Source organism: Periplaneta americana, chromosome 4 (genome assembly GCF_040183065.1).
Source record: "Periplaneta americana isolate PAMFEO1 chromosome 4, P.americana_PAMFEO1_priV1, whole genome shotgun sequence".
Classification (NCBI taxonomy): Eukaryota; Metazoa; Arthropoda; class Insecta; order Blattodea; family Blattidae; genus Periplaneta; species Periplaneta americana.
Genome location: NC_091120.1, coordinates 689,656 through 761,744, shown reverse-complemented (window position 1 = coordinate 761,744; position 72,089 = coordinate 689,656).

The following is a 72,089-nucleotide window of genomic DNA, read 5'->3' as shown; positions in this document are numbered from 1 at the left end:
TAAGATATAATATGATTTTCAGATATTTCTGGCTTTAATTTTAGGCCTACCTTTTCTTTTCATTAACAAAATATGTTCATGTAACTCCATTTCCTCATCATCTGAATACTCAGATTCAACATAGCGTTCGTACGTAATTTGTAAAGTACGTCAATATACTTACAGGTTATATATTTAAGTACGACAATATACGTAAATACATAACCTATATTTCCCCCGACGAGTGAATACTATAATCAGAAAAATGCTTTCTGCATGAAGGCAGTGCATAGATGATCATAGCGAGGTGTGATCTGTGATAGCGAGAACTCGCCAAGTGTGTGGAGGAAGGCTCTTCGCCTCTTTCTCGCAACACATTTCTCGCTAGCGAAAACTCTTCAAGTGTGTTACGGGCCTAAGGATCATGCAATCAATTACAAACTTCCATATTAATTAAAAAAACTTCCGGAGTTGCGCTGCAAACCATTAAACTGAAAGTGCACAGTGAATGAAAGCCATACATCGACTTTGTGTCCTTATTCTTGATTAGAATTCCTTCCTATACGATCAGGTGGACAGAATTCAGACCGGGAGTAATAGGCCATGACAGGCGAGTACATCAAACTTCTGTAGGCTACAGGGTGGATGATTCCAGTTCTAACCCAATCATCTCTCATTCTCAATTCAATCACTTTGTTGCTTACAATAAAAAAGAAAATAACTATGAAACTGTAAATCACAGAAACATTTGAATAGCGCTTCATGTCAGCCACCTACAATATGCAGAGTGGCCCACTTTCACCTCCGATAGCGTGTGAAATATTTCAGATATACACAAACCGACAATTACAAATTAATTTACATTGAAGGGGACATCTGATGCATGTAATGTATTTTTTTGTACACAAAATACTTTTCAAGATATTAGAGTCAACTTTCTTTTTTAAATGGGAGCAAACTATTTTTTGTATTGAATATGTTGCGTTAGCTCTGTCTAATAACAACTGACTACTTTACCAGCTGTTTGAGTGTGACCGGTAAGAGTAAGCATAAGCAATGTCTGACCAAGGATGGAGCAGAGGGGGGGACAATTCTGGTTAGAGTTGTGCGTCAATTAAATCACAATCAAAACAATTAAATCAATACATTTTAATACTATGGAAATGTTGCACACGATGGAGTGAGACATGGAAGTAGTGGCGCAAAGTTTTTCCTCGTCAGTGCAAGGTCTTTAAATATGAATGAATGAATGTTAGCCATGATGTCCCATGTTGGGCACAGGCCTCCTGTGATGGTGTTAGAACCCCCTCGACAGGGATGGCTCAAGTGTACTCGCTTGGTGAGCCAATCCAGGCGAGCTTGTCGTGTACACTACTTTTGTGACATGGTTAATAACCCTGTTGGACTTTAACTAGTCTCAGCACTCTGTTCTTTGTTCATTTTTTCTTGCACTACACAGATTATACTGACACCGGCACTTTGACAAACACTGATTGCTATTTACACTATTTACCTGACACTTTCTCAACACTGACTTTACTATTTACAAAACTTGTCTTACACTTTCACTAATACTGACTTTACTATTTACAATATCTTAACCCTGATTACGTTATCTATTTACAATGACCTTCCCTAGTTCTTTCCACAAAACTCTGTTCTTTGCTGCCCTCGACCATTGTTTCCCCGCCTCTCTGGTAAACATGTCAGACCATCTGAGCCGTGGTCTTCCCTGTCCTCTCTTTCCGACGTAGGGGTCCCACATCGTGACTGCATGGTCCATCTTGCCTGGTGTAGTCTCGCCACATGTCCCCCAGGTCCACTTCGTCGCCGTGGCTCGTTCTGCTGCGTCAGTAGTGTTCGTCAGTCTTTGTAGTGTTTCGTTCGTCATTCTGTCTCGTTGCGTGGTGCCCAGTATTTTTCTTTGCATCTTCCTCTGGCATGTTTGTATACTTGAGCGTCTTTAAATATAGTATCTGTAATTAATATCGTGGAAATTGTCTCTGAATAACAATTTCGAAAATCAAAACCATTTTCACTACTCGTTCATTTTGAAAGTCCACGGAGTCATGTTGAACTGCCTGCTTCATATGTTTCTGTTATCAGTAAAATAAAAATCTTAATTAAAACTCCTTGCATAAGTAACATAAAGAAATGTAATTATTATTAATATATATACACTGATATTTTTACCGTTACATAATTTCATTATCAACAAACATTCATGTCCGAAACAGATTATTCTGTCCCGACGAGCCGCAGCATAATATCAGTCCAGCGTCCGAGCGAAGTCTGCTAGCCGCGGGATGTGAAGCTGCAACGTCAATACGCTCCGCCATCTCCCCACACGCGCCTCTGGCCACGAATTGCTTTTAAATCAATCTAATGCCCAACTTCCATTTCGCTCGCTCCTGAAGTTCCCACGTGGCTGAGATGCAGATCAAAGAGTTAACATAATCCTCCAACTGAAGCGACGGACACCGGAACAATCCGGGGCGTGCACTATCCGATAGGATTAAACCATAATGCCTGCAGAATGCGCAACATTTTAACAATCAACGTTGAAAGTCTGCAGAATTTAATATTAGAATATTATATCGCTTGTTGGAACATGATCGCAGATACATAGTAACTGCATACAGCTTCCATTACGAATGAAGGATCGCCCACAGTATTGTTATAGTGCAGGCCTGCACAAGGTTTGCGCTCTCCGAGCCGGCTCACAGCTCATGAGCGGAATGCAGATATTAGCTGCGCTCTGTATAACGGTGGACTGGAAGAAGGGGTGATCTCGTACAAAATGTACACAAAAGGAAATACAGTACTAGTAAGAGTGTTTATAAAATGAATTCCCGTTCAGTGTTTGCAAAACTATCTTGGATTATTATTAATTAATCAAGAAATATTTATTTTACAGAAATAATAGAAATTCTATAGCTACTTAAATGTACAATATCATTTTGTTATATTTTTATTTATCAGTACATCAAAACGAGGTTTTATGCTGTTGGCAGCTGAAAGGAACAGTAGCCTACTGATCGTAATGAAACATCAGTTACAGATGTTCAATGTCTGCCTTTATTAAAGTTGATTATAGAAAACAGTTGCTCAGAAATATAAATGTTGAGCCAAACATAGCAATCATTTTCACAGCCAGCCTGTGTAGTCGTGGATATCATTGCTAATATTTAGTCTTGTAAAACTCAACCAGGCTAGTAGTATTATTCAAACGATCTTTAGCCCTTAGGTGATATTTGAAGATCAATAAGTTCGAGCTGTAAATCGTTAAATGTTATGTTCTGTCTTTTAGATTCCTCCATACTGTACTGTAGCAGTAGGTAAGCAACGTGAAACACTTACTGAGAATAGGCCTACTCACTGCACTCCACTACATAACTGAGTGATCGTTTCCCTCTACCTATAGTAAGTCTATGTCATTCTGACGTATCTTCCTCTCCGTTTCGGCGAGCGGTAAACACGGCTCTCCCGCTCCCAAGGAGCGCGCGCGCTCGTTGAGCGCTGTTTGTGCAGGTATGTTATAGTGAATGCCATGATGTGAGCATTCGTCACTAACATTTAACATTTAATCTCCCTCACCTTGATGAGGTTGCCAAAGACAAATAATGTTAAACAGTAACATTTAAGATGACATTCAAAATGTCTCACAAAAAATTTGTTTCCAATAAACTAAAATTTACAGTAGATAATATTTCACATAATGAAAAATTTGCAGTTAAATAAAAAATGCAGATAAAAAATACAATGAGAAAATTCAATTGTAATTTGAATTGATGTACAAGTGTCGCCGTAAAATCTGCAGAGAACCCTTCAAAGCTATCATAGAAATTTCCTTAATTGTTGTTGGGACCCCAGATTTACGACAGAATGACACGAATTGTTTTGTTATGGTCACTCTAGCGCCCGCCATTAATCCGATGACTTCTATATCCCTGAGTTTATATGATGTATTGTAATAAGGGATAGTTAGTTCATAAATTGTCCTTCTCTCTTGATTAACATCCTCGGGTTGATTCTGATGCTTTATTGATGTTATGAAAGTGAAACCTTTTGTAGTGATACGAGTATAAATAGGCGTAGAGATTATTTGAAATTAGATCTTCATTTCTATAATATTATTACTGAGTAACGGCTATATAGTAGTCTATACAAAACTTACGTAAGATAACAATATTATTAAAAATGAAATATTTTTATAGTTATTAATCAAGTGGTTTGGGTCTTTTCCATAGGCCTATATTTAATGGCGGTGTGGTGTAGATATTTAAAGCTGAAAGTTAGAATTTATAAAACAGTTATGCTACCGGTTGTTCTTTATGGTTGTGAAACTTGGACTCGCACTTTGAGAGAGGAAGAGAGTTTAAGGGTGTTCGAAAATAAGATGCTTAGGAAATATTTGGGGTATGAAGTTACAGGAGAATGGAGAAAGTTACACAACACAGAACTACACGCATTGTATTATTCACCTAACATAATTAAAACATTAAATCCAGACGTTTGAGATGGCAGCGCATGTAGCACGTATGGGCGAATCCAGAAATGCATATAGAGTGTTAGTTGGAAGACCTGAAGGGAAAAGACCTTGAGGGAGGCAGACGTAGATGGGAGGATAATATTAAAACGCAATTGAGAGAGGTGGGATATGAGAGTAGAGACTGGATTAATCTTTCTCAGGATACGGACCCATGGCGGGCTTATGTCAGGCCGGTAATGAACCTCCGAGTTCCTTAAGAGCCATAAGTAAGTGATACAGATAGTTATATGTGTGATTCTCTTGTGTATTATCTGGAGGAAGCGCAAAAATTATAATGCCTACGGAAAGACCAAAATATATTACTTACCGGTACTGATAAAATAAGAGGCCTACAAAATGTTGTGTTGTCGCGATCACTTTAGCAAGATCACTTAGCAGGATAAATAATGATTCTACCCTCTACATTTGAAGATAGTTCACGAAACATGCAGCAGCTATACCAAAACGCTATGTCTATTGTTGGAAAGCATGGCAACCTGATATTATTTTCTTAAGTCTCACCTACAATCTACAATGACCTGAAAATGCTACTGCTTCACTCCCACCTGAAAGACCGAATGATCGTCCTGACATTGTTACTTGCGTTTTCGCATTGTAACTGAAGAACTGAAGATGTATAGGTTAAATAAAAAGTATTTAGCACAAATTAAACCATTCAGAGGAGTGTTTAATTATTGTGGAAGAAAATAACTTCCAAAATTTCTGGTATTCTTCATTGGAAATAAATTTGAAAAATTTTAAATTGAACTTCTGATGAACATAGTTTGCAGCATTTGCTTCACAAGCCACTAGTTAGTTATAAACACAAACTGGAAACTTTTAATAATAAAAATATGCTGTGCAGATAAACTTATAAAAATTTACATTATATTTTCTTTCTGAAATCTTCAAGTGCTTTTATTATTTAAAGTAGGCTAGCTGTAATTTGAAACTAGTTTTACTAAAAAAAAACTTGACTTTCAATGAAGATTACGTAACGATCAGAAGCGTGTTTGTCGAACATAAAATCTCCCTTTTATGAAATATCCCTCCTTGTTTACGTGGCACAAGCATTGCAGACATGAGCGCTGCCTTCATCGGAAGTTTATTACGAGGAGCTGATGTGAGGTGAGAAGCGCATCCTTTCAAGATTCTGATTGAATGGCGTGCAAGCTAGCGTGCGGAAGTGATGAATTTGCTCCGTAGGATGTTGAACTCGACTGTAAGCTTGCACACAAAGAAATGTTTTCCCGGTAAGTAGGCCTACGTAACTTAAAGAAGCCAGTCATCTCCTTTCAGTGTTAATTTCTACTTTTATTGATAAATATTTTTAAGATTAATGAAAACACATTTCTGTATCTAGGACAAAGACTTTCAGATATGTGAAATTGTCTGCATACTGAAATTAAACTATGCACACAAAATCTTATAACATATCAACACATAAGAAATCATCATATTCATCACCATTCGCTTTCTCGCTACCCACCCAGTGACATCAGAGATGGAGGAATTTAATAGTATTAAGATAAAACTTATTAAGCATTTTATTACTGAATGGAGTGAAATGCAGTAAACTGAATATTTTAATTTTATTGTGAATGTTTGGAAATTGTTACCGTTTTGTTTCTCTTGAATTTTGTAGTTACTTGCCGTACTTTCAAATTACCTAGTTATTTCCTTTTAATCACTAAATATATTATATAAATAGTTAATATATTATATTAGTAACTTTTGTAACTAGCTAGATATAGAATAGACTTTGTGGGAGTACAAGAGGTTAGGTTAGATGGGAACGGCATAACACAAATAGGGGATTATTTGTTGTATTATGGGGAAGGAAACGATAATCACCAATTAGGAACAGGATTCTTTATTCATAAATGAATAAAATCAGCAGTAAAAAACGTCGAATTTATCAGTGATAGGTTATCGTATTTAGTACTTAAGGGCAGATGGTGCGATATCGTAGTTATAAATGCTCATGCCCCTAAAGAAGTGAAAGACGACCATATAAAGGATAGCTTCTATGAGGAATTGGAACAGACTTTTGATCAGTTGCCTATATATCACATGAAAGTTTCATTGGGGGATTTCAATGTTAAAGTAGAACGGGAGGATATTTTTAAACCGACTATTGGAAAGGAGAGCCTACAAATAACTAGTAATGACAATGGAGTTAGGTTAGTCAACTTTGCCACAACAAAAAATTTAATTGTCAAAAAAACAACATTCTCCCATAAGGATATACATAAATTCAAATATCTTGGAGCAACAGTAACAAATATAAATGATACTCGGGAGGAAATTAAACGCAGAATAAATATGGGAAATGCCTGTTATTATTCGGTTGAGAAGCTTTTATCATCCAGTCTGCTGTCAAAAAATCTGAAAGTTAGAATTTATAAAACAGTTATATTACCGATTGTTCTGTATTGGTGTGAAACTTGGACTCTCACTTTGAGAGAGGAACATAGGTTAAGGGTGATTGAGAATAAGGTGCTTAGGAAAATATTTGGAGCTAAGAGGGATGAACTTACAGGAGAATGGAGAAAGTTACACAACACAGAACTGCACGCATTGTATTCTTCACCTGACATAATTAGGAACATTAAATCCAGACGTTTGAGATGGGCAGGGAATGTAGCACGTATGGGCGAATCCAGAAATGCATATAGAGTGTTAGTTGGGAGGCCGGAGGGAAAAAGACCTTTGGGGAGGCTGAGACGTAGATGGAAGGATAATATTAAAATGGATTTGAGGGAGGTGGGATATGATGATAGAGACTGGATTGATCTTGCTCAGGATAGGAACCAATGGCGGGCTTATGTGAGGGCGGCAATGAACCTCCGGATTCCTTAAAGACCAGTAAGTAAGTGCCTTTTGTACCTATTGCAATTTTATCTTCATGCTTTTATTATTTCCTCTCCTTATTTGCACATTTCATTTTTTTGCATTTGTATTTCCATTTTCATTACTTCTTATTGTTACATTTGTTTCTGTTATACTAAATTGACTGAATTTGTTCTCCCCATACAGTCTTCAACTGCTATTTCAGATGTTATTAAATGACATTTCTATTACTCCAGTACAAGTTTTTCTTAAATATACTTGTTCTTCTCGAGACCTACATGAAAATGTAACTTGTAAACGAATTGATCCCTACAGTTTATAAATAAAATAATTACCTCACTTTTTGGAATTATAAATGCATTGTGTGTGTAAATGATAAATTCTACTCCTTCACTTACATAATCGGAATATAAGAATACATTATTACTTGAAATTGCGTTTTAACTACTTAGCAATGGAAATACTAATGTTTATTACTAACAGCGCCATTCCACGAGGACGGAGAGATTTAATGTGCGGTACTTGAATTCAATTGAAATTAAACTCTTGACAGAGCACACAATACATGGAGGCCTTGATGACGCATTTGTGTTGTAAACACTGACGATCGGCAAGCGCAGAACTTCTAATTCGATATTTGCACAGCGCTTCGAGAATAATGGTAACATAATATAGCATCACTTGGCTTGTCTCAAAATTATCCTCCATTTGTTGTTTCGCTATTATATTGGCTTGCACGTTAGAGACAAATAGACCTACGTAATTTCCAAAGCATGATTAGGTTAATAACTTTACATCACTGACAAGTTAACTCGCCAATACAGGGTGATTCACGAGGATTTACCGTCACTTACGGAGCTTATTTCCGAAGACATTGAGCAAAAAAAGTCATATAGTCAATACTTTCAGAGCTACACTAATTTGAAGTTGTTTGTAAAATACCATTATTCTTTATTTTTAAGGGTAAAAGAATATTACAAATAAAGAAGGAATTATTCAGGAGTATCATTTCTTTAATTAGCTAGTATTCTGAAGCTAACAATGTGTTGTGAATTCCATAGTTGCTTCGTACATATTTTTTTTTTTTTTTATACTTAACTCCAAAATTACATTTTCTTGCGCATTTATCACAGCAATTGTTACAAATTACGCCGCTCTTGTAAATTATTCAAGACTGTACATTAGGATGCATAATTAAACTGTAAAGAACCAGGTTCCTAAAGTCGTATGATTTTTAAGCATTTTTGTTATAAGTGCGTAAGAATGATGTACCGTAATTTTTAGTTAAAATTTGAAAAACTAAATCTGTACAAAGCAATTAACAACATATTTTTAACTTCAGAACATTATATTAAAAGTATTTATTTCAGTCACTGGCTTCACAGCATATGTTTAATGTGTTAAACCTTTGCATTACATGTTTAAAAGACATATGAACGTTTTCGTTGGACTACGCCAACATCATCAGATACGACGTACATTTCAGCAATATCCATATTCTCTACATAATCTCTACAAATACAAAACATATTTAGTGGCATGCAAAATGAAACATACTAAAAACCAACATCGTTATGATACGCATTGACATTCTTGTATGACTGCCCTTATTGTCAATTAATTAAAATACACGTGTAAGTTACAAAATATATATGTTTGCAAGTCTTCACACATGGAATAATGAAGTAACATGATGCAAAAGGAATAAAAAATAACAAAATATAAAAATGGTAATTATATATTATGTGAAGAGTTGCGAATTACAGTATTAATTACATTTATTATATTCATATATATTATATGCAATTTATAAATGGAATCATACATTTTACTGTTTAGGATGATAATAAAGCCTTTCATGCGATGCATATTAAAATATATTTTTAAGATTGTTCAATGAAAAGTAACTGCTGCTCGCCTATGCCCATGTTGGGAGATACCTAACATGTTCATGTCAGTGACTCGAACTGTATCAAATTACCGTTTCACTCTGTGTAGAAGTGTTTAAACTGACCAAAATTCTGCAGCCCGTACGTCCTTGTTGCACTCATGCGGAACACGCACGTCTGCACCTTGCTGCTCTCGTCCGCCGTAATTAATAGCTGTCAAGAACACGGGGCAGTGTGAAACTATCTTGCATGGTCAAGACCGGCACAGGCTTGTTTTCATCGATATGTTCTTGTTTGTTCGCATTACGCAGGCTTATCCACTTATTAAATACGCCTCCGTGAAGCAGCTGGCGCCTTCACACGGCAATACGCGTTGCAGTGTGCTGTAGATCGGAAAGGTATTTTCATTTCTCCTGAAACTCATCACACTATTAAGAATCTGTACAAACTCCAATTCCCACACAACTAAAGTGCAGAACGGTTTGTACCTACAACTATTTTAATTAAGGAGCCGAAATAGTCTATTTTTAGAAGGAACTAGACAAGAATTATTATTCTAACATGTTTATCAAAAACATCTTTTCTTGTATTTTAATATGAGATACTATCTATCTTTTCTCTTATATTTATGCCATGATTTTGTAATTACTTTAAAAATAGTTTGGAGTATGATCGTCGTAATGCCAAAAGATGATAATGGGCATGATTTAGGATGAGGAATTATGCGCGTATCTTAATATATAAAATTGAATGTGGGTATGTATGTATGTGTTCTCTATACAAATCTACACGCTTTGACCGATATGTGCCAAAGTTTGCACATTTAACCTTCATAACCAGGAGAAGAACATAGGCTACATTAAAATTGTGCAAATGGAAGTTAAATTAATTAAAAACATAAAGAAAATAAAAATAAATAGATCAAATATTCATGTATTATAATATTAAAATGCAAAATCTTCTACAGTCAATTGTTCTTTATTATTGCCTGTTGTATTCAACATAGACTTTCACGAGGCCTTGGAAATTTTAACACGAAATTAAATTACATTGTTGTTACACATCATGCAGGCTAAAACTAGATAATTCATGCAATAAGTATCTTTACGCAGTCCAGGACCGTATTATGAATTTCTCGATGCAGTTTTGTAGATAGTGAGCAGACTGTTTTATCCAATTGAATTCTAGAATTCTTTCAAACTACAAGGATTGCTACCACATAATTTACTTAATATTGAATAGCCATAGTAGACCTAGTATTGCGAAATATTGACTCACCAAAATTATGCACTAACAAGAATTTGTGTCAAAAACTCATGCGAAACGTAATATGAGTGGCAATATTAACTGGAAAAACGAAAGAAGATGATGTTTTTATCCCTCATACTGCTATTATAGCCATTCGATTTTAAGCAATTATTATAAGTTATAGTAATATTTGTGATAATATTACAATATTATAATATTGCAATAATAATATAGAGCCTATTTTACTGTTACTGTTAACCCGTCCCTTATTAATAAGTTACGGTCACTAATGACTTGGCCGTTTATAGAAAAATATGATTTTCTGTTGTGGTAGTGTTCTACATTGCCTTCTCCAGAAGAGTGAATTCTGATGGGTATAGTCTCTGTTTCTGCAAAACACCCTGAAATCCATGTATTTGATAGAATCCATCCGTTACAGATTGTAGTTTGGCCTTGAAGGAAATTAAATATATTGTGGGCAGAAAGGCTTAATAATGCATAATGCCGTGGTACGATAAATATTATCATCAATCATAATGTTAAATATCTTAAATATCCCTGTAGCATAAGGTCTTAATGTTGTTAAAACTCTATTCATAGGTGAGATGGAATTATTTCGATTAGTCAGTTTCTTTGGATATTAGTGGCACTTTCTTTAATATTCGTCACTAGGCAGGAGAAAACATAAGTAAATATGGTTCGTTTTGGTTTTATACAGTTCCCTTGCCGAGGTCTCCGATAAGTCTAACATACAGTTTATTTAGAAATAGACCAAAATTTAAAACCCGGGCAACGCCGGGTAATTTAAGCTAGTTCTTATTAAAAAGAATCTGCGGTGTCTCCAAAGCCTGGTCACACTATGCTGCAGTAGCGCATGTTCAACTTTACCAGCCACCAGCTCGTCACGTGACTCACCTCTCGCTGCTAGCAGCGCCCCACCGTCTTTTGAAGGCAGTGGCTTCTTGTTCAAATCCAATCTGATTATTTACATCCGCTATTTTCTATGTTTCTGCTGTGATTTGCGGTGTCAGAACTCAAGTGAAATGCGAATCAGATCGTTCAGTTTTTAACCCACATAATTATGCCAGAATATTTCACTGGATGGCAAATGTTCTCTGCAGAGGGAAGAATAATATGACGTAACTCCGCAATGACCTGACCTATAATCACGAAACAAGTTCTGGGTATAAGTTTTTGTCTTAGTAGCCTATAGTATATTGTCTACAGTAATCTCGCTAGAGGTTTTGACTTATCTAGAGGAAATCAAAACTCGACAAGAATTTAATTTATTATTACAAAATTAGAAGAAAGTACATAAAAGATTACAAGAAATAAAGTAAATACAATAAAATAATAATGTTATTACTAAATACTGAACTGTCTTGAAAATGTATTATTGTACCGTTTCATCATTACAAATATTCCGCTAGATGGCAGTAGTGTGTCATGGTCGGATGTTCTTTTGTTACCAGTTGTGCCGATTATACAATTTTCATTTAACTCTATGGACGATTACTAGTCAAGAAGGCTTTGTTGATTCAGTTTCATTTTTATTAAAACAGTTGCATTCCACTTTAATTATCAATATATATTACACAATCTCTGATACGTGACTATCCATAATCTGATACAGCAGAAACTATAACATAACCTAAATAATATAAACAAGATAAATGATAGAAAATTTTAATTAAGGATGATGAAATAAAAATGAATCATTTTAAAAGTTACAATATTATTGAAAGTACAATGTTGGCAAACAAAGAACCAAATGCTAGGGAGGTGATAAAAGCAAACAAACTTATTTATTTATTTAATGCTGTTAGATTATAAATGAATACAAGTTAATATGATATAAACTAGCCCCCTGCTGAATGAGCAAGACCCGTGCTCAGGAGGGGGTGCCAATACAAAGAAAATAAAATGAAGAGTGAATAAATTACACATTAAAGCGTTAAGTATACAGTCACGAAGCTCAATACGCAGGGAATATGCATCCAATGACAATTGAGCTTTAGTTGCTAGCCACTAGGATCCCTACTATAGTACGGTTTATTGTTCCTAGTACTCTCAGTTGCTAAACGCTTGGAGCATTGTATCACGAGAAATGCAAAAAATCACCTCAAGCTTCGTGACTGTATGTACTACACTGAGGTTCTCTGTGTACCTTGTGGTAACTTCCTCACGGCATCCATCACATAACCCAATATAGCATTTTGAAATTTTTGGGCATATGTAAGTGTGAAGAAAGAATAATTGGAGACGAAAGCTTTCCAAATGATCAAAGGTGAGAACTGCCTGCTTCACTGGCCAGTTAATATTTCAGAAGTGGACAAAGCGTTGTAAAAGAGTATCGCTTTCCAAGATATCTGTACAAAAAACTATAATTCTGGCAGGTTACCTTATTGTGAAAGAAAAAAATGAATCCAAGACCTTCAGTCTAGTACACGTTGCTGTCCATGAAACCTCATAGAAGTAAACACGTGGGTTCGGTAGTTCCGAGACACCTACATCTGTCCATGTACGGCACTTCGACAGATTTAATGCCACCACGCCGGTACCACGTTTGCCTGCTGGTATGGAGTTGCGCTCGGACGTGGGTTCGATTGCCGCTTGGGCGAGTTACCTGATTGGATTTTCCCAGGTTTACCCTAACCACATGGCGAATGCTAGGTACTCTATGGCGAAACCTCGCCAAATACCATCTCGCTATCGCCATTTCCATCGATGCTAAATAATCGAGTAGTTGATACAGGGTCCTTATATAACCAAGTAAAGTAATTTGATTGTTTTATTTACTCACAACAACGGTCATCTCTTCTTTTTCTGTCCTCCACCTGAAAAGAAATAAACCAACTTTGAATGAAATGAATCCACAGAAATTCTCGCAATAGCCTATATTACAAGCTTCAGTAGGTACTTCAGCAGCAAGAAGTCCCTCGTAAGGAGGTTATAAAGCTACCAGATGTGTTATGCTTCACAACTATTTAAAAAAAATCGTAGGAATCAATAAGCCTTGAGTTTAATGGAACGTCATTCTCATACAGATTCGACGTTCCTTACAATTACAAACTGTCTGGATTTCACCGATCAAGGCCAGCTCAGATGATAGCCGGTTAAATTAATTGCAACAGATACGCAAGTAGCCTTTTAGTGCGCTATTTCACATTTTATGTCTTTCTTGCTACAGTACGAATGTAGGATCAGTTAAAGTTGCTGCAGACTTAGGGGTGACCAATTGCAGCAAGCAGTAGGCCCGAAGATCTGTTCCGAGGCTAAGATTAGATTTTCACCCGAGTATTAGCCGGAATTTTGTATAATTTAAATACAGATATCTTAGGAATTTATGTTGAATAAATTCAACTGCATGTTTTTACATCTTTCTGAACTCAGTCCCAAATTACTGATGCGTATTTTAATTTCCTTCTGACCAAACTGTTGTAAAACAGAATATCAGGAATACATGATGGATTGGTAAACAACTAGTAACTTCACTCTTTTTCTGACAAAGCAGAAGACAATTTTCTGCACACATGAATGTAAATAGAGTGTACTCATGAAACAGTTACGGGCTCTTGTTCACCAATTTGCAAAAAGGTAATTCATCCCTTAGAGCACACATGGGCACAATTTTCGGTTACGTGAGGCACTCGATTTGAAATTTGTTTACTAGGAGAGGAGACTGCAGAGTAGGATGGGAAATATAAACTGCTGTGACCTGCGTCACCTTATCGTAATCGCTAAGGCGGTCAGTGGCGAATTATTACGAAAGCGCTTGGTTAACGTGAGAGACTCGAAAACGTTTATTCAATTTGGCAAATTAATTCGGCAGCTTTAATCATAAACCTCCTTACTGTTTCTTCAGCATTGAATTGATTTAAATCACAGGCGAGAAATTGCGTAACTAGCCAATAATATTCCATCACGTTGTCTACGTTTATTTTCTTGAATATTCTGGCGTTTATCAAGATTACTTAATAGATTTGCACGTTCTCGACCTAAAATAATTTCAGAAAATCGTATTTCGTTTTCTACGCACATTTGTTATTTTTTATACATTTCTTTTGGAAATAATACGTACAAACAACATTTAATTCCTCGTATCTTTTAATGTAGCGTGTTTAAGGTATAATGTCGTATTTAGTATACTATGCAAATGTTAAGATCATAAATTTTCTTCGGAATAGTACGATAAAATAACATTTAATTTGCCTTACCTTCTAATTCAGCATGTTGTTTATGACATAAGGAGTAATGTCGTTGTATATTAAATTTATTAATGCCTAATAGGATTTTCGAGCATAACATACATCGTATGTTCTCCCCTTCTAAACAACAAAAAAACTCTTCCTCCCATTTCTCATGAAATAATCGTTTTCTAACGCGTACACACTGCTTTGATAATGCCATTATGTCACCACTGATATTGCTTATGAAACTGATATAGAACCTGCCCACGCCTAGGAGCTGCGTGAGGGAGGAACGGGGACTGTGAAGGCGATGTCACTCAGAGCGATAAGCTCTGTGAAGGTCAGTGAGACATTATTTCTCAAGTGAGGCACGATGCCCATCCATGCCTTAGAGACAGAGCGAAAATTAATTTTAATTCTTTTATTAAAAGTATCTCATACAAAATTATGACTCCAATAAAATTACAAATTTCTTCAGGCAAATATTTAAATCTCTAATTTTCTAATACACTAACTACTGTTTGAAATTAATACAACTTCAGCACTTACGGGAAAAGATGAGAAATTATTTTTCTGCGAATGATTTACTTTTCTTTGAACGCTGTTACGAATGTATCCTCCGTATCTCTCTTTTCTCTGCCACAATTTAAAACTCAGGAGGTAGCCTGCACTTTATGAAGGATAAGAACTGCATCTCTGGCCGCCACGCCGGTTTCTAATTCATAATTAATCTTTAGGTTTATAGGAGCTAAAATTTAGAAACAAGAAAACGTAACCCACGTTTTATTTCGGACCCATTCTAAAAGTGAACATAATTAATTGTATTTCATGTTGTATGATTTATCCGACAAGCAAGTTGTAATACAATGTTAAGATTGAAATATACCGTGTATACTTATCTAGTATTATATGATTAATTATAACATAAACGTTTTCGGCACTAATGTGCCATTTTCAAATGTGCACCTATTTGAATATGTAATTAGGCAAACTTTCACACATTTGAAAATGGCACATTAGTGCCGAAAACGTTTATGTTATAATTAATCATATAATACTAGATAAGTATAGACGGTATATTTCAATCTTAACATTGTAATTGTATTTCATTAAACCTTTGTGCACAGTTTTACATATTGAAAGAGAATTACATGGAAAATTATCATTTAGCAATCTAAACACTAAAAATTCAGACTATTGATAAAATAAATACTTCTATCGTGTATGCACAAACAGAAATAATGATGAAACATAAGACACTACTTCCATAATACAAATCAGAAGCTTCATTCAAATCACTGCACTGATCAAGACTCGATTAGCGTTCTCCTTGAAGATGTTTATTCTCGTGGGGCTTGGAGCACCTCGAACTCTGCTGGTGGACTGCAATTAGATGTGGTTATCGATTTAATTATCGCAAAGTGGGAGAGAGAGTCAACAATGCTTTCAGTCGGGCCACAGTAATGTGGACGTCACAGTCCTCGCCTGGAATCTGTTGTCGGACGATGAAGACATCCGTAACTCAGAACGGGAATGTCATGCAAGTATCATATTATACTGCGGTTGTACAAATTAATAAATTACAACTATTGTCTCATCCATATCTAGGCAAGTATTATTTCCATACCCAGGGAGCTAAAATTCATATTCAATTTAGTAAAATTCAAAATATAAATTTAGACGTAATACAATGTATTGTTTTGTGCGAGATCGTGCGTATTTGCTTGTTTTCCGCACAGAATCAATACGCGGTAAGTGTGAAATACCACATTCAGTATTCCCAACGTAACACACATAACAATTTCCCTCTTCTTACCGCTTAAGCGCGACATTCATTTTACTGCTTTAGGCTTGTAACATATTATTTTTAGAGACGTTTAACATAGTAATAATTATAAATTGGAAACTTACCACTGCAATTTCACCTAAATTGCAATGTTAATTATTGTTTTTAAATACTTGCAAAAATTAAGTAAAGTCTACTACTCCACGAAACTTATTGCATTCCTGATACAAGTAACATTAAGGAAGCCGTGAAAAAATCAACAAGATTCCAGATGCCGATGTTATTACTGCAATATGTTATATAAATAATATTATTAAAAATATTAAAATGAAAAATAAATCATTACATAACCTTACCGTTTATTTTAAGTTCGCATTTATAGACTGGGGGGGGGGGAATACAGACGTATATCACGGCCTGCTGGAATATAGTAAACACAGAAAACATTTTATAGCAAGAAAGATATTTTGGTGTTCCGAAGTTGCCGTCATTAAACAGAAACCAACATGGAGATTTCATTGCAACTAATTAGAAATTCGTCTTTCAGGTATGTAATAAACGATCTTCGCACAAAATAATGTACGATACACGAGCGGTATGTTTGTTTTCATGTTCTCGGAAATTAAAAAAGCTCAACTACGTTTCGCTTTTTCAATCTTTTCCTCGACCATGAAAACGTCAACATACCGCTCTTGTAACGTATATTACTATTACAATCAATTTAATTTTTAATACAATATATTACACATAAGTAACTTGTACAAAGCTAATTTAGGAAAATTTAATGGCACACACTGTTCATATGCTGATTATACAATTCTAATATCTAGCGGCCTATACTTAGTAGGCTATTTTCATATATCAAATCTCACAGCCCTTTGGTAGCAAATAATAAATTATCATCATAATCATGTCAAAAAGAATTTTTCATATTCCATTTTTGACAGCTTCTGTGCTTTGGTGGTCAGCATACTGGCTTCAAGGCCTGGATTTCCTGTCTTCGATTTCTGGGCTCGACTTTTGGGGAATTTTTCTTGAAGAGTAAAGTTCCCAGGTTTCTGGAGCAGGGCTGGGCACCGAGAGCGAATTCTACTCTCTCACGGGGAGCCATATGACTTCTCTTTAACCCCTTTCTTCCCTGCCGAACACCGCCCAGCGTTGGTGCCGTGACAGATGAATATTAAGCGCCCCCGTTTAGAGTTTGGATTCGCTCCCGGTGCCCAGCCCTGGCCTAGAGTGAGTCTGAAAACTTGTACGATTGAGAGTGTTCGGCTTTATTAACTAACTTGCCTTCAAATAAAATCCAATACGATCTGGAGCCCGTTTCACAATCCTTACAAATTACAAGTAACAAGTAAAAGATTACAAATGCTTGTAAATTGTGTTTCGCAATGCTATCTTATTAATTTGTAAAGTTTGACGAACTTTACAAAATCAGCTAAAGAAATTTACAAATGCGCATTATTGGTTACACAATATCGCTAACGACAGTTCACAAAAATCGCTAAGGAGCAGAGCTAAAGTCGCTGTATTTTTACCACTATCAATAGGCTACATATGTGTATATTTCGCACCTCGCAGGTCGCATGCGTCGGTTCAGAAAACACAAGGCTTAAGTTGATATCAGCCGTGAGAGAGCACTGCTACTGTACGGTTGAAGTTCTACTCAGGTTTTGAATACCCAAATATTTTACACTGCTGACGTGAACATGCTCTTTAAAATACGAGCCTAGATTTAGTTCCTTACTCTGGCTAAACTTCGCAGGACAAACTACCAAGTGAGAATGGCCTGATAAAGCTAACGTAACACGGAACACGTTAATCCCTCCTTCATTACAGCCTGTGAAGGACCCGCGATTATTGGATTTCAAGCAGCTTCCCAAGTAGCCGTGACAGAGATCTCCGGCCAGCTCCTTGCCACGAGGAGGCAACTTCGGCTAAGTTCATAATAATGACGCATGTTGGTACTTGGCCATGACTTACAATCACGCCTTAGGCTCCTCTTAAAATATGAATGGTTGTCAGTTTTATCTCTAAGATATTCTTTGAGTACAACCTGCACCTTTGGCTCTTTCTAGACAAAATCACTCTCACTAATTCACGTATTACGAGTACATACTTTCTGTTTTGATGTTAATTTTATTAATGTGCTTCATATTATTCCTTGATATTATCACACGTGAAATAAAAATATTGATTCTCAAGATTTTCGGAAGATACCACTTGTAAGGCTTCGATAGTCTTTCCACAATATAAGAAGAATCAGTAGGGACAACTCTTGTCGGCACCTTTGATGTTGTTGGTACTAAATTCAAGCTCAGTAAGGTCTAGTTCTCAATGAATCCAATTATTTTTTTATTTTATTGGGTTATTTTACGACGCTGTATCAACATCTAGGTTATTTAACGTCTGAATGACATGAAGGTGATAATGCCGGTGAAATGAGTCTGCGGTCCAGCACCGAAAGTTACCCAGCATTTGCTCGTATTGGGTTGAGGGAAAACCCCGGGAAAAGCCTCAACCAGGTAACTTGCCCCGACCGGGATTCGAACCCGGGCCACCTGGTTTCGCAGCCAGACGCGCTGACCGTTACTCCACAGGTGTGGAAGAATCCAATTATGTCGCTAGTATCAAACTACTATCAAAATATTAGTAAAATATTTATTTATTTATTTTATTGGTCAGTAATACGAATAATCTTGTATGTATATTGTCTATCATTAATATTATGTCGCTAGGAAGTCAAAATACTTATATCCATTGTTGACGTTCATGTTCGCACTTCACCGCAACGGACGCCGTGATGTATTATGTTGTACTTGGATCAGTTTCACCAACATAAGCCTCAAACAGTGACTTGAACTTTAGCGTCAATTAGTGAATATTTTCATGATGATTGCATACGGAAGTAATTATTATTCTGGTCATATTGCCATTCCTTTGCCTCATGTCTTTAAAATTGTTAAAAGATGAGTAATGAATGTTTTCAGTTAATATTAAATTATGCCAACCCTGTCGTAGATGGAGATCCATCTGGTGGAGGTTCCAGATAATACACCCGGTTTCGTGACATGCGCACTCAGAATTTGTTCCCATGAAATGGCTTAGGTGTCTTTACTGTATTTCTCTATACTGCGGTCCTTCTTTCTCATTCTTGATGTCATTTTTTAAGACTTTGGGTATTGCTTTAGTATTTATGTTGTTTTATCAGGTTTCTGAACAAGTGGACAGCTTCAAATACATGGAGTATATTATAAGTAGTAACATGAGCTACTACCAGGAAGTCCAAAGGAGGATAGCAATGGCAAAGGAAGGTTTCAATAGAAAAAGGAGCATCTTCTGCATACCTCTGCAAAAAAACTAAGAAAGAAACTAGTGAAATGCTTTGTGTGGAGCGTGGCATGATATGGGGCAGAAATATGGACATTACGGCGAAGTGAATAGAAACGACTTGAAGCATTTGAAATTTGGATATGGAGATGAAGTGAGCATGAGAAATGGACAGACAGAATAAGAAATAAATTAGTGTAAGATAGAGTGGGTGAAGAAGGAATAGTGCTGAAACTGATCCGAGACAGAAAAAGAAATTGGCTGGGTCACTGGCTGAGAAGAACTGCCTACTGAAGATACACTGGAAAGAACGGGGAAACGGAAGGGAAGTTCGGGGCAGAAGAAGATATCAGACGATAGACGACATTAAGATATATGGATCATATACGAAGACTAAGAGGAAGGCAGAAAATGGGAAAGATTGGAGAATGCTGGGTTTGCAGTGAAATACCTGCTCTTGGGCAGAATACTATGAATGAATGATTGTTGTTTCAACGTTTCTTTATGTTACTTTCTGTATCCATTTCTTAAAGTTTTCAAGAGTTCGGTGTAATTTTAGAAGTTCCGGTGTCACATTTTAATGTTCTGTTGACACCTTTAAAATTTTCGGTGTTGTATAGACTGTTTGCGTATACGTGCAAATATTAAAATTGACTTAAAGAGAGGCATGTAAAATAACGCCACATTTACTTTTTTCCTTGCTCTAACAGCTTCTGCACAAATGTGTCATATGAATGTCTGTTTTATAAATGAAACGCCTGCCAGGTTAGACTATAAGCACATCTTTCAGTCACATGCATTCCAACTAAACACATATTTTCAGTCAGTTAATCTTGCAGAAGCTAACTCACCAAAGAAGTATTCGCAGATGCTGAATTAGCCGAAATTAATTTAATACACGGAACAACGCGGGAGCTCTAATGGGTACGATTTTCAAATCGTGGAATTCCAAATAGATTAACGTTCGTTGCTGGGCACCAAATACTTCGGGATACAGAATCTCTTCGTTCTTGGATCGCAACGTAACTGTTTCCTTTCTTAATGTGACAACTTTTATGATCGAAAATCTACACTAATTAAGAAAACATTAACTTTTGCTAACTGAGAGATTATTTTATTGTGTATTTTTATTTTATAATGACGCTTTTTAAATGGGAATTATTTTCAAATTTTGCGTGACAGTTTAGGAGTGAATGTGTGTTCGGATACCAGTTTAATATTATTTGACTACTTCCAATACGAAGACCTTCATGGTAAGCCTGGATTATAGACAACCCTAGTCAGATATTGGTAAGCAAAAATCGCCTGGAAATATTGACAAACTTAAAAACGTAGTTTTTCATGTCTAAAAATAATTTCGAAGATTGTGAAATTATGAGCATAATATGACTGAGTGTACTATGCCCTACAATCTCTATTGACTAACGCTCTGTATTTGCAGTGTAGAGTTACATAGAGCGTACATTGCAGGCTTTCACGATGGTATGTACAGGGTTTTAATGTTATCAAGGTTTGCGATGTCACGTTCAAGGCTTTTGTGTCAATTTTTAACATTTCAGAAATTACTAATAACCCTTTCTGTATTACTGGCAAAACCTCGAACTTATTTTGTATATATAATAAGATATAATATAATATAATATAATATAATATAATATAACATAATATAATATAATACAACCTAAAAGGAAGAGAGACTACTACTCGGTAGAGGTGTAGTTTATGCACCAAAGCAGTCAGAATTGTAATGGTGTCATCTATCATTTTGTATTTGACAGAAAATGCTGACTTAATTACCATACACGACGCCAGAGTTCTAGTGTTGAAATACGTAATTGACTGATACGTTTTCAGTTATTTTGGACTCTCAGGACTTTCTTTTTAAGTTTATAATCATTATTTGGATAACAATTTAGGCTTATTATGAATTGTTGCGTTACCACAAATACACACAACTAGTCACTATTAGTGTCCTACTGAAGTATTACAGTGAAATACGACATTGGTTAAGAGAAAATTAAAAGAAAATCTGAATCGTTTATATCTGTCCTAATTATGTGCAATATCGAAAACTGAATATATGCGTCTGGACATTAAAAAAAAGGTTTAATATTAGCATTCGGTTGTCATAACAACGGCTTGGTTTGAAAAGTTACGGGTTTATATTACAAATTAAATGAAATTGATTGAAATTACAAATTACATTTCGACAAACAATTTTTATTATTATTATTACTATTATTTATTATCATTATTATCACTATGACTGTTAATAATAATAATAATAATAATAATAATAATAGTGATAATAATGATAGTAATAGTAATAATATATTATTATTATTATTATCATTATTATAATCAATATCTACCTTCGGGCCCCTTCGAAAGGTTTAAGATTTCAAAAAATTTTTTATACCTGTAAGCCTAAATCTCTCTCTCTCCAGTTGTCAGATGCATGGAAGCTGCCAATTTACATTATATTAATTCAGATCCGTTTATTGCATAGTTTGTTGTTTGGCTATTCTTATATTAAGCACATTCATTTTTAACTTCGTTTGTGTTGTTTTTAGCTTCTCTGTATCATGTATTTTTGTAATTATCTATTCATTTTGTCATTAATGTTTATTTATATTTGTCTCTAATTTTAATAATTATTTGTATGCACTGTGTATTATATTATTCCAGTCTTCATTTATATGATTTCATTAATTCATTTGTAATTCATTTTATTTGATTGTCATATTTTAATTATCTCACTGTACTAATTTTAATAATTATTTGTGCTATTTATTTTGTTGCATTTGGTCAATGATTAATGTTGACTATTATATTGATTGTATTTCATCTCACTGCCATTTCTATCATTCATTCTCATCATCATTTGTTGTTTTGCTCTGTTCTGTATCGTGCTAAACTGTAATTGGCCTTGTGCTGTTGTTTTGCACATTAATATTCTAAATAAATAAATTATTATTTGAAGAGTAGACAAAGGAATAAGATGTGATTTAGCACTTCTTCCCTAACCACTTATACCATAATATCATGAACAGACTCAAAAATACTAAATATATTTTTCTTAAAAGATGAATGAGTAATTATTTCGAAGAATGGCTATTTACGGAAGAAACGAAATCAAGAATAACTCACATAGCGACAGATTTATAGTGAAGTGTTACATTTAACATTTAGGCTAAGTGTGGAGAAAAGACTGACGTGTAATGTGTGATAGGCAGATAGACAGTACAACACGATTGGAATTCCTGGCAACTTTGCAAGTTTACCAATATTAACTTCTACGACTTCTGTTACGGTACTGTTTGTGAGGAAGGCTCTTTCCAAGCGGAGTTGCGTCAATTTACCAGTTGCAAAAATTCAACTCGCAAACCGAAGCAGCTGTTCCGTACAGACTTGCAGTGGCGTACACATTCACTATTAATGCATTACCCCTGTTTAAACAAACCGCATTTCCCTGTGTAGACGCAAGTGTTTATTTTGCTTCGTAATTGCTATTAGCTTCCTTAGCTACGAAATCTCTTCCTGCTGAAGTGGCAATAAGCACATCGCACTCTGTCGCGCCAGCCACACATTTGGCTTTCATATCTTTTTCTAACAAGGAGAGGACACGCTCTGTATATCACCGAATTAAATCAGATTTTGTGACATGAAAGTACAAGACACACTGTTTAAAGTCATACCTGGTATGGGTGGCCAATGACCCCTCGTTTTGGAAATATTGGCTATTGTTTGTGACATACTTCCGTTAGGTGCCTAATAAGAAAGCATTAGACTGTGTAATGACGTAGCTCATGTGGTTGGATGCTGAGTTGTCATCCAGGCAACCCGAGTTCGAATCCTAATGCCTTCTAATTTTTTAAAGCTTGATATTATTATTATTATTATTATTATTATTATTATTATTATTATTATTATTATTATTATTATTATTATTATATACTATAACTATAAATATAATTCAACTATAATTGGCCTCCGGCTGTTGTTCAGCACACATATTAATAATAAATAAATAATAAATAAAATAAATAAATAAAGAAATTATTATTATGATCATTATTACTATTATTATCATTATCATTATTATTATTATTATTATTATTATTATTATTAATTCACTTTCAGTTGTCAGATCCTATATTCAAAGCCATGTTGAAATATGCGTGGTATGCATCAAAATTGATAGACGAACGAGAAGTGTTTGTGAATGTGAAGGATATCTGTTTCGCAGCAGAAGTGTGGAAAAATGTGTGTGACTGTGGACAACCTTCTTTCATTTGCTGTGCATGGTGCAGGAAATATATATGTTTTGTGCGTTTCTATGACATCATAATGAATCGGGTACAAAATCAAATGGAATAGCTGCTACAGAAATAAACAGACACCAGTGACACATCTTACCTTCCTACGTGAGCAGTATTTCATTGTTCATCCTTTACAATACAATATTAGTTAATTAGTAATTTGTTTAAAACATGATGAAGCATTCAATACATTGAGAAATGCGATATAGGTATGTAAATAGATAAAATATTAATCATTATTAAAAGAAAAAATACAGGACCAGTTAAGAATCGAACTCAGGTTGCCTGGATAACAACTCAGCATCCAACCTTATGGGCTACGCCGTTACACAGTCTAATGCTTCCCTATTGAGCACCTAACGGAAGTATGTCACAAACAATAGCCAATATTTCCAAAACGAGGGGTCATTGGCCACCCATACCAGGTATGACTTTAAACAGTACGTCTTGTACTTTCATCTCACACAATATTATTTAATTCGGTGATATACAGAGCGTGTCCTCTCCTTGTAAGTTAAAGTCTGATCTTCGCAGCAGTTAGCGTCCATGTGACAGTTCTTACAAACTTCCTTAATTCTGTTTCCTTCTGGGGCTCTTCCTACTTGCCCTATCCACTCTAGCCTTTTCAATTTGCATATAATTGCATATTTCCGATGCTGCTGCACATTTCATCATTTTTCCATGCTTCGAGCATATAATACATGTATTTTTTTAATTTCCAATTTTAAAATTAATATTTAAACACATTAGTGACAGTTTTTTTATTTATTTTATTGGGTTATTTTACGACGCTGTATCAACATCTAGGTTATTTAGAGTCTGAATGATATGAAGGTGATAATGCCAGTAAAATGAGTCCGGGGTCCAGCACCGAAAGTTACCCAGCATTTGCTCGTATTGGGTTGAGGGAAAACCCCAGAAAAAACCTCAACCAGGTAACTTGCCCCGACCGGGATTCGAACCCGGGCTACCTGGTTTCGCAGCCAGACGCGCTGACCGTTACTCCATAGGTGTGGCATTAGTGACAAGATAATAAAGTCCTTACTATGGAGGCACCCGTAAGGAATGCTACTGACAAAATCACGTGATGTTACTGGGGAATAACATTCCTATTTACAGTTGTAAGCAGGAATGTTTGCGAGCCCCATCCAGAGTTAATGCTTACAAAGAAAAATTTACAGACCTCCCATTACCCCCACAGCCAATACGTACCCGCTGGGGTACGTGGATTGAAGCTGCTCTCTCTATTCAGATAATTTCAATGCAGTTAAAGAATTCCTTGGTGCGCTAAATACAATTGAAGCTTTGTCAATTCAACGTTCACAGAATATTCTAATAGTGAATATTTGTAAAGGGACTTGGCTGTGCTCAGGGCAGTTTTCAAAGTTGTAGTGAATCCACAAAAAAAAAAAAAAAAAAAAAAAAAAAAAAAAAAAAAAAAAAAAAAAAAGTGGTTTGTCTTTACATGAATCTTTATCAATCCTCAAGGAGGTTTAGAGTAAACTTCAGATTGCTCCTTTAAAGTATGCAGAAAAATTAAGTGGTAAATTGTGCGTAGTTGTAGGGAGAAATCCTGATATTAAAGTTTTGTGTTCTGTGGATAAATATCTTCAAGGTGAAAACGTTGTGCTGCCAGAAGAACTTTGCCCAGAGCTAGTAACTGCTTTCAAATTCTACTCAATAACGTCTGTAGACATGGAAAGGTCCTTCTCAGCGTACAAACTTGTGTTAAGTGATAAACGTCATAAACTTACCCCTGAGCATTTGAAGAAAATAATCGTTGTGTACTGCAAATCAAATTACAACGACCACAATGATGTCTAAGAAAGATTGTACATTGCAAGTACCAAAATGCATAACCCTAAAATTAAAATTTTTAGTGCATGTTTGGTGCGTATTTTCGAAATGATAGAGCATATTTTAAAAATTTAACAGCATAAATGCTTGCATATTTTAGTTATTTCCAGTGCATATAAATCCGATGCCTGGAGCAATATGCTATTTGTCCATATGCAGTCTTCCATTCTAAAATTAATTTATATTTCACAAAGTTTAATAAAGCATTATAACATCGATTTACATTTTCAATTCCAATGCAAAATCATTTTTTACATTGGTAATGGAAATAATTTGTATCTATAAGTATTTAAAATCATTTTCTCTTTTAAATATGTGTTGTAATGTGATTGCATCAAAGTGCGTTCTACAAACTACTAGTATTTGCCTTGTCAGTATTAATAATTGCAAACAGTTGCAGTCATAACACTGCAGAGTTTCACAGTAAGAACTTGTTATCTTCACTTATTCCAGTAATACTAGGTCATCTGTATAAGCTAATATATTAGTTTCACTTCCTAATTTTCCTCCAGTATTCACAGGTTTGCTGTATTAGGTTCAATAATGCAGATGATATTGAGTTCGCGTTTAACTTCTGCGTTTATGAACATTTCTTGATAATAATCAACGTAAAATATTAATACTTTATATTTTATTAGTGGGTTCCTAATAATAACTATAAAATGGAAACTTTTTACAATACAAGATATTTATTTTTTATTTTACTAGGTTATTTAGCGTCTGAATGAGATGAAGGTGATAATGCCGGTGAAATGAGTCCGGGGTCCAACACCGAAAGTTACCTAGCATTTGCTCATATTGGGTTGAGGGAAAACCCCGGAAAAAACCTCAACCAGGTAACTTGCCCCGACCGGGAATCGAACCCGGGCCACCTGGTTTCGCGGCTAGACGTGCTAACCGTTACTCCACAGGTGTGGACTACAAGATATTAAAAAATATACATGCAGTGCAAGAGGTTCTAAATATGTTATAGACAATCTTTTGATAAATGATTCCTTGAAACCAAAAGTATTCACGTTTATAGAAGATTTGACATAATTTCTGATCACTACTTGCTGATGGCTATATTTGTACTTCATAAAAATTGGGAGACCGTTGAAATCAATAAACTATCAGTAGTTGATGAAGTGTACAAAATGTATCTTTTAAAGAAATATAGTATAAGAAAACTTCATCAGCAGAGCTTAAGACAAAATGCGATGAATTCATACTCTAGGATTATCTCAGAGCTAAAATTGAAAATAAGTCGGATTATCTATATCTATACAAATAATAAATGTGTAGCCGAAATGTTTCTGGTAATTTTCGATTTTTCAAAAATAATTTGTCCTAACATATATAATTAACCGCCCTGAAACCGAAATCGCTTTTTTGAAATTTTTGTCTGTCTGTCTGTCTGTCTGTCTGGATGTTTGTTACCTTTTCGCATGATAATGGCTGGACCGATTTATATGAAAATTAGAATATAAATTAAGTTCGTTGTAACTTAGAATTTAGGCTATATGGCATTCAAAATATTTTATTTAAAAGGGGGTTATAAGGGGTCTTGAATTAAATAAATCGAAATATATCCCTTATTATTAATTTTAGTGAAAAATATTACACTACAAAAGTTTCTTTAAAAATAATTTCCGATAAATTTTATTCCATGCAAAATTTTGATAGGACTGATATTTAATGAGATAAATGAGTTTCAAAATTACAATAACAACGCCATCTAAGGCGGTGTAATGAAATAAAAAACAAATGACTCCGTCTATAAAGGGCCTTGGACAACAACAATCGAAAGCTATGAAACATAGCCTACAGAGAATGTTTCTGTGTTTGTATGAATTAATATCGGAAGCTAAATTAACTGATTTGTATAATTATTTATTAATTCACCATTGGAAAGTGTAGTTTCTCTAGATGGACATAATGCTATACTATTATTACAGAACTTCTGAGTGAATCGAGGACAGGTAAGATTAAAATAGCTTCTTATGCACAGAAAACTTGATAGGCATTCGTTTCCTGTATTTCCTAAAATAATTTTTATGACCAAATGAGTGGTCTCTGCATCAAAATGATCGCATTTTAATTTTTTAATACAATTTAAATTAAGTAACATAATAAACGATTTATCCTTCTATCAAACACGAATATTCCCTGGATCAAACGTCCTATTTTAATTATGTAATTACTTTATATTTATTTCTAACGGGTGTAGCGGAGCGCACGGGTACGGCTAGTGTATTCATAAAGCAACATCACAAGAACTAAAAAAGGCTGCAGAAGAGGATTAAGAATTTGTAACGAAGAAAAAGAAAATATAATTTAAAAATATATAAACTTAAAAATTGGCTACAACAAAAAACTAAAAAGATGTGATATATTATGTAAATGAATAAGAAATCAAGCAAGACAAATAGAAAGGAGCATAAGAGAACCTAGGAAGAACGTACAAGTGATGCAGAGGAGAACTGTTGAGATAGTACCAATAAATTTACAACAGTACTGACAAGTGACGGTCATTCGATACGAAAACAAGCCGGCTGTTGTGAAGTTTGAACAAAAGAAGAGCATACCCCTACACAGTACTTGGAAATTATTACACCCAGCCCTGTTGATGACATCTGAATTTCTGAATGTGTTCATTGTCTTCCATTGCCCCTGGTGCAAGTCAGGTTTATTTCGTGCCGCGTCGTTCTCATCTGCTGGTGAAGAAGTGTGCCGCACTCCGCGGTGAGCGGTGGACGTGAGTAATGGCGGCGGAAGGAGGAAATAGCACTTGAGAGTTCTGCTTGCCGAGAAAAGAGAAAATAAAACCCTGCGCTTGTAGTTTTCAAATGCACATACTCGAACCGAGCAAAAAGATACAAACTACAATTTGACAATTTATGGCACCCAGTTCCCTCAGCGACCTTCCCGGAAGTAGAAATATCTTACTCATCGCACTGTAAGAACGACAAACGACCATTATGACGCCCTCACATTTCGCTCCAACCACGCGAGGCTTGCTGTCTTCCACTCGTTCCGTACTCACACTAAGATGTAAGGATTTTAACTAACACAACAGACATAAAGATGCTTGTTATTCAACTCCTAAAATTCCATAACACTTAAATTTGAAACAACATCTATACTAATAATAAATCTGTAGCCGAAATTTTTCTGGTAATTTTCGATTTTCCAAAAATAATTTGTCCTAACATATATAATTAACCACCCTGAAACCGAAAATCACTTTTTTCAAATTTTAGTTTGAATGTCTGTCTGTCTGTCTGTCTGTCTGGATGTTTGTTACCTTTTCACGCGATAATGGCTAAAAGGATTTAGATGAAAATTGTAATATAATTTAAGTTCGATGTAACTTAGATTTCAGGCTATATGGCATTCAAAATACGTTTTAAGGGTTCAGAACCATAGTGGGCCAAGCGCCATTTGCTGAATACGTAGAAAACAAGGGTTAAAATTAAGTTATTACCATAATTCAATGGAAACATATAGCAACTTACAGCAGTTAGTAATGAAACCATTTTAACTTTTATACTGTACTCAAGAGAGAAACACGTCACACACAGTTCTTCAAAATAGGTGCTAACAGCTAACGAGATAATATCCTTAAAAATGTACATTATAGGCACCATAGAACTTAGACAAGCGCTTTTCAATGCCGAAACGTGGATTTTGGATTAAGTTCCCCAACTTATGTGCACAGGAATATAAAAGATCAATTGGATTTTGGATTAAGTTCCCCAACTTATGTGCACAGGAATATAAAAGAGCAATTGGATTTTGGATTAAGTTCCCCAACTTATGTGCACAGGAATATAAAAGAGCAATTGGATTTTGGATTAAGTTCCCCAACTTATGTGCACAGGAATATAAAAGAGCAATTGGATTTTGGATTAAGTTCCCCAACTTATGTGCACAGGAATATAAAAGAGCAATTGGATTTTGGATTAAGTTCCCCAACTTATGTGCACAGGAATATAAAAGAGCAATGTTCGAATTGTACTGGGTAGTGTTGATGAAGTGCGTGTCTCCTCTCTGACATTTTTTTTTTAAATCACGCTGGCTCGCGGACTCCAGTTGAGAAACAGTGCTCTAGATGAAGAGTTACAATCCAGCCTCGATCTCTGAACTCCAATAGATGCACATCACGTATCGTGGAATGAGAACAAGTTGCGCTTCAAACCACAAGTCAAACTGTAAGGCTATTGATATTTATATAGCTATCACCTCCGATGTGCGTTATGCAGTGGCATCGCTAGCGGAGGAAATCTTTCCTTAAGGAGATTTTAGATTTCTTCATCGCTCTCAAGAACCTTCGTGCGAGGGATCAATTCACTAGCCTCTAAGAAAAATAAGAAAAGGTCAGTATATTGGTCTCACCGGAATGCTCCAGCTTCCAATCTTGTTTGTTTGCACCGCCATCGATCGACCCGAGATTGAGTCGCGGTTGTCTCTCTTTGGCTGAGTTGTTCATATTTACTATCCAGCACGTGCGGTCCGGCTAGTTCCACCAGGCAATTACTGCTGCTGTTTCATTCCGATATTAAAAGAAGCAGATTCTATGGTAATCGGTCAACGTCGACAACCACACGGATATCGAGTAATATTAGTTATCACTAGAGGGCGGATTCATATGCACTAAAAAACGGCAAAATATGCATGCACTTACGCACCTAAAAATCAGGATATATGCACTAAAAATAACAAAATATGCACTGTTACTTACTGGCTTTTAAGGAACCCGGAGGTTCATTGCCACCCTCAAATAAGCCCGCCATTGGTCCCTATTCTGAGCAAGATTAATCCAGTCTCTATCATCATATCCCACCTCCCTCAAATCCATTTTAATATTATCTTCCCATCTACGTCTCGGCCTCCCCAAAGGTCTTTTTCCCTCCGGCCTCCCAACTAACACTCTATATGCGTTTCTGGATTCGCCCATACGTGCTACATGCCCTGCCTATCTCAAACATCTAGATTATGTTAGATGAAGAATACAATGCGTGCAGTTCTGTGTTGTGTAACTTTCTCCATTCTCCTGTAACTTCATCCCTCTTAGCCCCAAATTTTTCCTAAACACCTTATTCTCAAACACCCTCAACCTTTGTTCCTCTCTCAAAGTGAGAGTCCAAGTTTCACAGCCATACAGAACAACCGGTAATATAACTGTTTTATAAATTCTAACTTTCAGATTTTTTGACAGCAGACTGGATGGTAAAAGCTTCTCAACCGAATAATAACAGGCATTTCCCATATTTATTCTGCGTTTAATTTCCTCCCGAGTATCATTTATATTTGTTACTGTTGCTCCCAGGTATTTGAATTTTTCCACCTCTTCAAAGGATAAATTTCCAATTTTTATATGTCCATTTCGTACAATATTCTGGTCACGAGACATAATCATAGACTTTGTCTTTTCGGGATTTACTTCCAAACGAATCTCTTTACTTGCTCTAAGTAAAATTCCCGTGTTTTCCCTAATCGTTTGTGGATGTTCTCCTAACATATTCACGTCATCCGCATAGACAAGCAGCTGATGTAACCCGTTCAATTCCAAACCTTCTCTGATATCTTGGACTTTCCTAATGCTATACTCTAGAGCAAAGTTAAAAAGTCAAGGTGATAGTGCATCTCCTTGCTTTAGCCTGCAGTGAATTGGAAACGCATCAGATAGAAAATATGCACCGTGTAGTATAAACGCGTCACTTGTGAACAGAGAAAAAAAATATCTCAAACTACCCCTCGAAAGAGGTATGGAGGGTATGTAAAAGAAAAAGAGAAGCAGAGAAAGGTAGAAAAAAGAAAACATAAGAGACAGGAGGAATTGCAAAGACAGAAATTTCACTTCGGCAGCTGCAATTTGGGTGTTAAGATAGAGTGAGTAAATAAACTATGAATATTTTCACTTATTTTATTAAGCTGCATTTTTAACGCGAGCAGCTGTGCTTTATGGTGCTTTGAATGACACTTTTCTCCACATTTTAACTGTGAAAAAATAACGCCAATCTAACAATCCGAATATGAATCGAACTGTAAATGAAAATAATTCAATCATTCAACCCATTTTTTTAAGAACCACGTAATATAATTAAATTCCTTAGTTAAATTTTAATGAATTCACATTTTAAGTAATAACAAATTTTAAACTCCTTTATCGGAAGTAAAATCATAATACAGAGTGAATCAAAAGTCTGGAACCATATAAATATCTGCCACATGCTTGATTTTCGATCACTATAGGTATTACCAGTATTTGTAAGACCAAATGCTCTACCAGTGACACATTGGAATCTAGCTCTCAAGTATCTCAAAAGCCGTCATTTTGAATACAAATTAGAAATTTTAAATGTAAAAGGGATCATGTAGGTACCCAAAATCATGTGAAATTTTATTAAAAAAAGGAATGGTGCAATCTGTTTTGAGATATCTCTAATCGTTTTCAAGTTATTTAAAAATAACTGCCATAATGACAGTTATCTGGTTACCAAGTAACACTCTATATACGTATTATTATTATTATTATTATTATTATTATTATTATTATTAAACAATTTAAACCTTATTTTGCCCTTAGGTATATTAGAATTGTAGTTGCATACAAATTAAATAACTAATTTATAAACACTAATCAATAGTAAAGAAGATAATACAAAAAGTGACGTATAATTACTTAAAATGGACGCATCACTCACCAGTTAATAATGAATGTAAAATATTCTATCACAGCAGAAATCGCGTAACAACGGAAGGTTAACAATACAGAATAACGTTCACAGTACAAGATATGCTGCATAGCGATGCACATTACTTCGTTTCTGGCAGGCATACTTTCTCGTTCAGACTGGCCAATTTTACTGTATTTGTTTGTTCATAAATCAAATGTAATATTTAACCTGTCAGACGATGGATTTACTGAGAGAGACTCGCATAATGTGTTAGTAAACACATGCATGTCCTCAGTAATGGATCTGCAAGTTGTTCTCTAGTAATGCAATACTGAAATAAAAACAAAAGAATATGGAGACGACAGAAAACTTCTAAAGAAATAGTGAAGGATTGACGTCATTTGTTTACTTGTACTTCGGTAATATTTGACGCAAAAGCCTCCAGCTGTTTAATGCATCAGCCATAAGAACGAGTTCAGTTGTGGAAAAATATGGAGTGATGTGCCTGGTAAACAATCTGCAGTGAAAGAATTAAGGGGGACGACGGTGAAATACCTATTTTCTAAATTTTTCGAGTTACGTTCTTGACTTTTTGTACACATAATCACGGTGTCATAGATAATGATGTGGTGAAATTTCATTTCTGTGAGTCGATTAGTTTCTGAGTTGTTATCAAAAACATTTTGAAAATTTTGCGTATTTTAAAATGAGTTGTGCCGCTCAAATTTTCCGTAAAATGTCTGACATTTGCTTGCAAGACCAGCGACATATTTAGGGAAAACGTCACGCATTAGGTTTCTTATATCTTTACTACAAATTGGGAAAAATTTTATAACCACTGCATACTTAAAAATAGAAATTTTTCCACTGTCACTATAAATATTTTATTATTTTTTATTTCAAAAAGTATCAATTTAATAAAACAACCACATGCGCTATTTTGTTAATCACAGTGTATAGAACATTCAGTAAAACTTTTTTCACTTCCCTAGCATCAAAATTGTAAGAGCCTTTACACTTCGAACCTGACGAAATGCGCTGAAAAAAGTGTGAGAAAACAGCTTGTAAAATTTGCATGGAATTAAAATTCATGGTTGCAGCCATTTACATATTGCGCAATTTTTATGCTTTTGAGCACCGCAGAGCATTGAAATTTGCTCAACATGTAAATAAGAAGATTGCTGATTCATTTTTCACAAGAATACGAAAATGCGATTTTTGACTGAAAAGATCAACATTTCACCCGTGTCCCCCTTTAACGCTATAACATTGTTATTGCTTTATTATCAACAGTGGATTTTTTAGATTTCATGAAAATAAATAGACTACGAAATTTTTAAACAGACACGTTTTGGACATCCCCGATAAGAAAGCATTGCTTCTGGCATGTAGTGTCCACCCTGTTTAAAATGTTTATATTTCTCTTGATATCATTTTATTCATATAGGGGAGAAGTGGGTACATAAGACAGGGAGAAAAATGAGACTTTTTTATTAGATGATAAATTTTTTATGTTGAGATGTTGGTAACAGTGGAGTTGTATGTTGCATGAGTAAAGTAACAGTATTTTCATACTCGATTTGATTTTAGTTATGAAGGTGAGTGATGAAAAAATAATTCGTAATTTTTCACTCTAGAAGTAAAATTTTGGCTTGTGTTTAATTGGATATACAAATGAGATATAAATATGAATGTTTTGTTACCTAATACTATGATATTTGAGATTATGTTTGGCAAAGTTTCGTCTTTCTTGTTTTAATTTTGAAGTGATGGCGTCATTTTTAAACGACCTATGCGTAAAGGGAACAGTGAGACATGCCATTGAAGGGTACACTGAGACGTCTCACTGTTCCCATGTACCAATGATTTGGAAAAACAAACTAATTATATTACATTTACCAGTAACTAACATTAAAAATGAACATACTAGTAACCAATTTGGGAACTGTAGCTTAAAATAATGGATACATTACATTTTAATGGTTTCATAAATAAAAAAATATTTAAATTATAAGAAAATGTTAAAGAATAATAAAGAATTACATTAAATTCTTATAATCGTAAGCTTCGTTGTCACCAAAAATTTATTTCATTTTTTCGCAAAAGTTTGAAATGCCATGGAAAATTCACTTTGCAAATGTTCCAGATGTTTCAATGGTTTCGAAGTCAGTCATCAAAATGGTTCTAAATAAGCCTACAGAACATGTCAAGATAAAGAGACAGCAAGCTTTTGTTTTCTTTTGAAATAAATGTAAATCATTTCAATGTCCGTTAATAGGCACTGTGGTGTCTCACTGTACCCTCCTGAATGGGAACAGTGAAACATTTCCATTTTTTTGACAAACACGTATTGTATATTATGTCCTTTATCTATTAACATTTTTGTTTATATATTAATATACCTACTCTATGTTTTAATATCTATTTCTATTGCATTTGATTTTAAAAATACTTGAATAATCACTTGCATACATATGTCTTAATATGTTGTGTCTCACTGTACCCACTACTCCCCTACTGTAACATAATATTGAATCATTTACCCAAGCATGAGAATGCATTTCAGAAATTATTGACTTATTCTGATGTTCATTATTTTCTTTGTTTATTTTTGTTATCGTTTGTGTAGGCCCTAATATTATGTAATTATGTTCACAGTATCTCCATAAAACATGTTATTTTAACATAGCGGAATTGGAATCATGTCCTCATGAGTATCTTAACTAGTAGGTATACTCATGTATGTGCGATCTTTCTTTACGTCGTAGGTTTCTAGAAACGAACTGGAGCGTCATCAAGAAAACCTCCTGCTGTTGCTCCGTGCAGCTCGGACAATTACTATAAATTTGTTCTCCCGGCGTGTCTGGCAAATACGTTCTCTGCCATCGACCACGCCTTTGGGTTCTCTCCCTGAATTAGGTACTAGAGCTGCACTTTCTGAGCCTATTTCTCAACGGAACGAAACTCAATAAGGTTAATTGGAAGCCTTTTATTTAGCTGTCACCCGCCTATTTATTAATTAGGCTCATAAGTTTGTAGAAAACGTTAATTAATTCTGAAGAGAATATACTGCAATTTGTAAAGTTGCAGGGCATGTTCCTGAATTCGTTTATATTTCTCTAGAATGATTTATTTATAGTACTGAACAAATGTACACGCATGTTAACAAAGTACTTCTTGCAGGTAAATGCAATGAAATTCTTTGCGCATTATTTCTGATGAAAACATTACTTGCTGCTTGTTTATGGAGACTCCTTGCCATGGGTTTCTTAGCGATGAATGTCTAGTATAAGTCCCTTTGTAATCCTGCACTTGACAGTTATTTGCATTACACAGTTTAATACAACTAGTGATGACACTGTTCCGGTAATTCAGGCCTAGCCGTAGCACACTACAGCGAGAATATATAATGCGTTTGTTGAGCTATCCTAAAGCACGGAGTAACCCTCGGAATAAGGAACAGCTGACATTGATCGGCTAGAGATTTTTTTAAAACATAGCTACCCCCACCACCTGTATTGCCTGCCCCCATAGGTAACCTAACACAATTATAGCCTATAAAATTGAACAATTAATAGAAAGTCACCTCTTCATATTGTAACTTTATTTCTATTAGCGCATATCAAACTGCCTTCCGAAGACGTAATAAAATTCGTGCTTCAATTATCTACACAGATATGGCAACATATTTCTCGCTATAGTGTGAAGACATATGCATTGCTAGCTGTGTCCACATATACTGGGTGTTCATTTCAAAGTGTGTCATGACGTCACTGTTGATGAGTAAGCGATTTGAAGCGAGTTTCAGCTTTTAAGTCAGAGAAGTTGTCTATTAATCAAGGCGTTCAATCTGAACTTGAGAACGTGTACGGTATAACTTGAACGTCGTAGCAACAGATGGCGGTCTGTACGGTCTGTGTGCTACCATAACCTCTTTCGAACTGTGTTCTGCGCGGGCAAGTAGTACCCAGGGTATTTGTTATCATCGGTTGCATACGGCAACATTCCATAACACAAATCAAATGCTCCGTGTCCATGTTGACCGTCGAAGTTAATATCAACAAATACGTAAGTAATCGTCTTAACCCTCTCCCCATATCCCGACAGTAAGAAAAAACTCACCTCAGTACATGTTTCGAAACAGTTCACATTCCTGCCACTACCGGCGTTACCGTACGTATCGGTAAGTATTCTTCTGAATGAACGCCGTACTTGCTAGGCAATTTCTCTGGCAGATAAGTAATACATCTCTGCGGAAGTGTAGGAAGATTGAATTCTCTAGGCTCGACTAGCCACGTGACGGCATACAGCGAGCCATGACACACTTTGAACTGAACACCCAGTAGTTTATAGCTCTCGGTGTAATGTGTAACGGGCCGTATTGAGCTTAACGAATGTTTATTGCCACGATAATATTTCGAAACCGGAGGTCCAAAAATATTTATGTTATGACAACAAACATGAGTTTGAAAAGCAAAATTAAATTACCTGGGGATAATTATTACCACGAATTTGTATTCTGCAAGATAATCCCAATGCGAACAACTGTAATTCTGAACAACTGAACTTTCGAGGTTATAGTAATAAGATTCAGAAGAACAGTCGAATCGAAGCAGAGTTGATAAGAATAAAAGGCTCCTTGGAACAAAACTTTATTTTTAACTCTTGTACCATTGCTTATTGATATTTTGAACATATTTAATTTTATTGTAAACCCTTTTACTTACAGTAATTATTTGTGCAATTATTGTAATTAATTATATTGTTGAATGTTGGGACTGTGAGTCTCAAGTAATTTCTTGATCGCTCATACATCGAAACAGAGACGATACAAATAAAACAAATGATTGTAGGAGGGAAAAGTATCACTTAATCATTTTGAGTAGCATGCTTTCAAACTGAGTGTAATTCGATTCTCACTTGTCATTTTAATGTCAATGAGCTCGTTCCTTGGCTGAGAAACGTTCGCGTGGGATTTTGATTTGAATTAACGGAGCAGAATAGCGAATACCTCGTAAGTTAAGCCAGGTGGCTATTGCGGCAACGTCGCGTCTCTAGCTACCAACATTACGGAATGCTGTCAGGTACAAGGTTGCAACGGCTGGGTATACTCGGTGTTCAGTTCAAAGTGTGTCATGGCTCGCTGTATGTCGTCATGTGGCTAGCCGATGAGCCTAGAAAATTCAATCTTCCTACATCTCCGCAAAGGCGTAATACCTATATGCAAGAGAAGTTGCCTACCATGTACGGCGTTCATTCTGAAGAGTACTTACCGATACGTACGGTAACGCCTGCAGTGGCAGGAATGTGAACTGTTTGGAAACACGTACTGAGGTGAGTTTTTTTCTTACTGTCGGGATATGGGGAGAGGGTTAAGACGATTGCTTACGTATTTGTTGATATTAACTTCGACGGCCAACATGGACACGGAGCATTTGATTTGTATTGTGGAATGTTGCCGTACGCAACCGATGATAACAAATACCCTGGGTACTACTTGCCCGCGCAAAACACAGTTCGAAAGAGGTTATGGTAGCACACAGACCGTACAGACCGCCATCTGTTGCTACGACGTTCAAGTTATGCAGCACACGTTCTTAAGTTCAGATTGAACGCCTTGATTAATAGGCAACTTCTCTGACATACACGCTGAAACTTGCTTCAAATCGCTGACTCACCAACAGTGACGTCATGACACACTTTGAAATGAACACCCAGTATTGTCGCAATAGACCAACCATGGGGAAAAATGGCTCCGAAGGGCCACTGCACTCAAAGCCGCCTTACCTCACTCCACCGACTCTCTCCTCCGCCTGGTGCTTCTCTAGACACGCTTCATTCAGTGGCGGGTATGGCTTCGATCTCGGGACGTCAGTTTCAGGAAGAGCGGCAGAAAGAATTTTTTGTTACTTACAAAAAGAAGAAAGTCTATTGCGTAATATGTGGGTTTAAAATTATGCATATAAAACGCTTCAATATTAAACGCCACTTTAATAGGAAGCATAAAGCGGACTTCGGTGATCTTACAAGTATTTATTTACAATTTTAAAAGCTATTTTCGTAATATTTGTGAAAAGATACAAAACAAGATATGTTTATGGTATTTTCAGGATTTAGATACTTGTTATTTTATTAAGTAGTATCTGGAACTGAAGTTATTTAAAACTTTGAGTGCATATTAGGCCTACTTGATGCGTTCTCTTTCTAAGAAAGATTTTCAGAAGAACTGCAATGGACATGGAGATGTGTTTATTCAATAATCCATGTGTATTTGATGTTACCCAAGCATCAGAGCCACTATAGAGATGCAAAAGAGCACGCCACTAAAGTGTTTAGGATAAAATGGATTACCTCCCAGAGGAGCAATTCCCTAGTCTGCGCACATTTGCAATGCGTATGGTATCTATGTTTGGCTCAACTTACTGTTGTGAACTGTTTTTCTTTTCAAAATGAATATGACCAAAAGTATCTCCAGATCTAGGATCGCAGACATGCATTTAGTTTCAGTATTACGGTTGAGTTGTTGTATTTTAGAGCCAAATATATCCTTTTTAGTTAATAACAAGAAATTTCGAGGGCAATCAACAACAAAAAAATGAAAACCAGCAGTATAGGCCTACAGTAGTATTTCGTTTCATTCATATCTCATGTATTTTGTTTAATATGTTTTAAAGTTAAATGACAGTGGAGCTTAGTTTTACTTTTTTTAGTATTTATAAAAAGAAACATTTGATTTTGTTGATCATTATATTGTGTTTCATATGTTTTCCAGTTAAATGACAATGGAGCTTAGTTACTTTATTAGTTTTAAAAAGAAACAATTTATTTGTTGAGCATTGTATCTTTTAATATATTGTGCAGTTAAATGACAATGGAGCTTTGCTTTTTTCTTTATTGTTTTTAAAAAAGAAATACTTTATTATGTCGATCACAAGGCAGTTCAAGAATTTTTTGTGCACATGATAAAGGAGTAGTTATACAACTGAAAAATATATAATTTGCCTAATGACAGTAGGTGGCCGTCATAATTATTGTATGATACGTGTACGTCCTATAAACAAAATACTGTAAAGATTTTGAAACAAGAGCGGAAAAATTACTGGTGCGCAACGTGTGTCGAATCCACCACTGCACTTGCCTAGCAAAACAGCTGCGTTACCCCTCGCCTGTCAATCACACGAATGTGGGGTGGGTAGGAACGTTCCCTCCCTACTTTGCTTATAGTCCCCATAGCTGCAATAGACTATCACCACAGTCTAGTATATACAGTCACGAAGCTTGGCATGATTTCTTGCATTTCTCTTGATAGTTTCTAGCCGCTTGGAGCGCTGTGTGTACTAGGAACAAGAGACTGTACCACTGCCATCGTGATCTAATACAGACCATAAGGTAGACCATGTGACTCGCTTAACCCGATCATGAAGGGGGGCGTTTCAACCATATAAATTAGTTGGAATGCATAAAGAGTAACATATATTTCTCTCAAATGGAGTGTAATTGCATTAATAAAATTTAAAACAGTGATTATGAGACACTTCAGACAAAATTCACTTGCGACTTAAGGTGTAATATTATTTTTGGTGTGAAAATTACGTTGTTCGTATGTGTAATACCTGCCTTTATTCTTTTATGCACAATTCAATAATTTTCAGTTGCACCGCACGGATATTTAGATATGTTGAAATTATAGATTATGTTTACTGCACCAGTTGCCACTTTGTCTAATTTTCTTGGTCTCCAATGCCCTGCCATTACATGTTATGTCATATGGAAATTATAGGTTATGTTTACTATATTTAACTTATATTCTTTTTTATTAAACCTCAAAATATCTTCCATTCTAAACTTAAAATGTTGATGCGAACAGATTATGTTAACACGTAAAATTCTCTTCACGTTAAAATAACACAGTTTTGTAATTATTTCTGCAACATATTATGCAACAAGAAGTAAAAGGAACTAAGGGACACATTACACTAAATAAAACTTAGCAATGATACGCAATAAAGTTATAATATAATATTTCACTGAGCTCCATACACTGAAATAGAAAACCCGAACAATCATTACGGCCTGGTCTAGATCGAAAAATCATTGACTGTGCCGTATTTCGCAATGTTGTGAAAAGTTGTGTAAACTGTGAAATGTTCGTTATCGGTTGTAGTAACTGTAAATGGCTAAAATACAATAATTTGAATAATAATATGGGACAAGGAGACGTTTCTAGTACTATAAATTATAAGAAAAAGAGGTCAGAGTTACCCTTCTTCCGAAAGATCCAGGAAGGTGAGCTTATAAAATATAATATATAAACCTTATGTATTTTATATTTCAATAGTGGAAGGAAGGTATTAATTTTTTTTCAAAAGAACACGATAACGAAAGTATAACACATTTTATCGTCTGCTAGGGAAAGGGTCTGTGATGAGGCGATAATAGCGATCCTGGTTGTTAGCAACTATCTATGGATGCATATTTATCAAGTATTGAGCTTCGTAACTGTATATACTAGACTCTATGACTGTCACTAGGCTGAAGAGTTCAATCTTTGCAGCGATAAGGAGTCGGACATTTTGTAAAAATAAATTTCGGTAGAAGGCATGCACACATTGGCTTCTTAAGACGATGTAAATTATCGTCTCCACTGAGGAGGAAGTGGGCCTGTCTTGAAGTCTCCTCGCCCCGCTTCAACATCGCTTCGTACCGTGGCGTGGTGGGGGAATATATTCCCATCACGCTTCGTACCTCTTCCTTACAGAGTACCGTTTGCTCGTAAATCATTAAGAAAACAAGAAACCAAAGGCAGACGTCGCATGGGAGTCCCACACCGTCTGTTTATTATTCCGATGTAACCGCGCTGTCTCACTAATTACTGTTTAATCAGCCAACATCCCCCATGTTAATATATACAATTACGTGGACAGATCTCAAGCAATTCATATGCAGATCTGCTAGAAGCTGAACCTCCGCATATTTGCAGGTTTTTTTATAAAAGATATAGATATATATATATATATATATATATATATATATATATATATATATATATATATATGGCACTGTAAAAACATGACAAGGCAACTAAGCGTAATATTGTACATACCACAAAGGCGTAAGTGATGTGTGCCATTACATCGTTATACATCGCTGAAGAGGCTTTCACTCAACACATACAAGAGGCTCATCGTTTACAGTCCATATCAATCCACGTCGGCTCTAATGGAAGGCGCAGTTATGATAATCTGACGCCGACCAGTTCAGACTGCAGCAGGGGAGCCTGGTTACAACACCGCCAGGGGCTTGTTTCACGATATAAAGTTGAACTTTACAAAGAAAATCGAAACTTTACAAATTAAATTTTGCATAATTTACTTTTTTTTTTTGGTTTCACAATCAAGAAGACATTTTAAAAACGTGTACATTTTACGTGTAAAGCTAGTGCATTTTCTACACTATATTGTCCTTAGGTGTGTAAAGTTTGGAAGTGCAACAAATTATGTATAAAGGAAATAAACACATATCAATTATTAAAGTTTACCTCTGACTGAGGTTCTGGCTGATATCTATATCTATTATCAGCGGATTTTTAGGCACTAAAAACAGTTGAAGTAGGCAGGCAAAATAGGCATTCAAAATTCTAAAATAGGCATTTAAAAAGGCACTAACAGATTTCTAATTCTTAATAGCTAACACGACCCTAGCATAGCATTATACATTACTTTCTATAGGAATGTCATTATGGCAGTGAATAACTAAATATTCGTCCAAATGTTGTAATGAGAACTGATGTCTATTGTCTGTAAGAATGTTCTTAAATTGGGACAAACTCCCTTCCACTTCACATGAAGTGATGGGGCAATACTTCAGGGATCCAATCTCAGCTGGGGACCAAACCAGTGGGAACGCAGTAATGTCAATGTATTTTCCAATCAGTGCTTCTGATGACTTTTGCTTTGGCATATCTCCACGGTATACTTCACGTATCACAGCAGGAAACTCAACTCCATACTCAATTCACAAACTCACAAAACGGATACACAGTTTAAAACAACTACCCTAGTCAACTACCACAATGATTCATGCGGCTTTCGAAATACATTTTTTCTTATTGGTTGATTTTAAATTATTCGATTTCTCCGTGCTCTGCTGGCAGTAAAACGTAACACAGAATTATCGATACTTCTATATCACTTCCCTCTGCTAATAAAAAAGAAACAAATTACTGATTCAAAAAATACCGATGGAATGTTCAGTAAATTCAAGTATAACATATAATACGGATATTTAGGCAAATTTTAGGCATTTATAAGCAAAGAGGCATTTACTAGTGAAATAGGCAATTATAGGCACTATAAGATTCGCATATAATAGTCTACTCACAATGTCTTAAAATGGATATGTAACCTAAAATCTTCTGCCTTCAGGTGAAGGATTAAAATAGGCATAAATCCGCAGCTTAATTATCAGGCAGTAGATCTGATATGACGATATGTGTCAGAGGAAGAACAATTGTTTGTGTGCATCTGAAGTCTGACTAGTGTAATAATAATAATAATAATAATAATAATAATAATAATAATAATAATAATAATAATAATAATAATAATAATGATTTATTTTAGCTGGCAGAGTTAAGGCCGTAAGGCCTTCTCTTCCACTCAACCAGCAAAAAGTGTATATACATATGCATGAACTTACAAAGAATCCAACAATTTGATTGAGATGAGAGTTACATGTATACAAAAGTTATTTACAAATTAAACAACAAAATACTATGAACTATTAATTAAACACTGAAATAAACTGTGTAGCAGAATTAAACTAAAATACATAGAATGTTAATATATTTCAAACAATATTAGATAATAGAAAGAGATTATTACGAGACAATTAAAATACAGCACAATCAGGATGATGTCTAAAGAAAAAAGTAACAATGTAGTCAGTGATAGTTTAAATCAGTATGATTGGAGTGAAATGCTAATAAGGTTATCTTTTAAGCTGTTCTTAAAGGTGTTTATTGTCTTGCAGCCCCTAATACTTTGTGACAAGGAATTCCATTGACGCGAGGTGGATATTGTAAAAGATGATGAATAACAAGATGTTCTATGAAGAGGTATACTTAGCGTGCCACTGATAAGTGATCTGGTATTTACGTCGTGGTTAGAGTATAGATAAGAGAAACGAGACGAAAGGTAATTTGGTGTTGAAGTGTGCAGAATTCGAAAGAGTAGGCCCTAATATGTTACTAATCAGCGATGTATGCAATGGAGGGGGGAGGAAGGAACTGGTCATCCTACCCCATTATCTCCTGGTTTAGTTGCCACATGAAAGATGTCTTATTGGTGTCAGTTGTGAGGTTCAGACTGTCTTCGGACAGCTGACTAATCAACTTACTTAATGAGTAACTGAATACCTCACGAGTTAAACTAGAATTGTTCAGCAGCCCACAGACGCGAATGAAGGTATAGAAATAGGCCTAATCAAAGAATACGTGCGGTCATACAGCGACTGTCGTCCTTCTTCCTCAAAGCATGGCTCTATTATTCCAAATTGTGCAACAGCACACCAAACAGCAACACGCTGCTGTGCAGAGTTCGCTGATGCATTTCTCGAGGGTTTTCTTAGTAGCAATATGCAATATTTTGTTTGTTACGCAGCGCGGCAAATGAAAATGAGTTCAGTAATTACCAGACTTAGGAGCCCTGGGACTGAAGCCGGATGGTCTATGGCGAGTCCTCGGCATCAACCCCTTTGATTTGATTACCTGGTTGGGTTTTTCATAGGTTTTCACCAACCAAAAGGCAAATGCCGGGTAATCTTTTGGCGAATCCTCGGACCTCACCTCATCTCACTACATCTCGTCAAAATATTGTAAAAAATTGCACAAAATTGTAAAAACTGTAGAAAATTTCTAAATTGTAAAACTGTAAATATTGTAATTGTAATATTGTAAAAATTTTGACTTGTACCACATCTTAAAGCTTCATTGCTCATGTAAGATCTATGGAAATGAATGAATGAATGAATGAATGAATGAAAGGATCCGGGACACTTTAGGAACCAATGATTATAGAGTTCCTTGAACATAGTAGATAGACGAACAATGTGCTGCGTTATGTTATACTGTTAACAGTACAATCTAGTGACGGTGGAAAATGAAGTAGGATTCATACCTCACAAGTTTTCATGTCCTCGGCGACATTGAAGTCGTTAGCGTTACAATGAACAACCATGTTCATAATACGTCTTAAATATATACAAAAATCTATTAATTCGAAATTTCTAGTCCTATAAATTATTTTAAAGTATTTTGATAGTAATTAAGAAATCTATTAAATATTTATTTGGTTGGTTTTCCTTTTAATATCTGTAACAATGGATCTCGTAATGCTCGGTCTCAAAGTGCTACCTACCGTACTGCAGTCAAATGCACGTGACACAGCCAACAGCTGTCACTCTACACAAGGGAAGGGTTTCGGCTGGAACAGGAATTTCGTATCCAAAATTTGTACAAAGACCCATCTTTATATCTCTGTAAAGCTCCCAAAAGCATTCGTTTGTGTAATGTGTGGTTTGTCTGTTAGAGCACTGTACAAGTTGAGGGGTGGGGAGAGCACTGCACAAGTTAAGGGGATGGGACACCTTACCCGTAAGCCTAGCATAGCCTAGCCTAGCCTAGAAGCTAGTGCGAGTGGTAAAATGTCTAAAGCCCATTTAAGAACATCTTTCTCCAACGTTCTGTCTGAAAATATTGCAGCTACTCAAAAGTATATACTGTTGTGTGAGTCATTGAATGCGCACAAGGACACAACCTGAATAAACGAATCATTCCAAGGCTAGGGCATGGAATGTATGATCATTCCACCTAAAAAAACTAAATATATCCAGCCTATGAATATCTATTTCTTTAGGCAATACAAAATATATGCTCGGAGGATAACAGATTGCATAAGGACTCTTGCTGAGAATCTAGAACTTAACTTGGGAAATCGAGTGTTTATAATGAAAATGCACTCTGTTATTCATAACCAGTTGTCTGCTCCAGTATACCGCCCTATGCTTCAGTATTCCTGGCAGTCAGCTGGTTACGTGAATCCTGAACAAGTCTCGGACTTCAAAAATGTAATTCAGGTAGCATTTGATTGTTCAGCACTGGAGTGTGGTTCAGCAGATTGTTCAGGTGTTGCTTCTGCGTGTTGTGCTTATTGCTCTGCTCCATGCTGTTTCATGCATTTTATGGAGAATCCTCATGTACATTTTTAAAGAAGTATATTGACCAATACCAACCAAACGGAGAGTTACACAAATGAATGCTTTTGCGGACTTCATCATCTTTGTGAGGTAAGCGTGTGTACAAGTTTTTAACCGAGCCGAAACCCTCCCCTTGTCAGTGCTCTGCACTAAGCATTTCAAGTTGTACCGCGGATTAGGGAACGGCACTGGTGGCGCTGTTAAGACGCAAACTGAAGTGAACTGAACGGGTGCGTTCCACTACCCTGTTCGATCCACAGTTCTCTCATATAATTTTCGGAAGCAGCCCACTCACAGAAGGCATTTGGATTGGAGTGACTCGTGTCTGTAGCCCATTACCTCCTGGTGTGCCTGACCCCTTTCCTACTGTGTTGTGGTAATTGACACTTTTCGGCGACTTGCTAATTGGACTCTCACGTTTAGAGATCGCACCTCGCTGAGTGACCCTGCTGTAAATCCATGTATCTAAATTTCAAAGGCAATGTTAAAACTCTTATATAGTGAAAGAATTAATAAAAAAATCCAACAGATATTTATAAAATTTAGAAATGAACATAGTAGAGTTGATATTTTGTCTCAGTTTAAAAGGTTCATAATCCCAGCAATGAAATATAAATAAATTTCCCTGCGGCTTTTATTATTATAGAAATGTATTATGAGACGTTAACAAACGCGTTTAGTGTTTAAATTACCTCTTTATGAAATGTCCATTCTTCCGGAATGTAAAATATGTAAATTTGCCCCAAGGCGTTCACTGTTGCCGACGTAATAAACATATTCTGAGGTTCGCAGTTTGTATTTTACTCTGTCACAATAAAATATTATTTAATTAAAAGCTCAAATAAGCAAAACAATCCAGAGGGTTAAACAACGCTGCAATCGGTATGTTCGAACCAACGAGTCAGATGGGAACTATACGGATGGCCTGGAGCAGCCTGCCCACAGCTCCAGGCAAACGGCGACAGACGGGGCAGTGCGATGCCTCCTGAGCCTGAGAGTCGTGATGTGGCGGATAGGCATAGTACAGTGCAATACAATCTGCATTGGGTAGAGGCCTGTATGCGGAGACTAAGAGGAAGATGTATGTATGTATGTATTGTTATTATTATTGTTATGTTTTTATTTAACGACGCTCGCAACTGCAGAGGTTAAATCAGCGTCGCCGGATGTGCCGGAATTTTGTCCCGCAGGAGTTCTTTTACATGCCAGTAAATCTAATGACATGAGCCTGTCGCATTTAAGCACACTTAAATGCCATCGACCTGGCACGGGATCGAACCCGCAACCTCAGGCATACAAGGCCAGCGCTATACCAACTCGCCAACCAGGTCGACTGTATGTATGTATGTATGTATGTATGTATGTATGTCCACCACGAGTATTGAGCAGAGACTCGAACCCGAATTTGTCCACCACGAGCACTCAACAGGGGCTCGTACCTGAGTTTGTCCACCACGAGTATTGAACAGGGGCTCGTACCTGAGTTTGTCCACCACGAGTATTGAACAGGGGCTCGTACCTGAGTTTGTCCACCACGAGTATTGAACAGGGGCGTGTACCTGAGTTTGTCCACCACGAGCACTGAACAGGGGCTCGTACCTGAGTTTGTCCACCACGAGTATTGAATAGGGGCTCGTACTTGAGTTTGTCCACCACGAGTATTGAATAGGGGCTCGTACTTGAGTTTGTCCACCACGAGTATTGAATAGGGGCTCGTACCTGAGTTTGTCCACCACGAGTATTGAACAGGGGCTCGTACCTGAGTTTGTCCACCACGAGTATTGAATAGGGGCTCGTACCTGAGTTTGTCCACCACGAGTATTGAACAGGGGCTCGTACCTGGTTTGTCCACCACGAATATTGAACAGGGGCTCGTACCTGAGTTTGTCCACCACGAGTATTGAACAGGGGCTCGTACCTGAGTTTGTCCACCACGAGTATTGAACAGGGGCTCGTACCTGAGTTTGTCCACCACGAGTATTGAACAGGGGCTCGTACCTGAGTTTGTCCACCACGAGTATTGAACAGGGGCTCGTACCTGAGTTTGTCCACAACGAGTATTGAACAGGGGCTCGTACCTGAGTTTGTCCACCACGAGTATTGAACAGGGACTCGTACCTGAGTTTCTCCACCACGAGTATTGAACAGGGGCTCGTACCTTGATTTGTCCACCACGAGTACTGAACAGGGGCTCGTACCTGAGTTTGTCCACCACGAGTACTGAACATGGGCTCGTACCCGAGTTTGTCCACCACGAGTATTGAACAGGGGCTCGTACCTGAGTTTGTCCACCACGAGTACTGAACATGGACTCGTACCTGAGTTTGTCCACCACGAGTACTGAACAGGGGCTCGTACCTGAGTTTGTCCACCACGAGTACTGAACAGGGGCTCGTACCTGAGTTTGTCCACCACGAGTACTGAACATGGGCTCGTACCTGAGTTTGTCCATCACGAGTATTGAACATGGGCTCGTACCTGAGTTTGTCGACTACGAGTACTGAACAGGGGCTCGTACCTGAGTTTGTCCACTACGAGTACTGAACAGGGGCTCGTACCTGAGTTTGTTCACCACGAGTATTGAACAGGGGTTCGTACCTGAGTTTGTCCACCACGAGTAGTGAACAGGGGCTCGTACCTGAGTTTGTCCACCACGAGTACTGAACAGGGGCTCGTACCTGAGTTTGTTCACCACGAGTATTGAACAGGGGCTCGTACCTGAGTTTGTCCACCACGAGTACTGAACAGGGGCTCGTACCCGAGTTTGTCTACCACGAGCACTGAACAGGGGCTCGTACCTGAGTTTGTCCACCACGAGCACTGAACAGGGGCTCGTACCTGAGTTTGTCCACAACGAGTATTGAACAGGGGCTCGTACCTGAGTTTGTCCACCACGAGTATTGAATAGGGGTTCGAACTTCAGTTTGTCCACTAAAATTATTTTGCAGGGACTCGAACCTGAACCTGAATTTCCCCACTACGAGTACTGCATTAGTGCTTTCTTTTATTCGTTCTTTTATTTGGTTTTCTTATTTAATTCTTCTCTTTGCATTTGTTTTTATGCATATTTATTTTCTGTTGGTGTGGTAGAGAAGGCCTAATGGCCTTAATTCAACCAAATTAAATAAATAAACAAATAAATGTAGACCAATGAAAATGCATATTTTGTGCAAACTTAACTACGTAGGCACCACGGCACATCTTGTAAATGAAGTCAAATAGTTGTCCTACATCATGTCTTGTGTAACCCGAAAAACTGAAGTTGGACTTATTTCACGTTAACCTGCAGTCAAGGATTAACATTATGTACGCTTTTTGATGCCGAGACAGCATTAACAAGACGATTAAATTAAACCTTATGAATGACGTAGAAAGTTGTGTGACCGTTCCATTGTGGTAATTGTTTTTTTTTTTCCACCCCTTTTAATATTTTCCTTCATTTCCTAGTTCGTTATGTATATCAATATCATGAACTTGTTGCTGCATATTCTTCTGACAATTTTGCCAATTTAATTCATTTCTGTGCATTTCGAGCCGCTGTCCTCTGTCAGGCATATCAAGAGGCGTGCAACTCCATATCTGCATAATACAGCGCTACGTGACGCTCTTTATCTCCACGGGTCTTTGAAGTCACAATACGGGTCAACCTGACAACACGGGATATGCAATACCCTACACACTGCAATTACATACACCAGGCAGTCCTATTACTCCGTCCTCGAGTCCAGGGTGGAAGGAAGCCACTTCTGTCTACTCAGGTGACATGCAGATTTTGTTAAATGTTTCTTACACCACCAATAAAATCTATTGGGAGAACTTTCAGTTTTTCCAGAGAAATGCTCTTCTTGTAGCACCGCGGAAGACCACAAACAGCAGCAAGTATTCAAGTACTTCTTCAATATGCTGACTTGCAGAGAATTGGGCATAATTCTATTTGAGGCTTTGCACATCTATGTCACTGCAGTTGACAAGTGGCTTTTCCAATTCTTGTTTTAAAATTTAAGTGATTAATCGAAATTTGTACTTTCTTTACCGTACCGCACCACGATCACAAATACCGCACGACACTTCACGCCGCTACAAAAACAACGTTTATTTTTAAACAATTTATTGGAATTTATAATCACAATTTTAACACAAAAAGTTATTTTTTTTAACTGCCAGCGAAGCAATAAAATATTGTTATACATTTTTCTTGTTCGTACTTAATAATAATAATAATAATAATAATAATAATAATAATAATAATAATAATAATAATAATAATAATAATAATATTGTATGTATTTATTTACACTGCAAGTGGGCAAGCACCCGGTGACAGTGGTATACACAATATAAACAATACACAATAAAATGATAAGCAATACACAATACAATTACACAATACAAACACAATTACACAATGCAAACACAATTACACAATGCAAACACAATTACACAATACAAACACAATTACACAATACAAATACAATTATATACACAATACAAATACATTTACACAATACAAATACAATTATATACACAATACAAATACAATTACACAATACACAATACAATTACACAATACACAATACAATTTTATATACACAATACAATTTAACACAGTAATTACAATAACACAATAATTACATAATAATAACAATAATAATAATAATAATAATAATAATAATAATAATAATAATAATAATAATAATAATAATAGAGAAGGAATATAATATGTTCCATTCCACTCTATATCATCAACGTAAGGAAAGAGTTAATAAGTATTAAAATGAACAAGGCTGGAACTGTAGTGTTATGTATAGAGTGTGCCATGAGTCTCCGTGCTCTTATAAATAAACTATAAAATAATTTAGTTCCATACTTCAAAAATGCATATATTACTGCTAGAATAAATACAGCAAAATGCTGGTTGAAATAATATAGAAACAGATGAGTAACATAAGTTTGCAAAGAAATTCCACAATTTCGAGATTAACTTATCAAAATAAAGTTCTTCATTTTCACTGTCAGTCACTCTCTTACATCTTCCACTGTATTCTGCGCCGACTACACTTCTAAAAACAAAAACAACGTTTTTCTATTGTTTCATTGTCATCGTCTTTGAAATCGTTGAAACGTCATGTTTTTTTATGCTCGACCATGCCGAAATGTAGTAATTATACACCTGGTAGCAGCCCTTTAATGCACCTCATTAAAGTACACCTATTCATTAAAGTTCAGGTGTTCCACCAATCAGAAAATACCATTGTAGCAATATGAAAGCGCAAGTATCGAAAGACAACTAGCGCGAGATTAGACAATATTAAACTCAGTCGAAAAAAAAAACAACACACAAATTAACATCAATTCACCGTCATCTTCCAGCCTTTCACAAAGCACATTCCCACAAATTCATTTCACCAATTGCCGGAAAAAATCAATATGGTCGAGCATAAAAAGTCGTATGAAACTTGACTATAATGGTAATTAAGACGCTCGTATGAAAATTATGAAACTCGCTTGCGCTCGTTTCATAAACATACATACATACATACATACATACATACATACGGCTTTTAAGGAACCCGAAGGTTCACCGCCGCCCTCACATAAGCCCACCATCGGTCCCTATCCTGTGCAAGATTAATCCAGTCCCTATCATCATATCCCACCTCCTTCAAATCCATTTTAATATTATCTTCCCATCTACGTCTCGGCCTCCCCAAAGGTCTTTTTCCCTCCGGTCTCCCAACTATCACTCTATATGCATTCCTGGATTCGCCAATACGTGCTACATGTCCTGCCCATCGCAAACATCTGGATTTAATGTTCCTAATTATGTCAGGTGAAGAATACAATGCGTGCAGTTCTGCGTTGTGTAACTTTCTCCATTCTCCTGTAACTTCATCCCTCTTAGCCCCAAATATTTTCCTAAGCACCTTATTCTCAAACACCCTTAACTATGTTCCTCTCTCACAGTGAGAGTCCAAGTTTCACAACCATACAGAACAACCGGTAATATAACTGTTTTATAAATTCTTTCAGATTTTTTGACAGCAGACTGGATGACAAAAGCTTCTCAACCGAATAATAACATGCATTTCCCATATTTATTCTGCGTTTCATTTCCTCCCGAGTGTCATTTATATTTGTTACTGTTGCTCCAAGATATTTGAATTTTTCCACCCCTTACTCGCGTCTTAATTACTACCATTATAGACTCGTTGCATAATGTACTATTATTTAACAACTGCTAGGGTTACTTAGCATCTGAATGAGGCAAAGGTAATAATGCCAGTGAAATGAGTCCAGGGTCCAGCAACGAAAGTTACCGAGCATTTGCTCTTAATGGATTGAGGGAAAACCTCGGAAAAAAACCTCAACTAGTAACTTGTCACAACCAAGATTTAAACCTGGGTACGCTAGTTTTAAGGCCAGGCATGCTAACCGGTACTTCACAGTGGCAGACGAAACGTTATGTTCTATTTTTAGTTTCATTGATATTTTTCATTTTAAAGTTTCAATCACAATGCAATTACTACTGGCAAATTTTCATACTTTGTTCTTAAAACGTAATACTCGCTCTATTTTATATAGACGGAGCTTCCTAACGACTGATATTAGCGAGAAGGTGAGAAAGTGATTCCCATGGTAGCAAAGTTGGTAGTCGAGGGCAACTTTTCATGTTTCGCTGTCGAACTGCCTAACTTTCAGTGATGGAGTTTACTTTCCCGTCCGCTTCTTTTCCTCAAGCGTCGCACCGTATCAGAAAGTTTAGTAGCCAACTAACGAGGGAGTTATTTTTCCCAGACGCGAAGTTGGAGATGTTTGTTTTAATGGAGATGCTGACGATATTTTTGTCCAATTAAACTCAGGAGCGTAAACGACCCCAAGAACACAGCGCCGCTAGTGCGATCTAACCGCTTGTTTCTTGAGGTATGTCAAATTCGCTTTACTTTACCTGATGTTAAACACACGCGTAACGTGGGGTGAATGCGATTTCAGAATGCAATCCTACTGTTACATCGTAATACTTTAAAGAAACATTCATTTGGCAGTAAGACAGACAGACAGACAGACGGATGGATGGAGAGACGGACGGACAGACAGACAGACAGACGGGCAGACAGACAGACAGACGGACGGGCAGGCAGGCAGGCAGGCAGGCAGGCAGGCAGACAGGCAGGCAGGCAGACAGACAGACAGACAGACAGACAGACAGACAGACAGACAGTCAGACAGACAGACAGATAGATAGATAGATAGATAGATAGATAGATAGATAGATAGATAGATAGATAGATAGATAGATAGATAGATAAGCAGCAGGCAGATAGATAGATAAATAAATAAAAACCCTATTACTGTAATTTTCCCCTCTGCAATGTGTCAAATAGACCAGGTTTGGTCTCAAAAGTTGAATACAACGGATAAGAATAATGTAGTTTCTTGTTATCAGCGATCTAGGTCCTCCAAGAAATTAGAAACGACAGAAGATTCACTTATTTGGGTTTCCGTGGATGAAAATACAGACTCCTGTGGGAGGTATGTAGCTAATGTAGTTATGGGGAAAATGGACTCCATAGACGCTGGATCTCCTCATCTGATTATGTGCACTGTCTTAGAAAAAACCTATCATGCAAGGACAGTGAGAGATGCATTGCGCAAGTATATTATCCTGAAAATGACTGAAAAAAATATGGATATCAGAGAATGAATTGAGTGTAAATTTTAATTTGTTTTTAGGTTTATTCTGGCCAATCAAAGAACATGAAGAGAGATTCTTGGCATTTTTAACTTACAGTGCAGCATATATGCTGAAAGCAGCGGGGCACTTCAAGTTTTCTACCCCAAAATGATCCACATTACTTGCATTGTCCACGGCCTACATCGTGCTGCTGAATAGATTCGTTAACAGGATCCTAAGACTAACAATTTGATTTCTTCGGTTAAAAAGGTGTTTTTAAAGGCTCCGGCAAGGGCTGCACTCTTCAAAGAACTACCAGAAATTCCTCTTCCACCACAGCCTGTGTTAACTAGATGGGATCAATGCTGCTCTCTACTGCTGTTCGCATATTGAAGATATTAAGAAGGCTGGTATTCTGAGTTATCTGATTTCATCATCATCATCATCATCATCCGCCATCACGTATTAGACCCTTGTGGGTCTGTTATGGTCTCGTGCCACCTGTTTTTAGGTCTTCCAGTTATCTAATTTAAGTTTAAATATTTGTGTTTTTCATTGATGCATAGATCCAAGTTTCACTGTAAATACATTTCTATAATTTAAATAGATAAATTACATAAATAAACTAAATAGTAAGGGTTTTTATGCACTACAGTGTATTTACTTTACATTTTCCTTGTTTACTAGATAAACAGCAATTTATTTTTATTGAATTTCAATAATAAATTTCTTACAGAATATATTGAAATACTAGATTTTAATACTAGGAGACAGGCTTACAGTGGTCCTTATTTTCTTCATAATCAATTTATTATATGTTTGTTCTTAGGTGCTTCATTTACTGAATCCAGAAGATGCGGCCTGTATTATTAATCGGCAGCAGATGATGTAGGAATTCAAAGTGAACTTTCGTACATATGTGCACACATCAAGACACTTTCTGAAACAATGACCAAACTTGAGGAACGTGGTAGATATCTTTTGAACATCTTTTACGTTTCCACATCTTTCTACGTTTCTTTTCTAGTGTCTCAGGAAATTACCATTCAGTTCATAAACTTGAGACTTAAGTTTCTTGAACTGTTTACTGGAAACCTGTTTATAAATAAAGAATTCGAATTTCCAAAAAATAACAGCTGATAACTCGTAATTGAACTGCATTAGGACACTGCCTTCTTAATTTAGTGCTATACCGTAATTTCATGGCTTTCAGAAAATACTAGTCTACGAAGAAGGCCATGATTCCAGCATGCATGTTCAAAGCTCTCCAGTGTGTAGTTTACAAGTCAGCTAGTTGATAGTTATTAGCATGGAGTATACTGTAGACTTGAGCTGTGAGACACGGCCTTAGTCGCATGTGTTAATAATGTAAAAAGGTGATTGTGTTGGGATACACGTTCAATTATTTGATTACTTGTTACACCACAAAGATCTTCATGATAAGCCTGGACAATAGACAACCCTACAAGCCTGGACCTCGGCGGAACTAGCCAGGCGTTCGTAGAGAAAACAAATCGCCTGGAAGTATTAACTAACCTAAAAACATGATACTTTTTCACGTCTAAAAAGTAACTTCAAAAATTGAGAAATTCTTTACATAACGTGGTTCAGTATACTACTGTATACATGGTGACTTCTAAAATTATTTGCACTAATATCCCTGAAACAGTTTAAGAGAAAAATGTATGATTTATGAATTTCATTTGATAGGGTTTGATTTCTGTGCAAAGACGTTTACTGCGGATTACAAATCATGCCTGGGAGCGAGAAGCCTTGTTCATATGGACGTATTTCGATGAAACGGAAATAGCTGTGTAACTAGTGGCATCCGACCAGCGTTCACGTCAACAGTTTATTCAAAATTACTTTTGGAATGAGACCGATGTAACCTCGTGTTTTGTGCAATCATCCGGCAGGAGGTCGAAGCAATGTGAGGATTCAACAATTGTCGATCCTGGTGCAGCACCATCGAGCCAGCAAGCGGCATGAAACTAAAGGAGACTTCTTGGAATCCGTCCGTGCTTAAATGTGTGATGCAGGCTTGTTGCTGTACATAAAATGGAAAAACGAGTCAACAGCTGTGCACGGCTACTCGTAGTTTACAAAACCTCTCCACCACAGGAGTGAGCTGGCAAGAGATTTCAACGCAAAATACAGAACCTGCAATAGCGATGATGATGATGATGATAATAATAATAATAATAATAATAATAATAATAGAAGTGATGGTTGTGGTGGTGGTGGTGGTGATGGTGGTAGTAGTAGTAGTAGTAGTAGTAGTAGAACCTCGATAATCCGAACGCACTACCGAATGTATGCACAATACCGGAAATCACAGAAAACGAGAGAATTATTATTATTATTATTATTATTATTATTATTATTATTATTATTATTATTATTATAGCAACTGAAAGTTAGAATTTATAAAACAGTTATATTTTCGGTTGTTATTTATGGTTGTGAAACTTGGACTCTCTCTTTGAGAGGGGAACAGAGGTTAAGGGTGTTTGAGAATAAGGTGCTTAGGAAAATATTTGGGGCTAAGAGGGATGAAGTTACAGGAGAATAGAGAAAGTTACACAACACAACTGCGCGCATTGTATTCTTCACCCGACATAATTAGGAACATTAAATCAAGACGTTTGAGGTGGGCAGGGCATGTAGCACGTATGGGCGAAGAGTGTTAGTTGGGAGGCCGGAGGGAAAAAGACCTTTAGGGAGGCCGAGATGTAGATGGAAAGATAATATTAAAATGGATTTGAGGGAGGTGGGATATGATAATAAAGAATGGATCAATCTTGCTCAGGATAGGTACCAATGGCGGGCTTATGTGAGGACGACAAAGAACCTGCGGATTCCTTAAAAGCCAGTAAGTTAGTTATAACAGTAGCCTATAGGCGCACCAACTTCTTATTACCTATTGGAGATGAGGTCGCTGTTATCGCTACGAACAGGAAACGTGCAACGAGCAACCTGAATTGCGTGCGAAAAAAGAAAAAAGACCGATTTGCACGCCACAGCTCACTAAGAGGTATTCAAAATGCGTGCCGTCACATTCGCAGGTATAAATTTGGGAACAGCTTTTTCCTTGCTATTTTTCACACTTAGGACTGTCAGTTGCAGCTTCTGGAAGCTCAAACTGGTATGGTTAAAAATGCTACATTAGGCCTTTATTGTTATTTATGTAGTTTGTAACGTATATAAAATAGCAGAAGTAAGTCTATTTCTTTTATTCGGTTATTGAAATCACAAAATAATATAACTTATGTCTATTTATAAAGCGCTTATATTTGGAGCAATGCTTACATAATTTACATTTACTTGTGTTATTTTATATACGTCGCAAAATACGTAAATAACTTATTTTAGTTATATTACAAAGAGGAGACATATCCGCTAACAAGACGTCTATACACCCAATGGTATTTTCTAAACTCCGAAGGCTATATAAATGAAATTCATGAAGTGTTCTAATAAAAATAACTTACTTCATTTTACACATAGTTAATAACTCTAATAGAGCAAGAAATGCCTCACTGCATACTGGATAATAACGGAATGATGGTAACTGCTTTATGAACAGTTTCGGTAACTTCTGAAAGCTGTAGAAAATCCAACGTCCAGATAAGATAGCCGGCTGCTTGATCGACATTTTGTTACAAGATGTTACGAAATTTATTCTTGTTCATATTTGTCTGATAATTATTGAATACACCATTTTTTTTTCTCTATCGTGCTCTGTAACTTTTCCTTTCGGCGTTTCTTACATCTGTAGCACATTGTACTTCTTTTTTACAATTCCATTGATATTCCAAGAAATATTTATCTTGTATCACTTTTCCCGTCACATTCCACGGGGTTTTCACACTATACCCTTTATATTAATCGCCATTTGATTTTCTCGTGTCAGTACCCTTATCTTTAAAAATGTTTACAATCTGTTGAATTGATGTTCTCCTATCAGTACCCAGTTCATAACGACGTACCAGGGGGGGTAATATGTAGCAGACATGCATTGGTACAACTCCACATAATAATGCAGCTTTGAAGTTAGCGCCTTTTGAAGGACCTGAGATACCTCGTACTTATTCTTCCAAATAATAGTACATTATGCAACGAGCCTCTAATGGTGGTAATTAAGACGCGAGTATGTTTGTTTATGAAACGAGCGGAAGTGAGTTTCATAATTTTCATACGAGCGTCTTAATTACCATTATAGGCAAGTTTCATACGACTTTTTATGCTCGACCATATTTCTAACTTGAAATTATTCATAAGTATTCATGTTATGGTTATCTAAGTGAGGAGCGGAACTGACCTGAATTGTGAGATGTGCGCAGATGCGAAAGTATTGATTTTTTCCGAGGCACGAATGTTATTGACCTTGATATAATCTAGAGAATAACATGAACATTAGTCTTGATATAACCTGGAAATTGATTTAGAATTGAAAAACGAGATGACAAATTGAATTTATTTGAATATTATTTACAATTAACGCTAATTATTATAGTAACAGAACATAACATTCTGCGACAGTATTGGATTTCCAGCCTCCGTGACTTTTCGCTAGTTGTCTTTCGATTGCATATCCGAGAATAATCGATACTTGCGGTTTTATAATGGTACAATGGTGATTTCTCATTGGCTGAACACCTGAATTATAATGAATAGGTACATTTTAATGAGGTGCATTAAAGGGCTACTGTCAGGTGTATAATTACTACATTTCGGCATGGTCGAGCATAAAATACATAATTAAATTTGATCTCCTCTTTATACAGCTTTCAGCATCCTGTAGGTGCTTGTACAGTATTGTTATATTATTGTGTATTTGAAGGTCCAAATTTTCATTATCGACTGAAGCATAAGTTACGTCCAGCACAGAGCCGGTCCGCGCCGAGACGAGATCACGTGCAACTGTATCCGATTAATTTGCTTCTTCCTCTTCCCTTCGTTGCTCTCAAAGTCTATTGGCTGAATAGAAACAAAGCAACAGGTCATTCCCACTGAACAGTTTAATCTCATGGAACAATTCAAGTCACAACTTACACCTTATGGCGAAAACACGCGCCAGTGATCGGCATTTTCTGCAACTACAGTGCGGTAATTCAGAGTTTAAATTCAACGAGACAAATAAGACACAGTCTTTCTTCTGGAGCCATTATTTGGAAAGGATTACTTCACACACGACCTAAAGAAGTTATCGCCTTTTAACATCCGCTATCTTTGGCGGGGTTCTGAATGGCAAACTTCAACGTCTAGTACGACATCCACTTGTCGCACCTAATTCCTGTACTACCGGACTCTGTTATTGTAAACTGCACTAGTTTATCACAGTGTTTTCATTTCACATTTACGCAGGTCAAACATGTTATCCACACTCAACAGAAGAACGCCTAAATTGTAAATACGAGTAGCTCTTACCACTGGTATGCAGGGCTTTCATTTAAAACATTCCACTCTAAATAATAATTTATTTTAGTTAAATTTAATTTAAACAAGAAACGTATAAATTTATATATTTAGGGAGGAAGTTAAAAAATCAGTGTTAATCGCATTTTAGGTTCCACCCCCTCAGCTCCCCATATTTAAACAGAAAAGAGAAACTAAAATCTCTTCATGGTATGAACCAAGGCTTTTGGCACGAAGCATGTGCTCTGACTCGAATGTCCCCCATAGTACCTGCATTGTGAACAGGCCTTGAAGAGGCCCTAGCAAAGCATTTTCCTTCTACTTGAATCCCCTGGTATGAAGAAAGTAGGCTTCACCGTAACACATTGTTTGCTCCCCATCTAGAAATCAATGATTAATTGAATAAAATGTGCCTGATGATATATCTGAAGAAACGAAGTCATTCCTGTGAACAACATTACAAGAAATATGTAAGCATAATACAAATTCCCCATTGTACCTAACTAATTTTCGTTTCAAACAAATTTTCATTTGAATTTTCTTTTCCAAAAAACATATGATTGAGTTTACAGCAAATAATTGTGCAAATATATCTGCAGTGCTCGGGAAAAGTGACACAAGTCAGTTTCCACAAACCTTTTTTGATAATTTATTGACAACTTACACTGGTTTATGTAGATTTGATTTTTTTCTGTGTGAATTATTGTAATGGGAGAAATACTTATGTATTTTTTTCCAAGCGAGCAGGTGTTCCGTAAGTTGTCAGTAAATTAATAAAAAAAGGTTTGTGGAAACTGACATATCACTTTTCCCGAGCACTGCAAGTATATAACAAGGAATGGCAAGGAGCGCAAACGTAGTTTACTGCGCTATTAATCAGGTGTTCAATTATTTAGTCTTTAGTTCTCAAAATATACAGCAGATCGCATACGAATCACTTATGTGACAATCCTACGAAGTATTTTCCTTCTGCCTGAATCGCCTAGTATGAAGAATGTAGGCTTCACTGTAATACGCTGTTTGCTCGAGGGATGTTTACAAACGCCACATCAATTCCTGTAATTAACGGTTTGTTTGATGTAAAGTAAAAAAACACAATGGATAAGTGATGTAAATCACACGGAGTGCCTCAAGTTAGTCACCATTTTACGCATTTACTAATACTTGTATATTTGGTATTCTTTGTCCTTCAGGGCAACCCCTATTTTAGGGGAAATTTGTTTAAATTAAACATGTTCTTTTTCTTTGCAATAGATTCAGAAAAATTATTCATTATTTTGATATCCTACGAAATTAATTAACTAACCACACTTTACGACTGATTTGCCTCGCATTAGTACAAGCTACATTACAATACGTGTTATAGGATGGGTATACCTACCTCATGCCAATAGAAGAAGTAATGTTCTTAGTCGATATTATAGTTCTACAATATGAAATTTCAGAACTGAACATTTTAACATAATTCACACTTTAATAAGCAGATGAATAAAACACTGCTGATTTCTTAACTCCCGTCGTTCGTTAAATCACTTTTTATAACACAATTGCCACACCTTTATTCATGAATTAACGTATAGAATTCCAGTTCATTCTGTATGAAAAATTGATATTTCAGTCTCATCAAGTAAACTACAGTATATTTGGGACCATCCACGCGTTGTTCTGGAATAGTAATATGCGTTACAAGAGCGGTATGTTGAAGTTTTCATATTCGAGGAAAAGTTTGAAAAAGCGGAACGTAGTTGAGCTTTTTTAATTTCCGAGAATTGAAAGAAAACATACCGCTCGTGTATCGTACATCATTTTGTGCGAAGATCGTTTATTACATACCTGAAAGAGGAATTTCTAATTAGTTGCAATGAAATCTCCATCTTGGTTTCTGTTCAATGACGGCAAATTTGCAAAAACAAAAATATCTATCTTCAACATTGTTGCTTTAAAATGTTTTCTGTGTTTACTATACTCCAGTAGGCCGTGATATACGTCTGTCTTTTTTTCTCCCCCAGTCCATAAATGCGAACTTAAAACAAACGGTAAGGTTATGTAATGATTTATTTTTCATTTTAATATTTTAACAATATTATTTATGTAACATATTGCAGTAATAACATCGGCAAGTTTGTTGATTTTTCCACGGCTTCCTTAATGTTACTTGCATCACGAATGCAGTAACTTTAGTGAGATTTTTGCAAATATTTAAAAACAATAATTAACAGTGCAATTTAGGTGAAATTGCAGAGGTAAGTTTCCAATTTATAATTATTACTATATTGAACGTCTCTAAAAATAATATGTTAAAAGCCTAAAGCAGTAAAATCAATACGTCACTTAAGCGGTGAGAAGAGGATTTGTTATGTGTGTTAGGATGGGAATACTGAATGTGGAATTTTACACTTTCCGCGGATTAGTTTTGTGCGGGAACCAAGCAAATACGTACGATCTCGCACAAATGTATGTTATGTTGAGATAGCTAATTGTAACTTTTGTTTGATGTTTTATGTAACTTTGGCTTAATTCGATGGAGAGCTTATAGTAACGAACCGTTTATAATAATTTTGTCTGTTCTTACGAAACAATTTTTCACCTAACTTTGATTTTGCAACTAAATAATCTTTCATTCTTCGTAATTTAAAATTTGATTTCCTTTTAAATAGAATGTAAATACGTAACCAATAATAATTATACTGCTTAAAATAATTGAGTCAATTAAGCTATGTAAAGGAGTCTGCTAGATTTTGAGCTGTCGCCTGACAAGGATTTTTAAGGAATACAAATCTGCCAGAATCAACCGGAGTTAGCAACACTGCTTTAGAGAAGTCGCTATGCAGACAGACTAAAGGCATATTGAAAACTTCTTCCGTTTATCAGGGCTGTATCCGTACAACTCTGAGTTGCTTGTGCACCGTCACAATGTTATCTTCTGTACTCTACGTTAAGAGTAGAAGTTCCCGTTAATTGAGTAGGGTGCAGAAAAGTGAATAAATGTATTTCGATAAACTAACATTTTACATCTACTGCCGCTGAGCGTGAATGCTAGTTCCATCTGCTTGCATTTATTTTCTGCTTTAGAACCTGATACTGTTGTGTTTTCCGATGCAAAGTTATCTTTTCTTATAGGCCTTCTTGTGACGTAACTCCAGTATTAACACATAAAAGGCTACTGTAGTGTAAGATAATAATTTACCCCACTGTCGGAAGATACCTACATAGACGCCGGGACTGCAGAAAATGTTCATATTTCAAAGGTTCAATTTAATATAATGAGGTATACGTCACCCTCCTTTCCTCATGCTCATTTTCTCTCTCTTTCTTTTTCCTTTTTCTACGTAGTTTTATCTTACCTTTTAATCTTTGCTTCCTTTAGGAATTACAATGTAATTATCCGTTCTTTCTTATTCGCTCTTCCAACTCGTTATCTAATACCCTCTCAGCTTCTTCTCCAACGACTTCCTATTCATCTCGGCCCTCCCTCGTTGGGATTGTCCATATTCTTCGTTTATGTACAGAATTTGAACAACTCTACCTGTTACTTCACATTTAAAATCTTCTCTTGTAGTTTTTGGGCTATCTTAATAAAGAGACGATGATGATGATGATGATGATGATGATGATGATGATGATGTCCATGCGAAGTTATTGGGTCGATTTCTAAAACGAGGTCTAGACCACGACCACGGCTTTAAACTCCGTTTGGATTTATAAAACGAGGTCTTTTCATTTTTCTGAGCCATGGCTCGAAACCATGGTCTGAAGCAGAGACCACGGCTGGGGCAGGTTTAAAACTACGGCTTCATGTGTACAAGATGGAGGCAGTAGATCAGCTGGATGAGTATGAAAGGAAAATTTGGTCTACGAGTATTAAATCTCGGATTACAATGATGAGAGACAGGAATAATCGTTTGTAACTATATAACGACGATAATATTATGCAAATATTTCGATTTTCGAAGGAATCAACGCAAAATTTCGCAAGAATGCTAAATAATAATCTGCAACGAAATGCAAGAGGCGCCAGGTTGACAACTTTTTTTACACCTTCTTGTTGCTTTGAGGGCAGTAAGACATAGGCCTAATATTTATACGAATTACACCTTTATGTCTATAAGACGATGTAACTTAATTCTTAGTCTTTACAGTAGTTCTGGACATTTTATTTAATACTCGAATATAATGTGGGCCTACAAGAATATGTATGAAGCAAGCGTGATTTTGTATTCTTATATTAAGTTGTATGCTACTGGGGCTTTCCCCGTAGTAGGCCTGTTATATGTGAAAATACAACCATACAATATTTTATAGTTTCAATTGCAACTTTAATCCAGTTAATATTTAGGTTATTGATTCGTTAGACCCGGGTTTTCAGGTAGTTAATGTTGGCAGTAGCTTTGCACAAATGATAAACTACAACATTACGTTCGACTTGTGCTAATTATTTGGGAAATATAATTCTGGTGCCTAAAAATCAGTTCCCTGTAATTAATGCTAGTATTTTAAACGCACATATTATATTCTGTAAATTAGCAAGCATAACAATACCTTAGCTGAGAACAAAAGAATGTGACTTACTGGAATTCAATAAAAATATTAATCCCGATGTTCATTTCTTTCTAATATCGACTGTTTACAAGAATAAAAATCGATTCTTAGCTGCGTTGCCATATATAAAACACACGAACCTCGGTTTCTTCTCAAGCCGCGTCTCGACTTCGTTTTAGAAATCGCACAAGGATTCAGACCTCGATCGCGGTTTAAAAGCCGAGGTTTGGAACCAGGATTTCGTCCGTGTTTCAGAAATCGACCCATTGTGTTTTTGGTTATAAGTCCGAACTTCATTGTCGTGCAGCGTAGCTACTGTCTATTACAGTTTTGGTCTTTAATATTTTTGTTCAAATGGGTGTTCGAATTTTTTTCCAGTAGTGCTAATATTCTATGAAATTTGAAATCTTTTCACATTAGGTGTTCCTCAGGGTACAGTTTTTGGTCCTTTTCCCTGATATAGGCTTATATTAATGTTTTAATACTAATTTATTTACAAAACCATAAAGGCGTACTATATTCTTATGCAGATGATACTGTATTATTATTTTGGAGGAAAATCTTGGCACGGCACTAATTTTAACACAAATAATGGTTTGAAATTAATAAAAACGTAGCTTTACTCGAACACAAAACTACTAGAACTAAACTATGCCTTTTTCATTAGCTGTTAGATGTAATGAATTGCCTAATCCCCCTGAGCATTAAACTGCACAATTCTGGTTGTTCCTCAATTATCTGTAATTGTCGAATTATAAGTTAAATATTTAGGATCATAATTGATAATCATCTGAAATTATACAAACGTATCAACTGTCTTTGTAACAATTTGCATAGGCCTACTGTTTTGTGCAGTTCCGAAATTGCTTATCAATAGACGTACTGCGTACAGTTCACCCTGTCTAATTCAGTCTGTAACTCAACATGGCAGCCTATATTGAGATGGGGCAGTACTTTTTAGAACGAGTGTTATTCCATTTATTTGTAAGAAGTCCACAGATATGGTCAGTCAGTGATAAAATTGGAACATATGGAAATAACTAGACAGAACAAAACCAAATAAACACAGAAAGCAGATTTGCGGAGTGATACATGCCATGCCGTGTCGTATATCGCACACGGCACTGAAATAGGCCTACAACTTTCACATGCAATACGAAGATGTCTCAAAGCCATCGCTTTGGTCCGGAATCGACTCTGCGTATCTACTAGAGTTCAGAGACAAGAACGGTAGCCACTAGACCACCGACAACATATAAACAAATCCTTATCTGGAGAAGCACATCCAGTTCCCAGCATGCATCCTAGGTGACTGAGTGGCCTTCGAGAATATTTTTACAAGAAAATGCAACTTGTCTGAAACTGGAATTAAATGCACAAACCGCCCGGACATCAGTTGAAAAAAATGCGCTCAACACACAGTGCGATGTTAATGGCCTGAAATCGACTGATTTTCCCTTACGTACAAGCAGCCGTAGATTGAACTTGTTTTAAAGTTAATTTAAAAGTAGCACCTGGCTCCCTGCTAGATACGAGTAGCGCCTAATGGCCAATGATTTTAAAGCTTGCAATTAAAAACGTTAGCACGCAATTAAACAGTAGAGAAATGTAATAACAGGGCTTTAAATAAAAGGAAAAGAGATCCTCTCACTGTAGTGAGATCTGCACACAGACCTGTGTGAAATGAAGTGCTAATATTCATAATCTTGCAAATTTCATTCTGTTTAAAATCCACAACATTCTGTACTTTATTTAAGCTGAAAACTAAAAACATTGTGCACAATGTAATCCACTTAGCCCCCAGGATCGTTACCACTGGATTCAGAACTTGTTAATTACCAGAGATCCCATGTTGTGGGTTCATTCGCGACTGAAATGTCTAAAGGGATGAGAACTCGCGTCATCTATACTAATAATAAATCTGTAGCCGAAATTTTTCTGGTAATTTTAGATTTTACAAAAATAATTGGTCCTAACATATATAAAATTAACCGCCCTGAAACCTAAAATCACTTTTTTGTAATTTTTGTTTGTATGTCTGTCTGTCTGTATGTTTGTTACCTTTTCACGTGATAATGGCTGAACCGATTTATATGAAAATTGGAATATAAATTAAGTTCGTTGTAACTTAGAATTTAGGCTATATGGCATTTAAAATATTTTATTTAAAAGAGGGGTTATAAGGGGGTCTTTAATCAAATAAATCGAAATATCTCCCTTATTATTAATTTTCATGAAAAATATTACATAACAAAAGTTTCTTTAAAAATAATTTCCAATAAGTTTTATTCCATGCAACATTTAGATAGGACTGATATTTAATGAAATAAATGACTTTCAAAATTACAATGACAACGCCATCTAAGGCGGTGTAATGAAATAAACAAATAACTTCGTCTATAAGGGGCCTTGGACAAAAACAATCGAAAGCTATGAAACATACGGTAGCCTAAAGAGAATGTTTCTGTGTTTGTATGAAGTAATATCGGAAGCTAAATTAACCGATCTGTATAATTAATTATTAATTCACCATTGGAAAGTGTAGTTTCTCTGTATGGACATAATGCTATAATGTTATTACAGTATCTTCTGAGTGAATCGAGGACAGGTAAGATTAAAATAGCTTCTTATGCACAGAAAACTTGATAGGCATTCGTTTCCTGTATTTCCTAAAATAATTTTTATGACTGAATCAAAATGATGGCATTTTAATTTTTTAATACAATTTACATTAAGTAACATAATAAACGATTTATGATTCTATCAAACACGAATGTTCCCTGGATCAAACGTCCTATTTTAATTATGTAATTACTTTATATTTATTTCTAATGGGTGCAGCGGAGCGCACGGGTACGGCTAGTATTTCAATAAGACTATTTTGCTGATAATAATAATAATAATAATAATAATAATAATAATAATAATAATAATAATAATAGTAATAATAATAATAATGAGGATAACATTTATTGTATAATTAAATTAGGTATTTCAGTTGAGAACTCCATAGACATTTCATTGGTCGGTATGTCCTTAGCCTCCTGCAATATGAAATAACTTATAGAATGGTCAAGAGAAAGCATTTCGGATCGCCACATTTATATCCAGGGGCGGCTTTCGAAGGGTGGCTGCGGAGCTGCAGCACCCCCAGACATTTGTGGCTCTTGTCTCGTTTTATGTTGTGAAGCACATTTATTATACAGTCTTTATTTAGCGGCTCGAATTTTTTTTTAAATTTTGCTTTCATTGACATGCACGCAATCGTTAGTGAAGTCACTTCCTCCTCTGGTGCTGCCAGAGCGAAACGAGAGACAAGGACTTATTGGTGAAGCCACTTCCTCCCCTGGAGCTGCCAGTCTCGTCTCGGATACTTTGCGCGTAGTTTTACCCCTCCCCCTACTGCCCCTCGCCCAGAATACAGAGTTTCCAGGCGCTGCAGAATTTGCAGCAGTTTGTCAGTAGCGCGCAGTTTTCAATACATTTTCTTTAATGTTGTGAGTATAACAAGTGCAACAATGTTTAATTCTGTACAATATTTACCGTCTATTCAGTTCAGCACCTTAACAATTCAGGAGAAATGTGAAATTAAGTGCCCATCAGTTGAATCTCAATAATGGAAAGAGCCGCTAAACAAAATAGCCTACAAAGCTCGCATATTTTTTGCTAATTTATCCAGTATCCCTGCTTTCTTCTCTCGATATCCACACAGCCTATATTAGATTAATGTGTTTCAAAGACAATTCCATCAGCTGGGGCAACAAGATGGAGTTTTAAAATAAGAACAGTAAATGTTTTCATGAGAATTGCTAGAATATTTTCAAACCATAATGGAATCTGAAACATCTAACATCACAATAAATGAGGCAAGCGCCCTGTTGCATACTCTTGAAGGTCCTGAATTCAATTTCTGGCTCAGTTTTCTTCATTTATTGATGTATCATGTAGATATATTATACAACCAACTACAACATCGCCAGTTAGATATTTCTAAGGTTCAAATCTGCATATAAAAAATTAAATTATGGTTTATTTAACAACACTCGCAACTGCAGGGATTATATCAGCGTCGCCGGTGTGCCGGAATTTTATCCTGCAGGATTCTTTTAATGCCACTACATCCACTGACACGAGTCTGTCTCATTTAAACACACTTAAATGCCATCTACCTGGGCCGGGATCGAACCCGCAACCGACTATGGTACCGAGGCCGTCTCTGCATATCAAGCTTTGTTAATGCCTTACGGACAATACGGAACAGTGCACAGTTGAGCAGAGAGATCTGTGAAAATGGAAACCCTAAAAAGCGTCGTAAGGTCGAAGGGATTCAGACAAGGGTTGCGGCAGCCAAGGAAGTGTGTGACCTCATTATCACACAAGCTAACACCCGATTCCAGTTCATAGATCATCTGATATTATCTTCTCTTCTGTGTCAAGAAAAATTTGAAAGCTATAAAAGCTCTTTTCCTGAAAATGACCTAAATGGATGTGTAAAGCTTTTTCCAATGTTCGATAAAGACAAACTGGAAACGGAACTCACTGTGTTGTATCAGAGACAAGAATTCAGAAATATCAGTGACGCAGTGAAGCTCTTGCAGTTTCTTCAATCTGAGAACTTCCAGGCCTCATTTTCAGAAATTGTGGAAATACTACGCATAGCTATCACCATACCAATGACAACTTCCGAACCAGAACGTTGCTTTTCGTGTTTGAAGAGAGTAAAATCCTATCTCAGAAATACGATGAGAGAAGAGAGACTGACCGCATTAGCTATGTTTTCCATTGTAAAGACTGTGTTAAACGACATATCGGATTTTAATAAGAAGATGATTCAAAAGTTTGCAACCTACAAGACAAGGCGCATGGAACTAATATTTAAATAAGGTAAGTTGCATGGTTTATTTTTGTATGCTGCCCCCCTGAATTCAATACCCACGAGCCGCCACTGTTTCTATCTCTCTCTATGGAAGTTTTCATTTACAGCAGTGTGAAACGGATCAACACAATCTAGCAGCCTTGGCGTTGTTGCAGTTACTTTTTATTCCGACTGTATTAGTGAAGGATTACATTTCAGATGCCAGAATCTTCAATTAAAAACTTGACGCCTTTTTTTTTTTTCATCTCATCGTCTTGAATGGTGACAGGAGAGACTGAAGTTTTTTGATAGGTAAAGCAAGCAATTATTTTCTCTCTCTTTGCAAATGACGGCTTGAAGTGCGTCTGGAAGCCGACATTATTGGAAAGATATTACAAAGAATTATGCTCCATGTTTGTTCCAGTCATTAACTTCTAAGTTAAGTGATTTAAAACATCAAAGGAATAAAACTTTTTCAAGCGTTTTAAAATACGTCTTTCAATTTTAAGAATGAGAAAAAAGTTGCAGTACATGAATTACATTATTTTCCACAAACATACAGTTACGTATTCCTGTTGAATCCATTATTTCTTCGTGAAAGTTAATTGTGTACGCCGAACACCAGGAACACACTCCAACACAAACGTAACCAAGCTTATTTTATGTTTACTTCTTTCACTGCAGAATACAGCCAGGACAAGTAGGCCTTTAAAATGTTAACAATGGACAGGCAAAATGTACTAAACCAGGCACTAAACATGCGAATTATTGTAACTCCGCTTCCTGTGCCATTCTCCGGAAGCATGTTACACGATTTCCAGCTTCAAACTCCAGTTCAATAAGGCATCTACTGCGATCTCTTTTATTATGGTGACTTCTCCTTCGTAAGCGTATTTTTATGGCTAATACTACTGTTCTCCAACCAGGAGATCAACCGCGAAAGGAATGTGTTTACTATTGCGTCATCTATTGGAGCGAAGTAGATAGATAATATTATCGTTATAACGCCAGTTTAAAGACCATGCGCTCTCCTGCATATGTTATTTCCTGTATGGAGAGATTAAAAGACCAGGAGGTTAACAGTGATCTAATTTTGTGACTAGGGTAGTATGAATATGTGTGTATCAATGTTATGGTTTGTGCTGTGAGAGCTAGCCAACAGAGATAAGAGTACCCACGTATATGACCTTATGACATCAACATTCATTCACAGCATTACCCCGCTCCGTTTCATTCCGCAAAGACTTTCTCGTGGTTGGAGCACAGTACACTGATTTACGGGCCGCCTGAGCGCGAATCCAATCGTCAAGGACGCATGAAGCATGCGCAGTAGGGTGGAGTGAAGAAAAAAATGTTTTACCTTATCAATAAGCTTGGGCGTGCAAAAGTTGATCCATTATGAAAGCATTTACCTGCTAAATTTATTTATTTATTTATTTATTTATTTATTTTAGTAGGTTATTTTACGACGCTTTATCAACAGCCTAGGTTATTTAGCGTCTGAATGAGATGAAGGTGATAATTCCGGTGAAATGAGTCCGGGGTCCAGCACCCAAAGTTACCCAGCATTTGCTCATCTTGGGTTGAGGGAAAACCCCGGAAAAAAACCTCAACCAGGTAACTTGCCCCGACCGGGAATCGAACCTGGGCCACATGGTTTCGCGGCCAGACGCGCTGACCGTTACTCCACAGGTGTGGACTAAATTTATTGATTTATTAATGGAGTAATATCTTCAGGTGTCACAAGAGCCCCAAATATTATATCTTCCATTATACATATTTTACTATTTACATTCATTATCATTTCAAATGCCATGTGCGTTGTGTTTTAACAACGTTAGTGGTTGTGTAAATAGTAAGAAAACTTATCTTCTCTGAAATACAACTTTCAAGTGCTAAAAGGACACTGAAAATCTGAATTTTTATAGAAATGTTTTTAAAAAATCGCAAATATGGCTACACACCTCTACTGGTTATAGTTGAAACAACATGAACTCTGTTTTGAAAAGGAAAGCTATTTATTTAAATTAAAACTAATTTATGAACATGAAACACAAATATGCTCACGTCAGATATCAGGTAGCTACATTACTGCTCTTAAATGTACTTTGTGAGCATAAATGAAAGTGTAAAGAACTATTAACTCTGATTATATTAAATACTATATTCAGTTTTTTTTTAATGAGGCAGATCGACTGATATAAGGGTGGTTCAGTAAAGCTACGATCATTCATATATATATTTAAGCCTATACAAATAAGCTACGATCACTCGTATATTTATTTAAGCCTATACAGATAAGCTACGATCATTCATATATTTATTTAAGCCTACACAGATAAGCTACGATCATTCATATATTTATTTAAGCCTACACAGATAAGCTACGACATTCATGTATTTATTTAAGCCTACACAGATAAGCTACGATCATTCATATACAGTATTTATTAAGCCAACACAGATAAGCTACGATCATTCATATATTTATTTAAGCCTACACAGATAAGCTGCGATCATTCACATATTTATTTAAGCCTATACAATTAAGCTACGATCATTCATATATTTATGTAAGCCTATACAGTAAGCTATGATCATTCATGTATTTATTTAAGCCTACACAGATAAGCTACATCATTCATGTATTTGTTTAAGCCCATACAAATAAGCTACGATTATTCATATATTTGTTTAAGCCTATACAGATAAGCTACGATCATTCATATATTTATTTAAGCCCATACAAATAATCTACGATCATTCATATATTTGTTTAAGCCTATACCGATAAGCTACGATCACTCATATATTTAGTTAAGGCTACACAGATAAGCTACGATTATTCATATATTTATTTAAGCCTACACAGATAAGCTACGATCATTGATATATTTATTTAAGCCTACACAGATAAGCTGCGATCATTCACATATTTATTTAAGCCTATACAAATGAGCTACGATCATTCATATATTTATTTAAGTCTATAGAGATAAGTTACGATCATTCATGTATTTATTTAAGCCTGTACAGATAAGCTACGGTCATTCATATATTTATTTAAGCCTGTATAGATAAGCTGCAATCATTCATATATTTATTTAAGCCTACACATATAAGCTACATCATTCATATATTTATTTAAGCCTATACAGATAATCTACGATCATTCATGTATTTATTGAAGCCTGTACAGATAAGCTACAATCATTCACATATTTATTTAAGCCTACACAGATAAGCTACGATCATTCATATATTTATTTAAGCCTACACAGATAAGCTACGATCATTCATATATTTATTTAAGCCTATACATATAAGCTACGATCATTCATATATTTATTTAGGCATATACAGATAAGCTACGATCATTCATATATTTATTTAGGCATATACAGAAAAGCTACGATCATTCATATATTTATTTAATCCTATACAGATAAGCTACGATCATTCATATATTTATTTAGGCATATACAGATAAGCTACGATCATTCATATATTTATTTAGGCATATACAGATAAGCTATGATCATTCATATATTTATTTAAGGCTATACAGATAACCTACGATCATTCATATATTTATTTAAATCATCAACTTGTCGACTTCATTCTAATGCAATTCACACGAGATTTCCCGATTGGGTAACGTACCTTACAGAAGTACTGCGTGGGCTGTGTTGTGTAACATTGGT